At 39.2% G+C, this 71,283-nt stretch overlaps 2 protein-coding genes and 1 long non-coding RNA gene across 5 annotated transcripts in view; 2 read left to right on the top strand and 1 right to left on the bottom strand.

Moving 5' to 3' along the window:
* Positions 1 to 2,163, top strand: part of LOC104245597 (uncharacterized) — a 2,383-nt gene extending 220 nt beyond the window's left edge. Inside the window, exons 1-3 of the long non-coding RNA XR_011404407.1 lie at positions 1 to 136; positions 707 to 774; positions 1,924 to 2,163. The exon at positions 1 to 136 is cut by the window's left edge and continues 220 nt beyond it. This is a non-coding gene — a long non-coding RNA (uncharacterized lncRNA). The remainder of the gene's footprint in view (positions 137 to 706; positions 775 to 1,923) is intronic.
* Positions 2,164 to 28,655: 26,492 nt separating this feature from the next.
* Positions 28,656 to 30,249, top strand: LOC104236408 (inactive protein RESTRICTED TEV MOVEMENT 2-like). Its single transcript, XM_009790325.2, has 2 exons — positions 28,656 to 28,960; positions 29,508 to 30,249. The coding sequence occupies exons 1-2, from the start codon at positions 28,846 to 28,848 to the stop codon at positions 30,125 to 30,127; spliced, it is 735 nt and encodes a 244-aa protein (XP_009788627.1). The 5' UTR covers positions 28,656 to 28,845; the 3' UTR covers positions 30,128 to 30,249.
* A 62-nt stretch (positions 30,250 to 30,311) lies between these two features.
* Positions 30,312 to 37,639, bottom strand: LOC104236407 (double-stranded RNA-binding protein 1-like). 3 transcript variants are annotated; one of them, XM_009790321.2, is made up of 8 exons: positions 37,323 to 37,639; positions 34,198 to 34,296; positions 33,807 to 33,908; positions 32,898 to 33,148; positions 32,218 to 32,437; positions 31,929 to 32,081; positions 31,655 to 31,837; positions 30,312 to 31,578 (listed from the first exon to the last, which is right to left on the bottom strand). In XM_009790321.2, the coding sequence occupies exons 1-8, from the start codon at positions 37,531 to 37,533 to the stop codon at positions 31,208 to 31,210; spliced, it is 1,590 nt and encodes a 529-aa protein (XP_009788623.1). In that variant the 5' UTR covers positions 37,534 to 37,639; the 3' UTR covers positions 30,312 to 31,207. The 3 variants fall into 3 exon arrangements, with proteins under 3 accessions (XP_009788623.1, XP_009788625.1, XP_009788624.1); XM_009790323.2 differs by having other exon boundaries at positions 32,898 to 33,145; XM_009790322.2 differs by having other exon boundaries at positions 33,807 to 33,905.
* Between the last annotated feature and the right edge of the window lie 33,644 nt (positions 37,640 to 71,283).

Below are 71,283 nucleotides of genomic sequence, written 5' to 3'. Positions count from 1 at the left end.
GGAGAAACTGCTTGAGTTTTCCAGTGTCCAACATGCCCAATTTTTCCTCCTCCACACAATTTAACTTTTTGGATCTTATTGACAACTGTAGCAGAGAAGAGACGACTAAGTTTATCTCACCTCAAACTTCTATTAGGTAAGAATTATATGACTTTAATGGTCTCTGAAGTTGGCCTGTCACCTGTAAAGCAGCTAAAGCTCCCTAACCAGTCCAATTATCCCACCAAAAGAAAACATCACATCTTTGATCTCCATCCCTAATTTTACATACAATGAAAGGATCTACCTTATCTTTGATCTCCATCATCCTTCTCCAAATATGTGATTGACAATATCTCCATTTCTTTGCAATTGGTGAAACCTGCTACCGTACTTGGCATCCAAAAATTGACTCAACACTGAGTTGTGAGTTCTAAAATTCCACCGCATCTTAGTAGCAAACGCATTAGAAAAGTCCTAGATGGGTTTTAAACATGCTCCATCTTTAGCATTTGGGTAACATAGATCAAACTACTTCTTCAAATGAAATTTTTATTTGTCCTTTATCTTTTCATAGAAAGAATTGGCCATAATCTATCCAATTTGAGGTGCGGGCCCGGGGTGGACTTTTTTGGTTGACTTTGCATATTTGATTCAAATCCTTAGCTTTATCATTTGAAATTATTTTCGATGGCTTTTACTGATGATATTAAGTTACTTTGGCTAGATTGGAGTCGCTCGGAGGTCGATTCGCGGGGCAAGGGCTTTTTGGAGTATTAATCTCCGTGCTTTGAGGTAAGTAACATATCTAAACTTAGATTTGAGGGTAATTAACCCTAGGAACTATGTTGTGTGAGATGAGTTGGGGTGACAGCGTGATGCACATGCTAGATAACGGGCGTGAGTGCGTGTACCGGAGTATTCATGATCCTAGTTGACTTTAGACTATTGCCGGACTTGTTTTACTATCATGCTTTATTAGATCCATTTTTTCCTACTCATTTGATTATTTGAGCTAGGATTCATCTTAGAAATCATGTTTAGACTATGTGCGTATTTGGTTGAGTCATAATGGTCTAATCTTACTGTTTTGAGTTGTTTGCCTTAACTGTAGTTATATACTAAATCATGATCCCTCATTTACATATCATATCTCAGTCTCCGCGTATCACTTATTTAATTCATCACATGTTGTTGTTTCTATATGTGATACTGTTTAGGGTGAGTTTTATGAGGTTGTGAGCCCTTGAGACTCGAGAGGTTGTTGACTGATGTGTTTCATAGAGCCACACTATGAGTGATATTTAGATCGGGTTGCACACCGCAATAGGACAGATTGGCTAATGATTTATATTTGGATCGGGCTGCACGCCGCAACAGGTCATATTGACTTTTGATTAGCGCTTGGGCTAGGATCCACCCCTTTAGAATCTGACATGCCAGCAGTGAGTGCAGGCACAATGATATATATATATATACATGTACTTTGGTGAGGGGCATATATACTAGGCACCCGTACAGTGCTGATTGTTGTGCGTGATGGTAAGGGGCATTGTGTCAGGCACCGTGAGTATGCTGAGTATGGTTATTCTTGATGGTTTCACTATGATGATATTGATAAAACATGCATATTTGACATATAGGCATGGAGATGTAGTTTCCCTCATGCTAACTGGTAAATGAGATGTTTATTCTGTGTTGGGCTTTAACTTGTCATATTTGAAAAGCATGTCTAAATTCCTGTAATGTGAACAAACTGAATAAGATATCATCGAGTGATACTTTACTGTTTCCTTTATATCCTGAGCTGTTACTAGTTATTGATGTATATCTCTGACTATTTTTTCTGAGCTGGTCACAGTTTTCAGTCCAATGTCAGATTTGTTACTTATTTAGTACATGGGGTCAATTATACTCATACTACACTCTGCACTTCGTGTGCAGATCCAGGTACTTAGGACGTGGTGATTGCTAGAGTTGTGTTGGTACCAGCCTTTTTGGAGACTACGAGGTAGCTGCTATGTCGTCTGCAGACTTTGAAGTTCTCTTTCATTTATTATGTTATTACTATTCTATTATTCAGACAGTGTACTGAGGATTTGGCCTTGTATTTTAATATTCAATAGTGCTCATGTACTCGTTGACACTAGATCATTGGGATGGCTGTAAAAGTATTACTGTTGTTTTGCGATTATCTCATGATATCGCCGCTGTCGAGTTTATTAAATTCTATTTTATTGAATTTACTGTTATTTTGGAATCTATTGGCTTGCCTAGAAAATAGTGTTAGGCGCCATCGCGACTCCGGTAGGAGTTGGGTCATGAAAAGTTGGTATTAGAGTACTAGGTTGCTTAGCTCTCACGAGTCATGAGCAAATTTAATAGAGTCTTTTGGATCGGTACAGAGACATATGTACTTATCTTCGAGAGGGTATTGAACTATTAGGAAACTTCACCTTCTTGCAAGCTAAATTAAGTTCTAGTTTAGGTGAAGGAAGTATGACCGCCTTACCAATAGTTGAAACCCAATTGGGAGATGTTTCGGCTTATATTCCTACTAATGTAATTTTCATTACTGATGGACAAATCTTCTTATCCGCCGACCTATTTAATTCTGGAATCAGACCTGCTATTAATGTGAGTATCTCCGTTTTCAGAGTGGCGTCCGCAGCTCAAATAAAAGCCATGAAACAAGTAGCTGGTAAATTAAAATTAGAACTAGCACAATTCGCAGAATTAGAAGCACAATTTGCTTCTGATCTCGATAAAGCTACTCAGAATCAATTGGCAAGAGGTCAACGATTACGTGAATTGCTTAAACAATCCCAATTAGCTCCTCTCACGATAGAAGAGCAGATAATGACTATTTATACCGGAACAAACGTCTATCTTGATTCATTAGAAGTTGGACAGGTAAGGAAATTTCTTGTTGAGCTATGTACTTACTTAAAAACTAATAAACCTCAGTTCCAAGAAATCATATCTTCTACCAAGACATTTACCGAGGAAGCAAAAGCTCTTTTGAAAGAAGCTATTCAGGAACAAATGGACCGTTTTATACTTCAGGAACAAACATAAAGAAATATTGATCACTTTTGTCTTCCCATCGTGCGAATTTGTTAATTCTGAAGTCTAAACCTCTATTCTTCTATTTTCTCAGAGATTGTGAGGATACGTTCAGCAGATCAGGCACCAGTACCACCAGTCAAGGCCGCGAGAGGCCGAAGTTGAGGTAGAGGCCGAGTTAGGGCTCGGGGTTATTTCATGATATCCATGTTGTTGAGTTTATTAAATTATGTTTTATTGAATTTACTGTTATTACGAAATCTATTGGCTTGCCTAGCAAGTGTTAGGCACTGTCGCGACTCCGGTGGGAGTTGGGTCGTGATAGTCCGACAATGTTATGGAATAGGTTGCTTAGACGAATTCCCGGTGTGGGGTTTGTCGCCCAAACTTTGAGGAGGGGGGAGGGGATTTGGTAGGTCAGAGTTACGCAGAGGCGGATCCAGGATTTGAAGTTTATGGGTTCTTTCAGCAGTCACAAGTTACATATACAATAATAATTGGGTTCATAGTCAAATATTTATAGATATTTAGTGAATTTCTTAATACAAATGCTTGATTAGAGCAAAAGCTACTGAGTTCACAGGAACTCATAGGTTTAAGGCTAGATCGCCCCTACTGATATGCGCCGGAAAAAGCACGCCAGTGGCTATTGGTTGAAGACGCGTCGATTTTGAATACTCGCTTTTGAGAGAGAGAATGTACTACTTCCGTTCCAACTTATGTGACGGTATTTAACTAAGCAGAGTTTAAGAAAGAAAGAAAGACAATGTAGTCTAGAATAAGGCATAAATATTTGTAAGGCTATAAATTATATTATTGAGGGTATAATAGATATTTTAAAGTCAAATTGTTAAAATATGCCATTTTCTTGGGGACTGACTAAAAAGGAAAGAGGTCACATAAATTGAGACGAAGGAAGTAACTTTTTACCGTTAGAACATGAGCTGCTAAACAAGAAGTAAACACTCCTCAGAGTGACAAGTGAAAGCCACTTTCCAGTCAAAGTTTTTCACAAAATTAAAGGACGAGTAAAATGTTTTAACCAAAAAAATATATTAAGAATTAAAATGAAAAAAGGACCAAAATGTAGAGGTAATAAAAGTCATAGATAGAACAGCGAAAAAGTATTAAAATAGAAACTTGTAATCTTAGTAAAAGACATGACTAGTAATTTTGAGATCTTTGTGACAGAAAAAGAAAGAAATCTCTACCGAAGAAAGTGAGATTTGATAATTAGAGATTTACTGCATATTTTAATTAAATACTAAATTACAATGTAAGACAACTCCACTATCTTGTGCTTACTAATAAGGGAATATCCGACCTATAGTAAAGTCAAGTCGTTCCCCTATTTTTCTTATCTTCTCTCTTTCTATTCATCAGATTTTTGGCGTTCATCTAGTATATGACTTCACAAAACATCGAAGCAGACGAACTTGACAAACTGGCAGCGGCCACCATAAGAATAACCGGAGAAGGGAACGTGGTCACTCTCCTCCACTCATCGATCGATCAAATCGAGGTACGAACTATAAACTTGACTTGGGACTGGCGCAATCGTATTGTCACATATTTGCAGAACGCCGTGCTTCCAAACGACAAAAAAGAATCCAAAAAACTTTGAATGCAAGCATCCAGGTATAACGTCATCAATAACGACCTATATAAGAGGACATATCGTGGCCCTCTAGCAAAGTGCTTGGGACCAAACCAGATATGACGCGTCCTAGAAGAAGTCCACGAAGGTCACTGCGGGCTCACACCGGCAACCGAGCCCTAGTCAGATGCCTCATACGAGCAGGATACTACTGGCCCACAATGAAAAAGGAAGCCGCCAACTCCGTAAAAAAATACGAACAGTGCCAAAGATATGCCCCCATGATCCATCAAGCAGGCGAGCACCTCCACTCCGTCACCTCGCCTTGGCCTTTCATAAAATGGGGGATGGACATCGTCGGCCCCCTCCCAGCGGGATGAGGTAATGTACGATTTCTTTTAGTTTTAATTATTTTTCAAAGTGGGTGGAAGCAGGTTCATTCGCCCAAATACGTGAGCAAGAAGTGATCACATTCACATGGAGGAATATCATATGCCGTTTCGGCATCCCCAAAGAAATCAGTTGTGACAACGAGCCCCAATTCACTGGTAAAAAGATCGGCGAGTTCTTTGAAAATGACACATCAAAAGAATACTCTCCACGCCATATCATCCCCCGGGCAACGGTCAGGCGGAGTCATCCAACAAGTTAATATTGAACATCATAAAAAAGAAGCTCGAGAACGCTAAGGGATTGTGGCCAGAATTGCTACCAGAAGTGCTATGGGCATACCGCACAATGCCAAAAACGAGCATAGGAGAAATACCATACTCACTAGTCTATGGGACTGATGCAGTAATACTGGTCGAGGTCGGAGAGCCAAGTCTGAGATACTCACACGAGATCGGGCCAACTAACGACGAAAGCAGGAGGCAAGACCTCGATGAGGTCGAAGAACGAAGAGACATGGCTTACATAAGGATGGTTGCTCAGAAACAACAGGCAAAGCGATACTACAACAAAAAATCCAAGGTCAGACCGCTCAAAGTAGGGGACTACGTACTCAAAGCCAAAACACAGGCAAGTAAGGACCCACGAGAAGGAAAGCTAGAGACTAATTGGGAGGGCCCATACAAAATTACGGCGGCAGCAAGCAAAGGGCCATTCCAACTAGAAACAATGGAGGGGAAGCTATTGCCAAACAACTGGAACATCGCCCACCTCAAGTACTTCAACTTCTAAGGAAAGATGTTCTCCGAGTAGTGCTCTTTTTCCCTCACCTGAGTTTTGTCCCAATTGGATTTTCTTAGGGAGGTTTTTAACGAGGCGACAAAGAGGACATCTCGAAGTTTAAGGCTCGAGCAAGTTAGATTATAGGTTGGAAAGTTCATTGTTCGACCCCTCGAATACTTCTCCGGGCAGAGCATACAAACACATGATGTTCGCCTGTGTGTGTGTGTGTGTAAGCAAAGCATAAAAACACATGATGTTCGCCTGTCTCCACCAAATTTTAACTCTGCACTAATCAATGCACTCACATTCGACCTCGTTCGAATCGATTAAGAGTCAGCATTCGACCTCACTCAAATCGACTCATATTCAACCTTGTTCGAATTAACTAAGATTCAACATTCAGACCTCGCTCGGATCGACTCACATTCGACCTCATTCAAATTAACTAAGAGTCAACATTCGACCTCGCTCAAATTGACTCACATTTGACCTTGTTCGAATCAACTAAGAGTCAGCATTCGATCTCGCTCGAATCGACTCATATTTGATCTCATTCGAATAAACTAAAAGTCAACGTTCGACCTCGCTCGAATCGACTTATATTCGACCTCGTTCGAATCAACTAAGAGTCAGCATTTGACCTCACTCGAATCGAGTCATATTCGACCTCGTTCGAATCAACTAAGAGTCAATATTTGACCTCGCTCGAATCGACTCACGTTCCACCTTGTTCGAATTAATTAAAGTGACATTCGACCTCGTTCAAATTAACTCACATTCGACCTCGTTTGAATTAACTTACATTTGAACTCGATCGAATTAATACGTTCGACCTCGTTCGAATTAATACGTTCGACCTCGTTCGAATTAGTAAAGAATCATATTCGACCACACTCGAATTCAACTCATACTCAACCTGACTTGAGTTCGATTTACAAGTTAACTTCATTTGAGTTAAGTACAACGACATGGGACTTCACCCAGATTCAATCAAAGATATACTCGACCATGTTCGAAATAGCACATACCAATACAATTCTTGTAAAAGCAACTATTTGAAGAAAAACATTCGAAGAAAAATAAAAAGGCCCAATAACGTACAACAAAGGGTTGTGATCATTCCATTCCAAAAAGTATCTTACAAAGGGACAGAAAGACGCCCACAAGAAAAAGAGAAAAACTAAGTACAAAGTACTACTCCATGTCATCCACACCTTCACTGTTGCCGCCTTCACCATCCGGCCCAGCAGCGCCATCTCCATCATCGCCCCTGCCATCAGAATACTCGTTATCATACCAAGAATCTAACTCAAGCCCGCCTAAATCATCTTCACCATCACTGGTCCTCGATGTAGGAGGATCATAACCGCAGGCAATCCTAGTTGCACGCGCCTTGACACGGGCATCCTCAAAATCGGCCTCAGAAACCTTCCCCGCCGTCATCAAATTCCTATATATGTCCAGTTGAGCCTCGACGTGGACCCACATCTCGTATAAGTGTCGCGGAACATTGGGGAAAGCAGAAGTATGAGAGGAGGATGGTCGGGACAACAGCCGCGCCTTCTCGGCCTCAAGAGTAGCAATTTGATCACTAAGGCTTGAAACATCTCTCTCGAGCCCACCAGTTCGCTCATCAAGCCGTGCCTCCCTGAGAAAGACTGCCTCCATATCATTCTCCCGCTCAGATATAATGACACGAATGGAGTCCTCTAATTCCGCCACCTTCTCCAAAGCCGCTACCCTAGCCTCTTCGGTCCTCTCCAACTCTTTGATCGATCTCTGCTCAAGCTCGGCCCGCAGGGATGACACTTGCGCTTGAAGGCCGAACACTCAACCACAACGCCCTTGCTCACCTCGAGTTCGTCCTCTTTGGCTCTAAGCACTCCCTCGAGCTTGCTGTATCTGCCAATGAACCGCATGAGCTCATCGTCCTTTTGCCTTAACTCATCTCTAAGGGACTAGAAATTACCGTCCACGTTAAATCGTGCACGCATCTCACGGTATTTGTCATGATACCTACGATACTTCAAAACCATTTTCTGGAAAAAATCTTACGCTTCTCCTCTCGGCGGGCGCTCTCGATCTCCAAAATAAGAGTCTAAGAGAAAAAGGAAGAGCTGAAAAGTTAGTAAAAATAGAAGGGAGAAAGGACGCAAGGTACAAGAAAAAAAACAAGAAAACACTCACCCGCAAAGCCATTCCAAATATGCCTAATGATAGATCGACATCCTTAAATGACTGTAGAGTCCTATTCTCGGCACCAGATTAAAGAGGGACCAAAGAAGGGACCACACTCTCTGTGTTAGTCAACAAGTCGCAGTCCAAAGGGATGACTATCGAATGAGAAGATCCATCCGTTCTCACCTCAACTCGGGTAAACACCTCGCCGAACATCCTCTCTTCCTCGGGGTCGACGTCGGAGTCGGATTCATAATCATCTATGGCTACATCTTTCTCCCTCTCCTCGGCTGAGGAAGGAACGTCATCCCGCCCTGACGTTGACGGATCACTCCTCGGAATGACCTCAGCTGCCTCTGATCCTCCTACTTCCACGAAAGCAATCTCCACATTTGAAGGGGGCGCAGTTCTGCGTCCAAAGCCACGCCGCTCTGTGGTACGGATACGGCTCGCTCGGGGTTGCCTCCCGACGGCTCTTCATTCTCTATCACCTCGTCGCAAATCACTATTCTCTGCCTTTTTAGCGGAACCATTTCTTCCTCACCTTAAGATGACTCGTACACTAAATGCAAAATTGGAGAAGTTAGAGTCTCCGCTGAGAGGGCAGCCGTCCGACGGCTAGGCCTTCGCAAAGCCGGTGTCTGAGAAGAAACAACAATCTGAACGGACTCGCCTGCAGTCGCAATGTGCAGAGACCCGATCGAGGCACTCGACTGATGAAAGTGGGGGTAGGATCTCTCACCCTCCGCGGAGCCCTTCGACCTATAAAAAAGAGAGTAAAAAAAAGGCGGTATAAAGGTCGAAGCAACTAAAGATCAAAACAAGTTCTTAGCGGTCGGAGAAGGTTTGCGTCCAAACTTCTCATCAAACTGCAACCACTTATGGATCCCCACCGTGTGAGGTAAAATTTGGCTCACCTAGTTGCGAATGTCGGTGACCAACGAAGGAGGATCCTTCTCGGCTGCATATAGAAAAAAAGGGGGAGAACAATTAAGTCACCAAAGAGAAACAACTAACAGCCAGTTAGAAAAAACATTTACGAGCGAAGTTCCACTCCTCGGGGAAACCGTTGGGGTTCGCCACCATGTGCTCCATCCGCACATAGAAGAAATTAACCCAAAAATGATGATTTGTCTTATCGTCCATCTTTACCACCAATCCCTTGGTCCCACGGTGGCGAAGGTGTATCATCATACCCCTGTGAAAGCTTGGGGCAAAGCGGTGAAGTAGATGACGGAGGGAGATCCCGCGGTTGGCTAGCTCCGTGTACTTTGCCAACATAAGGAAAAGTTTATAGATATACGAGGAGAGTTGGGTCAGACAGATGCCATAATAGCGGTAGAAGTCCTCCGCCAAAGAAGGAAGAGGAAGCAAATAACCAATGACGAATGGATACATGTAGAATGCGCAGTATCCAGGGCGATGAACTTGTACTACATTGTCACCAGCCGGGATAAGGTCGATATGGTCTAGGATTTGCCATTTGGCCTTAAATTCAACAAAGGGCCGCTGCATCCATCTCATAAACAACAAGCTCAGTCTCTTCCTCGGACCGCTTTGAGAAGTCCGACCTGGCCCTCCCCGAGCGTGGAATTATTTCATCCACAGTGGGGAAGCTCTCATCTTTTGCAGCAATGACCACCCCTTCATCGTGAGAAGGCACATCCACTGTCAATGGAACCGGATCAGAAGCTCCCTCAAGGTTAGAAGATGCACTAGCCATTTTTTGTTACGTATATGAGGAGAAATTACAGATGCAAAAGGGATGATAATGACAGAAAGCGCTAAAGAAGGGAGAAATAAGGATGCAAGAACTCTAAAGAAAATAAGAGAAAGCTTGAAGATTCAAATGCTTAGAAATGCAGCAAGTCAAGTAGGGAGTCCCCATCCCTATTTATAAGTGTCACACCTCCTTTTTCCGCGCCCGAGGGGGCGCAGGGGAGTTTTTTCCAATTAAAGAACAATCGAAACGGGATTTGTTCATTAATTTCAGAGTCGCCACTTGGGAGATTTAGGGTGTCCCAAGTCACCAATTTTAATCCCGAATCGAGGAAAAGAATGACTCTATATTATGGTCTGCGTACCAGAAATCCGGATAAGGAATTCTGTTAACCCGGGAGAAGGTGTTAGGCATTCCCGAGTTCCGTGGTTCTAGCACGGTCGCTCAACTGTTATATTCGGCTTGATTATCTGATTTTATACAAGTGTGAACTTATGTGCAAAATTTAACTTTTAACCGCTTTTATCATTTACTGTTTTTATCAAGAATTGCAACGTTGTGAAAATGTATCTCGAACCGCGTTACAATCAATGTACCCGTGGTCGTCGACACACTTTGACTCCGTTGAGATTTGGATTTGGGTCACATCAATGTGCACCCGAGTTTAAGGAAATTAAATTATTAAAGGCGCGCCTAAAGAGACTATCGCGTTCTTATTTTGCGGAGGCCGTGAAATTCGCTAAACGACCCTCCTGAATTCTAAGTAATTTTAAACAAAGTATTTACTGAGGGCCCCGCAATTTGTGTTTTTATTCGGCGAGGCTCGTCTCATTCTTATTTTTAAAAGGAATTTGCAACGTCATGGAAATGCATCACATACCACGTCACAGTCAATGTACCCATGATTAGAGACATATTTTGATTTCGTTGAGATTTGGATTTGGGTCACATAAATGTGCACCCGAGTTTAGGGAGATAACATTATTAAAGGCGCGCCTAAAGCAACTAGCGCATTATTATTTTGGGGTAGGGCCGTGAAATTTACTAAACGGCCCGTCCCGGAATCTAAGTATTTAATACATATATTTTGCGAGGGCTCCGCAATTTGTACATTTTTATTTAGCGAAGCTCGTCTCTTTTTTATTTTTTTTTTATTATTATTTATTATTTATTTTTATATTTTTTTATATTATTTTTTTTAAAAAAAAGACAAGGCTAAAATGACTACATTTCTTTGCTACTTCGCGAGGTCATGGATCGTAGATTAAACTTATTTGATGAAACGAGTATTTTTCCGCGGGATTAAATTACTACTATGATTTTAACATTGCTACTACATGTACAAACAACTATTAAGACAAACATTGAGATAACAACAATCTGAGCGTGAAGAAACAAAATGCCGAATAACTACTTAACATGACGGAACAAAAGAAATACATTCCCGAACAAATTTCAATATCATACGGAGTTAATTAACAAGAAATAGCAACTTACAAACATCATGTGAATATGTCTCGCTCATTTGCATACTATTCGCATGAACTAGGATTGTATCTCAACGAACACATGTTCATGTTACTAAACAACAAATATGAAGGACATGGACAGAGATGACCTACTTGATATTATCGTCCGATGCGTTGGACCCGCGACAAAACCTCGGACAACAACCTCGACGTACCGGACCTCGACGAACCAAAGACGACCTCAACGGACCTCACCCCGGACAGCACTTCTGGGCTACCTTTTCGTGCATTTTCAGTTAGGCTTCAGCCGGTGTGTGTGTGTTTTTCAGTCAGCCATGGCAAAGGGGGGAAGGGTCGTTCATGGTTGGATGTTGCAGGCAGTCGTTTGGACGTAGGGGTGCTACTGGATGGTCACCTTGGGTAGTGACGACGGGAGGGCTCCTAGGTTTTTGCTAGGGTTTTGTGGTGAGGAAGAAGGCGATGGGGCTGGTGGTTTTGCTGGACGTGAGGAGGAGGGGGTTAAACTGCTGGGTAGTGACGACGAGGTGAGGGTTGTTCGACGATGGTTTAGGGTGGTGGAAGGGCTGGTTTCGTTTGGTGGTATTCTTGGCGTTGGTGAAGGTGACTTGGTGGTCGTTTGGTGCTGGTGTTTGGTTGGTGGTCGTGAGCAGTTGACGGAGTTGGAGGGGACGGGTGGTGTTAGGTGGTTTTTTTTTTGACGATGGTGGTAATGGAGGTTGCTAGTGGCGGACTGCTTGGAGGTTGACGACGGAGGCCGTGTGTGGTGCAGGGTTCCGACTGGTTAGTTGGTCGTTTTGGTGGTGTCGGACAGGATGGAGCTGGATGGAGTTGGTCCGGTGCTGGGGAGGAGACGGGCTCGTTTGGTGGTGGTTGTTTGGGTCCTTTTGCTGGGTTCCGGCGTCGGGGGCTGATGCATGGCGGTGCCGGAAGGGATGAGGGAGCTTAGTGGTCGTCCATGGTGGTTTTGGGCAGTAGGGGTGTTGGTCCGGTGCTGGGGGGGAAGTCTGGAAATGGGGTTGCGGACGTAGGTGGTGATGGCTTGGAGGTGACGGGGTTCGACTGGAGTTTGGACGCTGGGGGAGGTCGGGATCGATTCAGTAGGGTTTTGCTCTTTTTTCTTCTTTGAAGAAGAAAGCGGAACAGTAGTCGTTCCAAATTCAAAAAAAACCCCCCGTTCCCTTTTCGTTGGTCCCCCTTTAAAAATGTGTTTGTCCGTGTTTTTGTAATACAATGCCCATGAAAATGAGCCCCACGCGTGGTGGGGTTCGAGGCATATGTCCCCCACGCGTGGTGGGGTTCCCCACCTGTCCTGGACACGGTTTATTATGGGCTAGGTCCGAAAATTAGGCCTAAAACCGGGTAGTTTGAACCCGAATATTATTCTTTTGCCCGAACCCGAGAAATAGGAACACGTTGCTTAACTAGTCCTATGTAAGCAAAATAACTACCAAAAATAAGACTAGTATTTAAACAAAACTATATATTTTTAAATATTTTTCAAGATTTAAAATAGCTACAAAAATATTAATAAAACTATTTTTTTGTAATTTTCGTTTTTAAATATTAAGATAAAATATGAGGTAATATTTTTGTATTTTTCAAAGTTAAAAATGACTATAGAACCTTAATAGAACTATTTTTTTTTGTAATTTTCGAAATTATATAAAGTACGAAAATAAAGTGCAATTTTTGTATTTTTCAAGTTTATGAGAGATACATAAACTAAAATTTATATATATATTTTTTGAAATTTTTCTTTTTGCAACGAAATAAAGTAAAAATAGTTAAAATAGCTATACTAGACCCAATTTCACATATTCACGCTAAAAATGTGAAAATTCTCGGGGAGGGTCAAAAATCACGTGCTTACAGCTGCCCCTCTTTGACTGGAAACACGAAGAGTTTTCCGACAAAGAACGACTAGACGTGTTTTTGACCCGACCATTACTTGGACGGACTACACTTAAGGAAAGGGAGGGAATGTGACCGAGCCCTGGTATCTGAGCTGCCTACATATCCTTGGTTATACAGGAATCAGGCCACGTGTAGTTCGGGAATGAGAGAGATAGTGAAGTGTACCGAGGTGAAGAGCCGATCGAGGTGCCGTTCCGTTGAGGTTCCGGTCCGCGGTCCTGTCATTACAACAAAAATGAAAACTGAAAAAGACTAACTAAGCCTATCAGCTACTAGTTACAAGGATTCCTATCTCTTAAGTCTTCTGAAACTTGGTCTTGAATCTTGAATGGTGCTTCATACAGACTTTGGATCTGAACCTTGATACTTGCCAGTTGTAGGTGCTAGTTCTTGAGCAGACCACATTTGTTCTCCACTTCCGTATTTTGGGCTCTTCTCTTTCTTCTTCTCTTTTTTTTTCTTGTTTTGGTTTTTTTTTTTTTTTCTTGTTTTTTTTTGTTTTTGTGACCAGCTTCTGTTGATCATCCCAGACTGTTGACTTGCATTCTTGGGGCGAGCTTCTTGTTGCTTCTACCTTGGATTGAGTGCTGGGGATTTTTGTTGTAACCTTCTGCTTTCCAGTGGGTCACTGCTTGATCTTGAAAAATGTTTCCCCGTTCTACAAGCGGACTCCTGACTTCTTCTATCTTCGACACGCAACAACCTCCGTTCTACAGGCGGGTCCCTGACAATCAAAACAAACAAAACAAACAAAATTTCCTAACCCAGTTTGTACTGGGAAGATTTGTGAGTCGTTAGCAAAATTGTAACTCACTTACACTACTGATGCAATGATGAGAGTAAACTAAAGACTAGGCTAGGATGTGCATCTCCTATGAGTAAAACCAAAACTCTTGCTAGCAAATGTGTCTGCTAAAATAAAAACCTCAATGACTCAAACTAGAAAGTGTGTCTTCTATGGTTGAATCGGAATGAGCTAAACTAGGAAGTGCGTCTCCTAAGGGTGAAAACTTCAGTGACTAGAACTAGGAAGTGCGTCTCCTATGAATAAAATCTCGATTAGGAAGTGCGTCTCCTACGGGTAAACTTCAAAAAACTGGACTAGGAATTGTGTCTCCTATGGTCGAACTTAAAATGAATCAAACTAGGAAGTGCATCTCCTAGGGGTGAAATCTCAATTCCGGAAGTGCGTCTCCTGAAATAAAATATAATCTAAAAAGCCAAACTCGGGAGTGCGTCCCCTAAAGCAAAAGTATAACCTGAGTGAACCAGACTAGGAAGTGTGTCTCCTAATAATGAAAACTTAATTCAGGAAGTGTGTTTCCTGTGCATGGAATTAAACTTAGGAAGTGCGTCTCCTAGGGGTAAAACTAAACTTTAGGAAGTGCGTCTCCTAATGGTAAAACTGAACTTAGGAAGTGCGTCTCCTACTGGTGAAACTTTTTAGGAAGTGCGTCTCCTACTTGTGAAACTTTTTAAGAAGTGCGTCTCCTACTTGTGAAACTTAGGTTAGGAAGTGCGTCTCCTATTGGTACAATGGACTTAGGAAGTGCGTCTCCTATTGGTGAAACTGAACTTAGGAAGTGCGTCTCCTATTGGTGAACCTATTCTTAGGAAGTGCGTCTCCTAATGGTAAAACTGAACTTAGGAAGTGCGTCTCCTATTGATGAAACTTGCTTAGGAAGTGCGTCTCCTATTGGTGAAACTTGCTTTAGGAAGTGCGTCTCCTATGGTGAAACTGAACTTTAGGAAGTGCGTCTCCTATGGTGAAACATATCTTAGGAAGTGCGTCTCCTATGGGTGAAATGAACTTAGGAAGTGCGTCTCCTATGGTGAAACTGAACTTTAGGAAGTGCGTCTCCTATGGTGAAACTGACTTAGGAAGTGCGTCTCCTATTGATGAAACTTGCTTAGGAAGTGCGTCTCCTATGGTGAAACTGCTTAGGAAGTGCGTCTCCTATTGGTGAAACTTGCTTAGGAAGTGCGTCTCCTACTGGTGAAACTTATCTTAGGAAGTGCGTCTCCTACTGATAAAACTTGCTTAGGAAGTGCGTCTCCTACTGGTGAAACTTGCTTAGGAAGTGCGTCTCCTACTGGTGAAACTTGCTTAGGAAGTGCGTCTCCTACTGGTGAAACTTGCTTAGGAAGTGCGTCTCCTATTGGTACAATGGATCTAGGAAGTGCGTCTCCTATTGGTAGAACTGAATTTAGGAAGTGCGTCTCCTATGGTAAAACTTGAACTTTAGGAAGTACGTCTCCTATGGTGAAACTGACTTAGGAAGTGCGTTTCCTATTGATGAAACTTGCTTAGGAAGTGCGTCTCCTATTGGGTGAAATAAACTTAGGAAGTGCGTCTCCTACTGGTGAAACTTTTTAGGAAGTGCGTCTCCTACTGGTACAATGGATTTAGGAAGTGCGTCTCCTACTGGCGAAACTTGCTTAGGAAATGCGTCTCCTACTGGTGAAACTTGCTTAGGAAGTGCGTCTCCTACTGGTGAAATATTTTTAGGAAGTGCGTCTCCTATTGGTGGAACTGAACTTAGGAAGTGCGTCTCCTACTGGTGAAACTTATCTTAGGAAGTGCGTCTCCTACTGATAAAACTTGCTTTAGGAAGTGCGTCTCCTATGGTGAAACTGAACTTTAGGAAGTGCATCTCCTATGGTGAAACTGACTTAGGAAGTGCGTCTCCTATTGATGAAACTTGCTTAGGAAGTGCGTCTCCTATTGGGTGAAATAAACTTAGGAAGTGTGTCTCCTACTGGTGAAATATTTTTAGGAAGTGCGTCTCCTATTGGTGAAACTGAACTTAGGAAGTGCGTCTCCTATTGGTGAAACTTGCTTAGGAAGTGCGTCTCCTATGATAAACTGAACTTAGGAAGTGCGTCTCCTATGGTAAAACTGAATTTTAGGAAGTGCGTCTCCTATGGGTGAAACTAAACAAACCTAGGAGGAAATGCATCTCCTATGGGTAAAACTAAAACTTAGGAGGAAATGCATCTCCTATGGGTAAAGACGTGGAATGTATGCCTCTGTTATCTGGGCGGGCTCCCAATTTCAACACCTGAAATTAAAAAAAAACTGAATGTATGCCTCTGTTATCTGGGCGGGCTCCCAACTTCAACACTTAAAAATAAAAAGACTGAATGTATGTATGCCTCTATTATCTGGGCGGGCTCCCAACTTCAATACTTAAAAGTAAAGTGAAATGTATTCCTCTCGTTATACAGGTGGGTGCCTGGCTACATGAAATGCAAATACTGAAATGTATTCCTCTCGTTATTCAGGTGGGCGCCTGGTTCAACAAAATGTATTCCTCTCGTTATACAGGTGGGCGCCTGGTAAGAATTTTAAAGACTGAAAGTATTCCTTCTCGTTATACAGGTGGGCGCCTGGTAAGAATTTTAAAGACTGAAAGTATTCCTCTCGTTATACAGGTGGGCGCCTGGTCAAACTAAAACATAAAAGTATTCCTCTCGTTATTCAGGTGGGCGCCTGGTATGACATGAAAAATGATATGCCCGCATTATACTGGTGGGTGCCTAAAATATGAAATGCACAGACAAAAGTATTCCTCTCGTTATTCAGGTGGGCGCCTGGTGGTAAAGATATGAAAAATGATATGCCCGCATTATACTGGTGGGTGACCTAGAACAGAAATGAAAAGACAGAAATGTATTCCCGCATTATACTGGTGGGTGACCTAGAACAACAATGAAAAGACAGAAATGTATTCCTCTCGTTATTCAGGTGGGCGCCTGTCTTCAATAATAATTTTGAAAATAAGATCCTATTTGAGGGCGGATGATCCCAACATATCCTATTTGAGGGCGGATGAACCCGACATATCCTATTTGAGGGCGGATGAACCCGACATATCCTATTTGAGGGCGGATGAACCCAACATATCCTATTTGAGGGCGGATGAACCCGACATATCCTATTTGAGGGCGGATGAACCCGACAGATCCTATTTGAGGGCGGATTAACCCAACAGATCCTATTTGGGGGCGGATAAACCCGACATATCCTATTTGAGGGCAGATGAACCCAACATATCCTATTTGTGAGCGGATGAACCCGACAGATCCTATTTGAGGGCGGATGAACCCGACATATCCTATTTGAGGGCGGATGAACCCCACAGATCCTATTCGAGGGCGGATGAACCCAACAGATCCTATTTGAGGGCGGATGAACCCAAAATATCCTATTTGAGGATCCTATTCGAGGGCGGATGAACCCAAAATATCCTATTTGAGGGCGGATGAACCCAAAATATCCTATTTGAGGGCGGATGAACCCGACATATCCTATTTGAGGGCGGATGAACCCGACATATCCTATTTGAGGGCGGATGAACCCGACATATCCTATTTGAGGGCGGATGAACCCGACATATCCTATTTGAGGGCGGATGAACCCGACATATCCTATTTGAGGGCGGATGAACCCAACATATCCTATTTGAGGGCGGATGAACCCAACAGATCCTATTTGAGGGCGGATGAACCCAAAATATCCTATTTGAGGGCGGATGAACCCAACATATCCTATTTGAGGGCGGATGAACCCAACATATCCTATTTGAGGGCGGATGAACCCGACAGATCCTATTTGAGGGCGGATGAACCCGACATATCCTATTTGAGGGCGGATGAACCCGACATATCCTATTTGAGGGCGGATGAACCCGACAGATCCTATTTGAGGGCGGATGAACCCAAAATATCTTTAAGACTTGAAAATGTCTTACCTCGAATACTTGCTGGGGATTGGGATGAACTTTTCCTTTTCTACCTTCCCTATTTTTATTATTATTCCTTTTTTTTATATTCCTTTTTTGTTTTTGTTTTGTTTTTGCATAGCTTCTTCCTTCAAAGACTACCTCCCTTGATTTACTTACCTGTTGGGGGTAAAATGTTATCAGCTGGGGGTACCTGACTTCCAGAAAATTTTCTAAATGGAAGGAAAATTTTCTGCCCCAGTTTGATAATATCCCTTGTGGCATGCAGTTCTGGCATCAATGCCATTTCCGTTACCTGCTTCAAATCAAACAAAATTTTGTTAGTTTAAAACGCGGTGGTTGGTTGTGATACTCCTACTGGGATGACTTTCCCTTTCTCTCTTCCTTGTTCTGTGCTCCACAACTTGTTGGGGATGATATTATGTGCTGGGGATAATCCCTTCCTGCTGGGGATATCCCTCTTCTTTCGTGGCATAGCTCGGAAACTGGCATTTCCCCAACCTTTTAGTCTAGCATGAATTTCCCCAAATCATGCACACTGCTTTCCTTGCTTTGTTCATGGGCCTTGGCCTTGAGGTTTATAACTTTTGGCAAAGTCGATGGTATCCCTCTTGACACTTGTCAATCTTTTTGTCAACTCCCTTTTGGGGATATCTTTTTGACACTAGCCTTGCGCTTGTTCCTTGACGACTATACCATTTGGGTGCACTAGTCAGATCTCATCTGGCATAATTGGAAAGTTGATGGCATATTTTGAAGTCAATTCACACTTGTTCTGACCAGACAGACTCTATTGGGGATTTTTCTATGAGATGAAAAAGATAAAAAAAAAGGAACAGAATATAAAGATAAAGGGGAAAAAACATGACTCTTTAACAAAAGAAACTATAAATAAAAAAAACCCTATCAAGTGCAGATACCGACTCTAATGGCCATGACATGCGTATGTGGCTTATCCTCTACCGTCAATCATCTTTCAAAATCTTCAATTGGCGATTCCCCATCTGATTCTCAATCTTATTCGACTTGTAGTGCCCGGAGGGTTTTCACTATCAAGTCTCTCTCATTTTTGGGTTTTTCTCTCAGCTTTCATCGCCTTATGGTGCCTGTGAAGGTTTTCACCGATAAGACTCTCTCATTTGTATCACTTTCCAGCTGGGGGATTTGGAGTGTTGCCGGTATGACTCTTTCTGTTGGAGATTAGAGTCCTTTCTGCTGCGGAACAGAATGTTATGTTCGCCGGTAAGACTCTTCATTTGTCTGACTTGGCAACTTTTGAAGACTGATCGGAAGGTCTTTCTTTGGATCGTAATGGGGGTTTTGGACAGGCTAGAAAGAAAAGGGTATAAAAGGCTCAAAAATGCATTAATTTTGGGTTATTAATTACAACCTTCGGAATTAGATTTATTTACAATAAACGCAACTTTTGCCCCAGTTTCTTGCTTGGGGATATTTTAATTGATTTTTTTTCATTTTTCAAAACTATGACCGAGCCGTGAAGCGCCTACGTATCCTCTTTGAGGAATCAGGTCAAACGTAGTTCCCAATTCCTCTTTTTTTCTTGTGACTTTCTTTTCACTCATTCTTATCTTTGTTTTCCTTTTCTTTTGCCTTTTTCTTTTCTCATTTCTCCTTTCTTTTGTCATTTTTTTTTCTTTCTCTCTTTTTCTTTTATTCTTCTTTTCCGTTTTGCTGTTTTCTTTTCTTTCTTTTCTCTTATCTGCCATGCTTGCGTATTCTAATCGCTGCTACTAATTCCGAACGAGGGGTATGAAAGAAAATAAATAAGGCTCAAAGGGCTAACGAAGGATAAAGTGTTTGGGTAGCAGAACAAAATGCCTTCGTCATTCCAGTCTTCAACACATGCCAAGTGCAAACAACACACTTTAAATTTGTAGTCTCTTCTGATGGTGCTGGACTTGACAATTATATTAAACATTTTATTTTTCCTTTGTCATTTCTAAGCACCGTTGGGCGACACTCTCATTATCATGACCGACCCTCATGCCAATTTGACGAATCTTGCTTTTAACGATTTTCTTTGTGCTTAACTTGCCCCAGTTCCACATGACTCGAGCTCTGAATAATCTCAAACCGTCCTTATTCTCTTTAAATGGTCTGATCGCCTTTCCAGGGTTTTATGATTAACTCTAAGGTTAGGCCCAAACTGGGTGCGCATGTCATGTCCCTAGAATCGGCATTGAATAAAAATGATAAAAGGACTAAACAAAAGAAAACTGGAAATAAAAAGGACCGGATTTTGCATTAGATTACCGGTGAAATGGTTTGAATGACAAGACAAACAAAACAACCAGAATACAATTCTAACACAGCCTCGACAAAACTTAAACAAACTTATATGACAAAATGGAAAGATAGGAAGGTTTGACACAAGACAATACTCGGATTACAACCCTAAGAATAATCCGAACAACAGAAATGACAACAAAATAAGCCTCCAACTGCTTCTTTCTTGTTAACCAAAGGAAGGGAGCGTCCTCCCATTTTATCAAACTTGGCATCGTAGCCACTGAGCTTTGCATTAGTATTGCAATGACCATTGCCAACTTCAATATCATTACCCTTAGTCAACAAGTTCCCAATAGGACTCGAATGCTTCTGTCATCAGGCCTGATCCCCGCAGAGTGTGCATCATGAGGTGCAAGTAAAGGATTCTGGGTGTCATTGTCCGGCTTACCACAAACCAACCACCTTAACTTTTTTGCAAAACAAACAGGTTAGAATGGACTCAGTCGGTCCTCATTATTAACAACATCTTTTTTTCTTTTTCTTTTTCGATGTTTTTCTTTTTTTCCTTTTTTTTCGCTTTTTCTTTTTCATTTTTTTTTCATTCTTTTTTTTCATTCATTTTTTTTCTTTTTTTTTTTCATTTTTTTTTCATTTCTTTTTCCATTTCTTTTTTTTTTCATTTCTTTTTTTTGTTGTGGTCGAATCTTATGGAGATTGCCTACGTATCATGACCCCGCATGAATCAGACCTTGCGTAGTTCGGACCAATAAAAGATAAACAATAATGAACATTTTTTTCTTTTCACTTTTCATATTAGAACAAACTAGGTTTCAAGGATTTAAAGATGACCCGCAAACTTGAAAATCAAACAAACCGCATGTTCTAATCAAAAGATTGGTAGACTCAAAAACAAAATTCCAGCTCCCTTTCTCTGTTCGACAAATGCAACCAAATGGTTATTTTTTGCAAATGTGGCCCCTTCCAAATTTCACATGAATTTTGAGGCCGGGGAGGATTATTTTATGACACTTTTACAAACTTGTCCGTTCTTTTACGAAAATAACCTTTCGACAACTGAAAGATACTCTAAGGCTATTTCGGCAAGAACGGTTTAAGACGCGGCCGAAACTGGCTCGGCTTATTTTATTTTTTCATATTTTTTTTTTACTAAACATCCAAACGGCATTCACCCGACCGTTGACTCTTCGTTTTTTTTTTTCAAATTATGATCAAAAACTTGGTGTTGCAAAACCGGCCCTTCAGCGTCTCGGGGACGAAGCTTTCTTAAGGCTGTGTGGGTCCATATCTCAAAATGACCCAAAGGTGGCTGTTTATGCCAAGTCAGCCTTCCGACGTCCCTTTCGGGAACATTTGGCTATTTATGACAAAACAGCATCACCTGACTTATTTATAACTCTTTTTATCATTTTTTTTAAATTAGAAAACTCAATATTGCAAGCACGGCCTTTCAACGTCTCGGGGACGAAGATTTTTAAAGCTGTGTGGGTCAACTGGACCAAATCTTAAAAATGACCCGAAGGTGGCTGTTTATGCAAAGTCAGCCTTCCGGCGTCCCTTTCGGGAACATTCGGCTATGTCTTGATAAAACAGCGTCACCTGACTTCTTTATGACAAAATTAAAATTTGACATATATTTTTTTATTTATTTGTTTTTTGGCTATTTTAGCAAAACGGTGGGGTTGGACCCGATGAGGGTTGCCTACGTATCTCACATCCGGTGAGAATCAAACCCGCGTAGTTCGGGCAAATAAACTATTTTTGAGAAGACCCTTTTCCATTTTCTATATATTTTTTTTGTTTTTTATTATTTTTCCCACAACAATCAAATAGACTATTATTTCTCATTCATAACAAACAAACAAATTAACGAAAAACATAAAACATTCCTTTTTTTTTTTGAGAAGGTGGGGTTGGACCCGATGAGGGTTGCATACGTATCTCACATCCGGTGAGAATCAAACCCGCGTAGTTCGGGCGAACCAAGAATAAGTAGGCAAATAATAATAAGCAGATGAACTAACCTTTTTTGAATTTTCGTTTAAAAGAACTACTTTAAAAGAAGCAAGGAAATATTATTTTTTGATTAATTTTTTTTTTTTAAAGAAAGACTAATATTTTTTGAATTTTCGTTTTTTTTTATTCTAAAGAAAAGAAGAAAATATTTTTCGGAATTTTACCTTTACTATAAGAAATGCTCCTAAAATGTTTTTTTTTTGAATTTTGAATTTTCTTTTCAATTTTTGAAAGAAGAATCAAAATATTTTCGGATTTTTTATTTATCTATTTTATCTTTTTGAATTTTTTGGATTATATATATACTTATTTTGGAACAAATAATAAAATCACATTCAACGCCGGACTCTTTTTATTTTATTATTTTTATTTTTATTTTGACATTTTCATAAACAGATAAACAAATAAAAACCCATTTTAAAACAAAACCTTTTTCTTTTTTTATTTTCATTTTTATGGCAAAACAAATACTTTATTTTCTATATTTTTTTAAAAACAAGACAGAACAATGATGATTTTTTTTTATTTTTCCTTTGCTTTTAATATAACAAACTAACAAGACATTTTTCATTTTCAAAAATTTCGGCAGAGTTTCGATACTACTCGGACATTGATTTTTCTCTAAAAATAAGTAGTTATATCTCTACACTGTCATTTTTTTTCTCCTCTTTTTCACGACTCTTTTTTTTTAACCTGTGGACAATAATGAAAACATACAAAATCTTTTTTTTGAATTTTCATGCTTTGTTTTATTTGTAATTTTATTTTTTATATTTATTATTTCTTTCAAAAATGTGGCATGGGAGACATAATGATTTCCAAGACTTCTTGGATTCCGCAAATGCTCCCCATGCGCTTTTCCCAACATATGAAGCGTGGGGGACATATGGGAATTCCAAGACTTCTTGGATTCCACAAATGTTCCCCATGTGCTTTCCCAAAAAGCAAGCGTGGGGGACATAGGGAATTCCAAGGCTTCTTGGATTCCACAAATGTTCCCCATGCTTTGATTAAAATAACATCATGCTGGAAATGACCAAATGACCCATACGCCCTTGACTAAATACAACATGTAGCACATAGGATGCCGAAGACGGTTTATTATTTTCAGGTTGCTTGTCCTAGACGGACCCAACCCCTGTGTTGAGTCCCCTAAGTCAAATGCACATGATGCAAATAAACGTTCCTACTAGGGATCCGGCATGAGGCTTTGTTATACTAAGTTTTAAAACCTAGGTGTTTGTTCTAGACCTGGCTTACCCGAGCGGACAACTCGAGCCAAGGATGGGAGCTGTGTACCGGTAACCAAAAGGCCATCCGATTTTGCAACTCCTCCGAATCCTCGTTCTATTTTGGGCATATGACACTAACAGAAAGAAGCCACGACCAGCGTGCGCTCCTCAAGAGAGAAGAGAAGGGTTTCGGCACAGTTTATATGTATAGTTCCAACAATATCAAAGCAGTAAAAGCAGCATTTAGCACATTAGGCTCAAAACATGTAATAAAATCAGATAATAAATAAAGCCAAATAATAACAATTATTCTAAGCTCGAATTCTTAACCCTGAACCAGTGGTTCTGGGTCCAAATCTCCCCAGCAGAGTCGCCAGAGCTGTCACACCTCCTTTTTCCGCGCCCGAGGGGGCGCAGGGGAGTTTTTTCCAATTAAAGGACAATCGAAACGGGATTTGTTCATTAATTTCAGAGTCGCCACTTGGGAGATTTAGGGTGTCCCAAGTCACCAATTTTAATCCCGAATCGAGGAAAAGAATGACTCTATATTATGGTCTGCGTACCAGAAATCCGGATAAGGAATTCTGTTAACCCGGGAGAAGGTGTTAGGCATTCCCGAGTTCCGTGGTTCTAGCACGGTCGCTCAACTGTTATATTCGGCTTGATTATCTGATTTTATACAAGTGTGAACTTATGTGCAAAATTTAACTTTTAACCGCTTTTATCATTTACTGTTTTTATCAAGAATTGCAACGTTGTGAAAATGTATCTCGAACCGCGTTACAATCAATGTACCCGTGGTCGTCGACACACTTTGACTCCGTTGAGATTTGGATTTGGGTCACATCAATGTGCACCCGAGTTTAAGGAAATTAAATTATTAAAGGCGCGCCTAAAGAGACTATCGCGTTCTTATTTTGCGGAGGCCGTGAAATTCGCTAAACGACCCTCCTGAATTCTAAGTAATTTTAAACAAAGTATTTACTGAGGGCCCCGCAATTTGTGTTTTTATTCGGCGAGGCTCGTCTCATTCTTATTTTTAAAAGGAATTTGCAACGTCATGGAAATGCATCTCATACCACGTCACAGTCAATGTACCCATGATTAGAGACACATTTTGATTTCGTTGAGATTTGGATTTGGGTCACATAAATGTGCACCCGAGTTTAGGGAGATAACATTATTAAAGGCGCGCCTAAAGCAACTAGCGCATTATTATTTTGGGGTAGGGCCGTGAAATTTACTAAACGGCCCGTCCCGGAATCTAAGTATTTAATACATATATTTTGCGAGGGCTCCGCAATTTGTACATTTTTATTTAGCGAAGCTCGTCTCTTTTTTTTTTCTTATTATTTATTATTTATTTTTATATTTTTTTATATTATTTTTTTTAAAAAAAAGACAAGGCTAAAATGACTACATTTCTTTGCTACTCCGCGAGGTCATGGATCGTAGATTAAACTTATTTGATGAAACGAGTATTTTTCCGCGGGATTAAATTACTACTATGATTTTAACATTGCTACTACATGTACAAACAACTATTAAGACAAACATTGAGATAACAACAATCTGAGCGTGAAGAAACAAAATGCCGAATAACTACTTAACATGACGGAACAAAAGAAATACATTCCCGAACAAATTTCAATATCATACGGAGTTAATTAACAAGAAATAGCAACTTACAAACATCATGTGAATATGTCTCGCTCATTTGCATACTATTCGCATGAACTAGGATTGTATCTCAACGAACACATGTTCATGTTACTAAACAACAAATATGAAGGACATGGACAGAGATGACCTACTTGATATTATCGTCCGATGCGTTGGACCCGCGACGAAACCTCGGACAACAACCTCGACGTACCGGACCTCGACGAACCAAAGACGACCTCAACGGACCTCACCCCGGACAACACTTCTGGGCTACCTTTTCGTGCGTTTTCAGTTAGGCTTCAGCCGGTGTGTGTGTGTGTGTGTTTTTCAGTCAGCCATGGCAAAGGGGGGAAGGGTCGTTCATGGTTGGATGTTGCAGGCAGTCGTTTGGACGTAGGGGTGCTACTGGATGGTCACCTTGGGCAGTGACGACGGGAGGGCTCCTAGGTTTTTGCTAGGGTTTTGTGGTGAGGAAGAAGGCGATGAGGCTGGTGGTTTTGCTGGACGTGAGGAGGAGGGGGTTCGACTGCTGGGTAGTGACGACGAGGTGAGGGTTGTTCGACGATGGTTTAGGGTGGTAGAAGGGCTGGTTTCGTTTGGTGGTATTCTTGGCGTTGGTGAAGGTGACTTGGTGGTCGTTTGGTGCTGGTGTTTGGTTGGTGGTCGTGAGCAGTTGACGGAGTTGGAGGGGACGGGTGGTGTTGGGTGGTTTTTTTTTGACGATGGTGGTAATGGAGGTTGCTAGTGGCGGACTGCTTGGAGGTTGACGACGGAGGCCGTGTGTGGTGCAGGGTTCCGACTGGTTAGTTGGTCGTTTTGGTGGTGTCAGACAGGATGGAGCTGGAGGGAGTTGGTCCGGTGCTGGGGAGGAGACGGGCTCGTTTGGTGGTGGTTGTTTGGGTCCTTTTGCTGGGTTCCGGCGTCGGGGGCTGATGCGTGGGGGTGCCGGAAGGGATGAGGGAGCTTAGTGGTCGTCCATGGTGGTTTTGGGCAGTAGGGGTGTTGGTCCGGTGCTGGGGGGGAAGTCTGGAAATGGGGTTGCGGACGTAGGTGGTGATGGCTTGGAGGTGACGGGGTTCGACTGGAGTTTGGACGCTGGGGGAGGTCGGGATCGATTCAGTAGGGTTTTGCTCTTTTTTCTTCTTTGAAGAAGAAAGCGGAACAGTAGTCGTTCCAAATTCAAAAAAAAACCCCCGTTCCCTTTTCGTTGGTCCCCCTTTAAAAATGTGTTTGTCCGTGTTTTTGTAATACAATGCCCATGAAAATGAGCCCCACGCGTGGTGGGGTTCGAGGCATATGTCCCCCACGCGTGGTGGGGTTCCCCACGTGTCCTGGACACGGTTTATTATGGGCTAGGTCCGAAAATTAGGCCTAAAACCGGGTAGTTTGAACCCGAATATTATTCTTTTGCCCGGACCCGAGAAATAGGAACACGTTGCTTAACTAGTCCTATGTAAGCAAAATAACTACCAAAAATAAGACTAGTATTTAAACAAAACTATATATTTTTAAATATTTTTCAAGATTTAAAATAGCTACAAAAATATTAATAAAACTATTTTTTTGTAATTTTCGTTTTTAAATATTAAGATAAAATATGAGGTAATATTTTTTGTATTTTTCAAAGTTAAAAATGACTATAGAACCTTAATAGAACTATTTTTTTTGTAATTTTCGAAATTATATAAAGTACGAAAATAAAGTGCAATTTTTGTATTTTTCAAGTTTATGAGAGATACATAAACTAAAATTTATATATATTTTTTTGAAATTTTCTTTTTGCACCGAAATAAAGTAAAAATAGTTAAAATGGCTATATTAGACCCAATTTCACATATTCACGCTAAAAATGTGAAAATTCTCGGGGAGGGTCAAAAATCACGTGCTTACAATAAGTATACTGGCACCCTAGTCGAGAAAGCCAATTGCCGCCATATTAATATCGAAACGGAAGGAGAGCGGGAAACAACGTAATGTCGGGAACATGCGCCATAATGACGCATGATGAAATGATGTCATTCCAAATTGACGTAACGGTCAGATGTGGCACTCGAAGTGCCATGTCATCACCTCGCCGTAAAAGCGTTACTACTCGACCTAAACACCCAGATTTCTCAAAACTAGTGAAGTCCGCCCATCGAGCTCGTCCAAAAACAACCTCGACAAGCGGAGGGACTAACTGTATGGGTCAAAATCTGACCAAGGGAATATGGCACAAGGATAGATTACTAAGAGGCAATTAGGCCGAGGTCGTAAACAAGATTGAAAGAACCTACTGGCGAGCTGATTAATCGGGCCAAGGTCGGGTACCTAGGCCAATAATACCGACTAGTTCTGCAATAAGATATTTTAGGGGAATATTCTATCGAATATTCTCTGCATCTGTACTTTAGGTTAGGTAAGGGGCATGTCCCATATAAAAAGAAAGGTAGAGAGAAGAAAAGAGACATGTAATATTCTATATGATAAGAATTCTCTTGAAAAGTTGACTCTAAAGAAAAATACAAACATTACTTTCCAAAGAGATTCGATTAAGTGTTCTTTCCATATTTCTCGCATCAGATCCGAGAAAGCTTCCTATATTCTCTCATATTCTTGTCTTACATTATTGTCACAGAGAGAGGAATCATCCATCTCATTCAATATTGGGTGAATCATTTTCTCTATTTACTTTCATTGCCAGTTAGCATATTTATTGCTTATCATTATCCCTCACTCATTAATAACAACATCATTTAATATTCATTGTATTAAATCTGTTTTAATGCACTCCCACCTTATTTGTACAAATATTCTTCAGATTTAGAAGTTATTATGTTTAACTAAGATTTACCCTTTATATTCTTATTAATTAGTTTAACAAAGGGTCTCATACTTTTTGGTCAAACAATTAGTACTATATAAAACATGAAAGACAAAATAAAAAAGAACTCTTCCAAGATGATAAAGCACTTTATGATAAAGAAAAATGAATAAAGTAGATTTATTAAGGACAAAGAGTAAACAAATTAGAAAAAGGACGGAGTAAAGGGAAAGTCCACTAATTGTTCCAACTTCTCCATAAGAAACTCTCTTTCTCCATGCAGGAAGAAATACCACCTTGTCTACGTAGAAACTTGTGTGGGAAAATTATTCAATAGGGAACTGGAAATTTGGAAAGAAAAATTGGTGAAATGTCCACGTGGGGAGCAAGAATATTGGAATTTAATTAATTGTAAACAAGAAAAAGGTGAAATGTCCACGTGGGGAGTCAAGCATATACAGGCAACCCTCTCTATAACAGCATTCCTATATAACAACACTTCACTATAAAAGCCAATCTTTTATCGGAACCAATTTATATATTATGTTATAATATATGTTCTCTATAACAACATTTTGCTATAACAACCAAAAAAATTCGGAACAAACGAAACTGTTATAGAGAGGTTTGACGGTAGATACTGTCTGCTGCCATTCCCTTGTAACAAATTATAAACTTTCTGTATCCCCATTTACCAATTCTTCAACATTTGAGCCTCAAACTTTTCCCCTACACTTGATGTTTCCTCATTAGGAGTTCTTCTCAAGCTTTGTAATTTTACAAGGAAACCCTGTAGAGTAAAGAACAGGTTTATAAACAAAGTAATGGAAATTAGTTAAGGAATATGTATTTTGAAAGAAAACAGAAAGCATCTCAAGAAAGTTCTCTTTTGTGTGTATATAACCTCCAAGCTTCATCCTTTCCATCAACAAGAACAAAGAACAAAGGATAAAAGGAAAGATTACATAATACCAAAAAAGAAAGAAAAGAACACAGAAAATGGATTCAAAAGGAGCGGCAACTGCTACACCAACTCAAATATATGAAGATTTTATGGCAACATCAAAGCTAGTTCAAGAAGACCACTTTGACACTCTTCAACTTAATCTTCCAGGTGTTGTTCTTCTGTTCATTCCTGTTATTAATAAGTTATAAGATTATATAATAGCGACATAGAGTGAGGACTCATATAGCCGACTCCAATTTGCTTGGAATTGAGGCGTACGTAGTGATTATCCGTTTCTCTCCTCCTCCCACCAACACGACGCATGCAGTACATTTGTCTTTTTTTTCTAGATGGACAGTAATTTATAAATGATTCAGAATTTAAAAGCAGCGGGTGCACCTCTTAAATAGAATATACTATGAGAAATTACGGGGAATCTTTAAAAATAATATTTTGCTAAACTTCTAGATGAGATTTTTTCACTATGCTCTGCATAACATTAACATTCTCCAAATGAAATGTTCATAATTGGATGAAAATGTCAAATTTCACAGTAACTTATGTTCATGCCTTATGACACCTGAGATATCTGAGAAGTCATGTATTGAGATTGTGGTTATTTTCTTCATAATTTTCATAGCTTACCTTAAAATTATCTTCTGGAACATATTGATTTCATATATGATAACATACTTATAAAATTGAAATTCCATAGGTTTCAAGAAGGAACAGCTGAGGGTTCAACTTACAAGAACAGGAATTCTGAAGATTAGTGGACAAAGGCCAATTGGGCAGAACAAATGGCAGAGGTTTCACAAGGACTTTCCTTCTGTAGAAAATTGTGACAAAAGCAAAATCAGTGCGAAGTTTGAAAATGGCGTTCTTCATGTTAAACAGCCAAAACTAATAACTTCAGCAGTGAAAAAGGATACGGAATTGCCAGCCATAGAAGCTGAGAGTAACCCTGCTAAAAGACATAAGACATCTTTAAGAGATGAATTTACTAAGCAGGATAATGCTGATAATACCCCTGCTAAACAAGAACGAAACTACACTAGTACTAAAACCAGTGAGCAAACACAAGCTAAAAATCTTCCAGAAAAATCTTCAACAGATAAAAGTAGTTCAAGTAGTTCTTACAGTGAATCGACTGATGATGTGACAGATGATGAAACTACCAGAAATTACAGTCGTTTGGCTGCAAACCTGAAGAAGCCAAGGAGAATGATGAAAATGACACTAGTTGCTCTGTTGGTTCTTGGTATCAGCCTCTATGCTGCCAACATGATGAAGTCTGCGAACGAAGCTGAAGATATGAAACTAGACTTTCTGTAGCCTAAATTTGGTTGGGATATTTGCATTTCCTCCCAGCTATGACATTCAATTTCTAAACTGTAATCAATCTATTTATATGAATCTAAAAACTTCATTTGAATAAATCATAAGTAGCAATGAGGTGAAATGATTTGTATCTCACTTGTGCTCACTAAAGGGAAGAGTAAATGACCAAATCCAAGTCCTAAGTGCTCATTTTTTTTTAACTCGGCAAATAAAGCAGAAAAGGTTATTTTAAAGGGAAATCAGGAATCAGAATATTTGCATCTGCGGCCTGTAACCATCAAGCAGCAGTTAAGATATGAACTTATTTAAGTAAATGTTATTCTGTTAGACCATAATGGAAATGCAACTTAAAGAAGAAGAATACTCAGGCATGCATTTAGTCAACTAAAATATGACAAGAGTTTGCCAACTCCAAAACATCAAAGACATGTCCTGCAATTAAGAGGAAGAACCGCTAGAGCTTAGTGAAAAGTCAGCGCATCGTCTTGCATTCGCCAAAAAAAGAAAGGAGGGAGAGACAAGATATAGATTAGTAAGAGCGCAAAAGCATGCAACCTCACGTTTGAGCAGCTACTTAACAGATTATCTACTGATGATCATTGTCTATTGGAGTGCTAATCCAAAAATATATGCAAGCACATTATGCAATGATCTGTCTCCAGTGCAAGTGTATCAGATCTATCATCGCATGTAAAGATTGTTGTACATGGAACAGCTAATGCATATCACCACATGAGAGAGAGAGAGAGAGAGAGAGAGAGAGAGAGAGAGAGAGATCTATATTAGGTTAATTATATGCAAGTCATGCTTTGTTCACCTAATCCTGAAGAACACAGCAATCACAACTAAACAGATCAAAAGGAATAACTAGGGGCATAAACAAAGACTTAAACTGTTTATATCATATTAATAGCCAACTTAACTTCCAAAACAGCACCTTTATGTTTCAGAGAATATTACAGAAAAGTTCCTTAAATAGATAGTAACTATAGTCATCCTTGTTTTAGTTTAGCCTCTATGTTTAAGAGGAGGATAAATGTAAGTAACATGTCTCTACTGTAGTACTTAAATTAGCTACACTTTCTCATTGGGGATTTCCAAGTTAACAACAACCCACTTATCTTCACCAATAGGAAGCACAATAGTACCCTTGGGGACCTCATCTGGAATGGATTTGTACACTCTGACCCTGTTACAAAGGAGGTACCTTTTGGTTTCTGCAGTCTTTCTCGCGCTAGAATTTGCATTCGCAGTAGAGGAATGGGTTGGTGCCATTGCAGCTGATGATATAGTTTCTTTAGGCAAATGGACCATTGATTCCATTGAAGAAGGTGAATTTTCATTTACACTGAGCTCATGCACGCCCCGCAAAAATGAAGATGCATTAAACTTTTCAGCACCTATGGACTGTGCAGATGCATGTTTAGAGTGAACCATCTCTTCATCTGCCAAAGGCACAAATACTTAGTCATTCATATGAAGACTGAATGAGTACATGGTGCGGAAAACTTGGAACACTACCTTCTTTTTCTTCATCCTCCACCTCAAAACTCATCAAAACTGAAGTTGAATTTGGCGGACATCCAACCGTGGGGTTTCCTCGCTTTTTAGCAACGGAAAGCAAGCTTTCACAAGGAGAAAGATTGAGCTTCTCATCCTTTGTTTCCGAGGATATAGTTGAGTCACCTAGCTGATGAGTCCTTTCTGAAATTACTGAAAGTTAGTTGTCCTCGCAGTATAAAGTAAATAAGAATTAGTGGAGTCCACTTTCATACAGACACAAAACAAGAATTACTTTTGCTTTCTTCAGGCTGGTGAACATCTTTCACAGTTGATGTCGCAGCTGAATGAGAAATAGACAGTGAATCCAAGCAAGCCTCAGTTTTGAAAATTTCACCTTCCAAGTCCGAGGACACAGTTAAAGGATCACTAGCATGGAAGGATTTGCCTGAAATTGGGAAAGATGTCAATTTACTCTACAAAAGTATATTTTTGATAGTCTTCCAACTGCATTAAAATGTCATAGTTAAGTTAATCTCACGAGTCACAACAAACATCTATTAGCCTGAAAAAAGAATGCTTACATTTTGCTAACGCCATATAAGCAACCTTGGCAGCATTTTCTTCTGCCTGTTTCTTGGACTTTGAAGCATTCCCATGAAACACTTCTCCTTCAACTTCTACACTTGAGAAGAATGTTAGATTGTGAGGCTCACCAATCCTGATTGTTTTATATTCAGGCAAGCAAAGTCCTTCATGCTGTGCCAGTTCTTGAAGGAAACTCTTGTAATTGCCGGTATTACTCTGGGCCAAAAAGAATTAAAAAAAAGAAAGAAGTATGGTGACTCATTAAACAGTATAGAAGACATGAAAATGGCACATGAATGACAACACCAATTTTCAGTTTCCATGGCAATTTCTGAAATGAAAACTGAAAAAACTACTACATCTGGTCCATATTATCTGTCTTTTAAGGTTTTTTCACCCACCCCCACTCCAAGAAAAGCATTTTAAGAGCCTTAATTATAATAGCGCTTTTATAAACTATTCTTGGTCTCTCTTATGAGTCTCACCCAAATTAACAATCCATTAGTTGGAGCAGCAACCGTGAATTTGAAAAAAAAAAAGTTAATAAATGCTTCTTATTTCTCTGAAACGATCAAATATTTTGGAGCAAATTCAATTTACCAAAATGACAAATAACGTGAATCGGAGGTAGTAGAAACGAACTATTCAGGTACTACTTAGTTAACAAAGGTTTTACCTTTTGAAAAGCAACTGTTACTAGTGTCATCAATGCGTGCTGTGCAACAGCATCTTCTGCTTCCTCTGCAGTCTTGTATGCTCCAGGACTTTTGAACAATTCACCAGCCACAGTCACTGTTGCCTCAAAGTGAAGATCATTATGAAGATCACGAGATGAGCTCTTCCTTTTACTATGGTACACAGGTTCACCAAGTTTTTTTCTTTTTGTGTACATCTGCAGCTTCTTCTTGCACTGATAGTGAGAATCTTCTGTAATAAAGCAATAATTTGGATATTCAAAAGAGAAGCAGAATTACATGGAATAGAATAAAGTTACAGAATACCTGCTAAAAATAAATTAATAGAGTTGAAAAAGGTACTTCATACACTACATGGGGATAAACTTTTTTCCTTTTTTTTTTTTAACTGAAAAGAACTTTGCAAAGTACAACCTTTTGCTTTAAGTTATGTTGCTTGGACTCTCCTAAAATGTGGCCGGGTGCGTGTCGGATTCTCCAAAAATAGTGCATTTTTGGAGGATCCGACACGGGTGCGGCAACATTTTGGAGAGTCCACGCAACATAGGTTTTAAGTACCAAGTGATATCTCATTTTTCTCAATGTACTTCAACTAGTTTACTTGGAAGACACAAAAACAAAAACCATGGTGCAACTAATCGTAGTAAAAGCTTTCAAGACACTACGATAGTATTAAAGGTAGAAGGTGCCACAATTGATAAAGCAGTAATACTGTCCACAAAATATTGAAGTGCTTCTTGTTTGTAACAAGGCTTTATAGCAAAAGGAAATTTTCTTTTCTGAAGGAAGGACTCTTAGATGAATAAGGAGCAAAAGCAATGGTAATGACACAAAAAAGATTTGAAGTGTGCTTTTATCAATGAAACAGAAAACCATCTTAAGCTTTTCACCTTGCTTGATCTGAGAAATGTTTAGGTTATCCTGCTGACTTTTGCATGCTCGCTCAATTTGTGCTGGTCCACTATCTTTTATAGTTGGAAGTGAAACACCTACTAATTAAGAGAGAAAGATGTTAGTCACTTTAAAAATTTACAAAAGCACCTAGTGCACCTAGTCCAGACCCCACTATCTTTTATAGTTGTTGTTGTACCTAGTGCATGGACTGCTTGCAACAAGGTTTTAAAACAGAAGAAACAATTTTCAAAAAAGAAAATTATAATGAAGGATTCTTAGATGAATAAGCAGCAAAAGCAATGATAATGAAACCAAAATCTTCAAAAAATAAATAAAAGTAAGTGCATTATTTATAAATGTAACAAAAAACTGTCTAAAGCTCTTCACCTTGCTCGATCTCAGAAGTAATTAGATGATCCCGCAGATTTTGACATGCTTCCTCAATTTTTGTTACTCCACTATCTTCCATAGTTGGAAGTGACCCACCTAATAGTAAGTATAGAAACATGTTATTCAGTAAAATTAGCTTAAATACTCATGGAAAAATGTTTATTATACAAATTCAAGCCATTCTACTTATTCTGTTTCACTTCTCTGACCATTGAATCTCAAAAAGCACAGGACATGAACTAGACATAAACTTCTTTCCAAAATACTTGACATATATAGCTTTCTGTATCAACAACTAAGAGAAATACAGGTCAGAGTCACAGTATACTCACAACCAACGAAGTAATCAATCTTATATCAGTAATGCTGATGATTTCATAGTGCTGAAAGTTCATTTCAAGTGGACATCCAGGTTAGCGTCAAAAAACATCATACTATATGTTTCAGAACAAGGACAAAACTGGTTCTACAGTTTCTGTTGCTCCTTGAATATTGTATATTTAAAGTTGACTTATGTTTAAAAGCACCCTATTCCACCGGTACTAAGGACATGAACATAGATGAGCATAAGCCTTGCAAGAAGCCGGAGAAAAATGCTGTTTCACTCTGTACAGAAGTAGTGCTGGCATTATGGTAAAAGGAAACGAGATTTTTAACTCAATATTAGAACTTGAAATTGAGAAGGAAGCATCTTCAACGAATCTCTCATTTGGCATTTTAAGTCTTAAATAAGTTTCTGGTAGATGTTTCAAGCAATGGCAGAAGCTATTTTCCTATTCGAACATTGCACAAGCATGCAACTTAGCTGTCTATTCAATAGCCTTTCTTCTAAGGATAATGTATCATCAGTGTGCCTGTATAGGGTAAAATATGCTATGCCAAGTGGCCGCTTAAAAAAATGACACGTGGAACCTAAGGCGAGGGAAAGTCAAAACCGAAGGCAATTATCCCGTTTGTTACCGGAAGGGATGACACTCATAAAGAAACAATAAATACCTCTGCCCGGTAGCATTTAATGGAGAATATTCCACAATACTTAATACAGTGCCTGTTACAAAAGGATATGACATTCATGCCTGCCGTTACACACTCTTCAATAGCCCTCATAATTGGCATTGAAGAGGGTCTTGATCCTAGGTCCTTAATCCCTAGATGTAACTATAAATAGTGAGCTCTATTGCCATTGTAGGGGACGAGACTTTTTTGACAAACTTACACTATAATTGATCAAGAGCTTTATACAATTTCGCTTTCTTGCTTCCTGTTTTCATTATTGTTGTGCCTGGAAGCCCTGCTCCCGGAATTACAGGTTCTGCTATTTTGTCCTTATTTCAAGGCTAAGTATTTTATACTTCTTCACTTATTTCATTATTTCAGGATCGAATTAATTCACTTATCTAGAAACCACGTATAAATTCAATTGTACCGTTTTACGGGTATACAGTACCAAACTATGCAGTTCCAATAATCCTAGAGAAGCAAAATACACAAGGATTTAAATGTGAATGGGTCAACCATATGTTCTTTGTTGCTAATGGACTACACATTTTAAACTCCTTATATTCGTGCTCAGAGTTAGAAAATTACGGATGAAAATCACTTTTCTCTCATTTGTAAGAACAAAGTGACTCAACTGTCTCTATTACACTCTGATGGTCACTAAAAAGGATTTATTCATTTTTCCAGTGGAAAATTGCCGACTTGGTAGGCCACATAGACTTTTTTATATTTTTGGACCATTTAAAATAATTTATGCACAAACAGATCATAAAAACCCACCCATACACCGAATCTGACCCGTCCCGTCCCATTTGTAAAGATATAAATCAACCCAAAAGTCACGCCATTTCTTCTTCTTTAGAGCATTAGACAAGATTTAAGTTAAAACATTCACGAAGGTCCCACAAGAGAAAAAGTCAAGGAGAAGGCTAAAAGTTGGATTATGATCATTTAACTATCTTTCAATTTCACTAAAGTCACTCAACTATATTTTGTCACTTAAAAGTAACTAAACTTTATCATTATCACTTAAAAGTCATTTTGGCTCAAACCCCTACCATAAATATAACATGGCATAAAATTTAATGAGAAAAATCCAAAAATAAATGCCACTTAAGCTTAAATGGACCATAGTCACTTTAGATCCATTTCTCCCTTAATGTGATTTGACCCATAACCCAAACGGTTTCGATAAAAAAAGATATTAAATTCCACATTAGTTTAAAATGATTATCCTATATTACAAAATTCTTGCCTTTTCTGTTACATATTGCCCATTTATCATTATTCTATACTAAAATTTTTAATCTTGTTTGTATATTCCATCCGAGTCGTTTTATAACTATACTAAAGTTAAAATACTATTGTATCCAACTCGCATAACATATTTATAATTTTCTAGTGAAGTTAAAATAGTATTATATTCATCTCACATAACATATTAATGTATCATAAGCATACAAGAATAATAAGGCTAATAAGAATATATTTTCACAATGAGCATGCAATTACAGACAACCTATTACAATTGTTTATACAAAAGAAAGATTACATCTGTACGATCAAAACCCCCCCAAAAAATCACAAGACCTAATTTTATTAGGGGTGTGCGTTTTTTCCCCCTGTCGAAACTCATTTGATTTATGGATCAAATCACATTAAGGAAAAAATGGATTTAGGGGGTATGACCCATCTAAGCTTATATGGTATTTATTTTTGAATTTTTCTCATAAATTTTATGTCATGTCATATTTATGGTAGGGTTTAGAGCCAAAATGACTTTTAAGTAACAATGATAAAGTTTAGTTATTTTTAAGTGACAAAAAATAAATAAGTGACTTTAATGAAATTAAAAGATAGTTGAATGACCATCGATGGAATTAACCCCTAGAAGTTGAACTTGTCTACCAAACATCATTATATAGACTCAAACTGCCAAATGGGCATCAAAAGAGTTTAAAAATATTTAAATAGATCAAACATAAAGTAATTGCAGGTACTCTATTAGATAAGCATTAACTGTGACCTGATAAAAATGGTAACTTACCTGTTATTAACCTGAGCATATAATTACTTAAATTTGTAAAACATACAGAACTATATAGAGATATAATATCATGTACCAAAAGTAAAGTGAAGGAAAGCAAACTTAGCAGCTTCATTGTGGGCTTCTTTAGATGATTTGCAGAAAGTTGGAGAGTCAAAGTTGATGCCATCCACAACCACAGAAGCTTTGAATTGTGGGTTGTGCTCTGCTCCATCTTTCATACACCAGTATTTTGGAAGTCCCCATTTCTTGTTTTGACACAATTCTTGCAGCTTCGACTTATACATTTTTTCTCTGCTTCTGCTATTCCTTTTTTGCTTTCAACTTCCATATATAATGTACAAAGACAAATGTCACAAAATTTCCTCCGTGGTTCATGCATAGCATAGAGTATTTCGAATCTTGAACCCCCCCCCCCCCCCGCTCCCCCCCAAAAAAACTCACACAAAAATCCCCCCTGCCCGATCATGTTTCAGTACTGAGTTGGTGTATGTACGGATGCACTGTGCTTTTAGCATTTGGCGACATCTCCATTTTTAAGTTTTAACTTGGGTTAATTTGTTAATTTCATGCCTTGTACTAGTAAAGTTATAAAATTACTACTTTTTATCATATTAAATTAAGTGAATTATGTGGAATTAAGTAGAAAATACAAATGATGGGAAGCCCATTTTCGGAAATTGCTTGTCATAATTTTCCTCTTTAAATTTAACGTGTAAAATTTTTTATTCGCATTATTTTAAGTAAGGTGGCATTTATAGTGGCAAAATGTTGACGTGGCGAGCGACATGTAACAACTAGCACCAAAAATTAACTCGTACCACTTGACACGTCGCACCAATCTTCGGAGCTTATAGGACAAAATGACATATTGGATTTTTAAATGGGTCGGGCCCGGTTCTAAATGGGCTTCGTGGGCCGATCCTAAGTGGGCCGGAGTTTTATGAACTTTTTGTAAGAACTAGTCCGGAATCGGGACCACGAACTAATGGTTCCGGGCTAAGTGGGCCTATGTGGGCCCAATGGTTACTTTCTATTTTTTGTTTTTATTTTTAAATTTTTGTCTAAGGCAATTCCTTCTAAAATTACTTTATATTTGAAATTTTGAATATTCAATAAGAATTTAAGATAATAGAATACAATGAAGATGAAAAAAAATTGTACTTATAATTTGCAAGTTCTTTTTTTGGCAAAATACTCTAAAACCCCCTACACTTGACATGAATTATTAGTTACAGCCAACTATCTGTGGTCTTAGTTACCCCCTCAACTTGGCCTTTTGAGAGCCATTACCCCCCTGAACGCTGATGTGACAAAGAGTGTGGGTGCACTCGCATGCCACGTGGATTATTTTTGTATATATGACATTTTTTTGAAAAAAATAATATATTTTTACATTTTTAAGTGTGTTACTTTTTTAGATAATTTTTTCAAATATAATTTATAATAAAACTTGGATAAAACTACATTATTTAGGCTAAAAAATTTATTTAGCTAAAAATAATAAAGTTTTAGTTAATCTTTTTTTGAATTTGACCTAAAAATAAAGATTTATACAATTGAAATAAATAGCCAAGGCATCTAAAAAGTTATAAAAAAATACATAGTTTGAAATTAATTATTTTGGCTATAATATTTTATATAGCTCTAAATTATGGTGCTCTAAAAAATAATATTTTTTTTACAGATTTTACCTGAAAAAGTAAAAATACAAAATTTTCAATAAATAATCATTGCATCAAAAGAAGAAATAAAAAGGGTGCATATTGCAAGTGATTCGTTTTATTTCTTGTAAAATTACTTTATATTTGAAATTTTGAATATTTTATTAAGAATTTAAGATAATAGAATACAATGAAGATGGAAAAAAATTGCACTTATAATTTTTAAATTCTTTTTTTATTTCAAACTTACAAATTAAAGTTTACATTTAACTACAACTAGATTAACGAAAAAAGTAAAACTAAATTTTTATTGTATAAAATACTTCAAATTAATCTAACAAACTAAAACATTAAGCATAAATATGTCTAATAATTTTAAAATAACAGAAATTATCTCAAATCAACTTAAATACGAATTTCTGGAGAACGCTCAAGACAACTCTTCACATGCCTCCTTAAACAGCCTGTGCCCACCTACTTTAGACGATGATTTAAGATTAGACCACAGTTCTTGCACTTTACTTTGTGAACTTCTTCATTTTCTTCTACCGCCTCAAAGTGTTCCCAAACATATGACCGCACCCTAGAAGTATGGGCATGATTTAACTTGAATTGAGAATTTGAGTTTGAGAAATGAGAGATGAGTGAAGAAATGAAGAAAAGGGGGTGTATTTATAATTTTTTAAAGGGCTAAATTAGTAATTACTAAAAGTGTTATTTTTTAAAAAACATTTCCCATAAAAGGACTATTCTTGCAATCACTCTTGGATTTTCCCTTATTTTTACTAAATTGCAACAATAAAGTAACCAAAAAAAAAGGAAAAAAAAATTAGACAGAGATTGTTGATTTGGTGAGAAAAATGAAAGAGTGAGGGGGTATTTGTGAGCACGTGATTTTTGCCTTACGAAAAACTGCTCCAAAATAAATCAAAATAAATTTCTTTTACTGTGTAATTTCTGAATTTGCGTGGTGATAAATATTTGTTTATGTCCGTAAAATGTTTGCTTTGTTATAATTAAACAAAATTAAAATAAAAATACATGTTTCGTCTAGGATTTAAGTATGCATTTAATTAAGTTAATTTAAATAAAATTACAAAAATATGCGTTTGTTCTAATTTTAATGTTTCACTATGTGATTAATATTTTTGTCTATGTGTTAAATTGTTAAAGGTTGATTAATATTTTGAAGGAGTAATTTTTTTTTATAATTGAAGAATTAAATTGGAAATTAAAAAGAGTGGAATTAAATGGGCAAAAACGGATCTGGGCCAAATTTTCTAAACAAAATCAGGCCCAATCCAAATGACCATGTCCGGTCCAATTCAAAACAGAATCAAACGACGTCGTTTGGTTACCCCTTATCAAGGGCCGTTGGATTAAATCCAACCAACGGCCAAGATCTCATCACCCTAACCCAAGACCCTTACCCGATCCGATACCCGGTTCAACCCGTCCCCCTAACCTAAACCAAACGACACCGTTTGGTTAAGTGAGTAGATCTCAGCCATCCATTCTACTTGATCCAACGGACGATACCAGTCCACCCCACCCCTATATAAATCCCAAGCCTCTACCCAGCCCCTAACTGAACACCCCCCTCTCCGCTCCTGTTCATCATCGTTCCAAACAGACCCCTAACCCTAGCCGCCCCTATTCCCCTTCGCCTGAAACCCGGCGGCATCAACGCCGCCGGTCACCAACTTAACACCCTAGGACCTCCTGAACCTCCCCTACACGAATCCGACCTTAGTTTCCTTCGAATCAGGCCCCAACTCTTCGAATCTTAAATCGAAGGTTGGCCTGAAAACTTGATCTAAACCAATCAGCCCCAAATTAACACCATGGCTTCCCCTAACAACCCTTGTTATGGATCTGAAGTTAGTTTGGTTCGAATCAGCTCTGAACTTCTCGAATCTTCTTTTGAAGATTCGGACCAAACAAGGACGAACTCAGATCCGTTTCAAACTAACACCAAATGACCCCTAGGCTACCCTCACCATTGTGTCATGTTTGGTTCTTCTCGAATCTGACCAGAAATGGTTAAATCCCAAATCGAGTTTTTAAGAACCCTAAAAATACCAAACTTCCGGATTCGGTTCAGATTATGATGAAGATTGAGGTTTAATCGACCTTAGTCGAAGTATTTTCAGTGGAAAATACTTCGACTAAGGTCAGTTTGATTTCAAACAAAAAATCCGAAATCCAAGTTGAGTTCGAGTCAGAATAAAATTAAAGTTCAGAGGTATTTTTCTATTTATTTTGTGTATTCTACGTGTATTTTTGTCCGTATTAATAGCTTGTTAATTTTTTATATTTGTGTTTTGATTAATTCTGTCATTTCTGTTTCTTACCTATCTACTTGATCAGAATGTGAATTGTTTCTATTGGTTGTGATTGTTTACAATGTGTGTAATCGACTCGATTAAGTTCGTCGATTAGTTATATTACGAATTTTCATTTCTGAAAATGTTGACTGAAACAGTCTGCTTCTATTGTTTAGACTAATTATTGACAAATGTTGTAAATAGTCAATTGATTAGTATTCGTCAATTAAATCATGTTTGTTTATGAATTAGTGAATTCAAATGTATGCTGTATTGTTGTTTTCTAAACGGGACATTGTCAGTATATTGACAATGCTCCTGTATTTGTTTGCTTTTAATTCAGTTTTGAATTCCAGTTGAAATAATCCTGCATGTTCTGTATAATGTTAAGGTTGTTTTTATTCAGTTGAGAATTCCCTGTTTAAATTCAGTTTTTGTCAATCAGCCATTAGAAATGTAATATACTGTCTCAAGATCATAGGATTGGTTATAGCTGTAAATCAGAAAGACAGTTAAGTCTATACAGATTGTAGAATCTGTTTTACAGTGGGTTCTGATTTTTCAAGTAATAACAGTAGGTCAGGGGCATTTCTGGGAATGAAACATGTAAAAACAGGGTGTTAGTGCTAGTGTATTATAATGTAATGTTAATGGCTATATTTAAGTAATAAAGGGGGAACAAGGGATAATGGGGCTGCTGAAAATCATGTTAGGATCACATAAAGTATTAAAAAGAAGTTTCAATGGAAACTTTCTGGTTGTTAAAGGGATAAAGGGTCCCTCCAATACTAATTGGTATAGAACCAGCCCTGTATAAATACAGGAGCTGGACAGACCTTAAGGGGCAGTAGTCTTTATCAGTTTTTAAGACAAAGAGAGACCTTAAGGCAGACTGGGTCAGAGAAGATTTTAAGAAAGAAAAAGAAAAGGAGAAGTAAGAGATTTTTAGGATTAATATTCTGAAAAAAGGAAAAGAACTCAGATTTTGTTTAAAAGGAAAGAGAGGAAGAAAATAGAAAGAAAAATAGAAAAGAGAACATTCACACACACACACAATTTGAAACAGAAAAATCAGAAATAAGGAATCCGCAACAGAAAGAAACTGAAATCTGAAATGCATTCTTTCTGGAATCTGTCCGTTGTTTGCCTCTGAATGTTATTCAGAAAATCTGAAATTTCCTTAAGTCTCTGTCACTGTGCATCTGGGTTCCTCGGGTCCTGTTTTTGTGGCTCAAATCTGTGGAAATACTGATATATTTTGCTGCTTTGCTGCTGTTGTCACTGCTGAAATTCATTTCTTCTACCTCCATTTTCAGGTACATGTCTTTTAAATTTTAAGTTGGAAAGAGATTCAACATGACTCATCAATGAAGTTCGAATTGAAATTCTGTTTTTATTTGTCCAAGTTCATCAATTTAAATTTCATTTTTATTTTATGTTAGTTAATTAGTAGTGAATTCAATTTGATAGCTATGAGCTAATTGTCTTGCTGTGAAAGTTCGTATAAAGATTTGTAATAACATTAGCTCATTATCTCATTAGTTCAATCATATTAAATTGTCGAAGTAGGGAATATGGTATGAATGTTGGTCATTATTTAAATTTTGTTGTTGGTTAAGTAAGAAGTGATGTAGAAGTGCCAAGATAATTATAGTAGTGATATTTATTGTTACATAAGGTAAAGATGGTGATGTTGATAAGATAATAGATGTGTGTATAAAAGTGGGCGAAAGGCGATGTGATGTAGCTTATTACAATACGTTATGAATACGATATACAGTTAAGTTGCATGTAAGGTAATTTTATTGAATTAACTTGTATAATAATTCGGCCATTATAGCTCGGTGTCTATCTACCTTCATAAAACAAATTAACCAAGTGATTAGGCCTATTAGATTAAAAGCAAGCATATAAGAATGAAAAGAGATGTATAAGTATAAATTGCCACACTTCATACCAATGATAATTAGAAGTAGAATTTGCATTAAGTAAATAATGAAAATTCTCGGAAAATATTTCCTTCCTTTATGAATCATTTATTTTCAGTTCCATATGCAATTTATTCTTTGGCATATATATATATGTTATATTTGTTTAAAATAGTATTAATCATATTTTTATTCCGTTCTTTGAATTTGAATAGTCTTGGATAAACATGTTATATGCGGAAATTATAATCAATGGGCAACATTCAATAAATTGTGAATTCTTTTTCAAGAATTAAGGATATCTTAAAGGAAAATTCCTCATAATATAATAAACATTTTATGGAAAAAACCGTAATATCATTACAAATATGTCACGCGATTAGGGATACGTTCGCGTACCCTGATTATATTTTTAAAAGCAAAAAATTCGGATTACGCGTACGCGCAATTTCGAACGAATATTTGATAAAAGGATTTTTCCAAAGGCGTTAAATCAATTTCATAAAAAACCGAGATGTACGGTTCACTATTCAAGAAAAACAAATATTCTTGATTCGACACAATTTCGAAAAAATGATTGCTCAATAAATATATTATCAAAAGTTATTGTGTACACGTACGCGTGACACAATTCCGCATTTTTTATAACACGAATATACGTACGCGTAATTCGATTCAAAGAAGGTTTCTTAACCACAATAAGTAAAAGCGGTAGAAAAATCATGTAACAAAAAGTATTTAATAAAAATCAAGATAATTAAGCCAATAATAAAAACAATTAAGCGACCGTGCTAGAACCACGGAATTCGGAAATGCCTAACACCTTCTTCCGAATTAACAGAATTCCTTACTCAGGATTTCTGGTTCACAGAATAATAAACAGAGTCATATTCTCCTCGATTCAGGGATTATAATTGGTGACTTGGGACGCCTTAAAATTCCCAGGTGGCGACTCTAAAACAAATAAACAAATCCCGTTTTGTCTGTCCTTCAATTGGAGAAACTCCCCACGCGCCCCGCGGGCGCGGCGAAAAGGAGGTGCGACAGCTCTGGCGACTCTGCTGGGGAACGAACCCAGAACCATTGGTTCAGGGTTTAAAGAATTCGAGCTTAAAATATCTGTTTTTATTGGCTTTACTTACTATATAATTTTCAACTGTTTATATGCTAATATGCTAAATGTTTTTTTTACCGCTTTAATATTATTTGAATTGTGAATATATACAACTGCTACGAAACCCCCTTCTTTCTGAGTCTTCTGAATTTATGGTGTACACGTGCGCGTGACCCACCTTTCTGTTAAAGTCATACCAAATAAGACGGAGTTGGGACAAGTAACTAGGCCGGGCAGACTTTCGTGCTCCCGGTACATTACCCCCGCTTCGGCTCAAACTGTCCGTTTGGGTAAGCCAGGTTTAGAACAATCAACCTAAGGTTTTACACTTAGAATAACTCAGCCATGTACCAGATCCCTAGTAGGAACGAATATTTGCATCATATGCATTTGGCCTTGGAGACTCAACACAGGGGTTGGGTCTGTCTAGGACAGGTGAACCCAAAATTAAAAGACCATCATGATGCATCTTACTTGTTATTTGTGCATTCATTCGCCTCGAACATGCTTGTTGACCAGCTTAAATAAAATCTTGGTAAGAAGAAAGGAATAAAATGGGTTGCTTTAAAAATTTCGAAAAAATATAGTTTTAAATTTTGACAATAAATAAAAGAAAAATTTCGAAAATGATTTTAGCATAAATTTTTCCAAAATAAATTTTGACTTTATTAAAATTAACTTTCAGATACAAAATGAGCACTACACAAAGCCCCTCATCCACAAGTACGGAGGAATTTCTATGTCAGCTTCAAATGTGGTGGTATGATTTAGGCGAAGACGGTCAAAAATGGGTCGTCAAGCATTTGGGAAATCTCACGGACATTATGAAAGTTGAGCCTCGGGATGATCTGATTACGGCATTAGTAACTTTCTGGGATCCTGTTCACAATGTTTTTCGTTTCTCTGACTTCGAGCTTACTCCTACATTAGAGGAGATAGCTGGATATGTTGGTTTTGACGGAAGTTTAAGAAATCAAAGCTTGATATTCACAAAGGCTCCTTCAATACATCGATTCTTCGGTCTTCTGAACATCAGCAGTCAAATCAGGAAAAGCAATGTCATCAATGGATGTTGTTCCTTCAATTTTTTGTATTCCAGGTTTGGAAAGTCAGATGGGTTCGAAATTCATGAGAAAGGCCTTACTAATAAGCAAAACAAAGACACTTGGCAGATGCACCGTCGATTTGCTTTCATGGTGGCTTTTCTAGGAGTCATGGTCTTCCCAAATAAAGAGCGAACAATTGATATTCGCACCGCAAAAGTTGTGCAAATCCTCACCACTAAAGAAAATCACACCCTTGTCCCCATCATTCTATCAGATATTTATCGGGCTTTGACTTTATGCAAATCAGGAGCGAAAGTTTTCGAAGGATGCAAAATTTTGTTGCAAATGTGGGTGATTGAACATCTCCAACAACAACCCAAAATCATACAGTATGGGTCGAACAAAGCTAATTGCATCGAGAGCTATGAGGAAAGAACAAAAAATTATCAAGCTCCAGAAGGGATAGAAGCATGTGTATCTCATCTAAAGGCTTTAACGGCAAATCAAATTGAATGGACTCTGGGATGGCTCCCGATGAGAGAAGTAATACATATGGCAACCTCAAATAGTTATCTACTACTATTGGGATTGAGAAGCATTCAGCCGTATGCACCACTAAGAGTCCTAAGGCAACTAGGGAGATATCAAATAGTTCCTGATGAGGAAGATTTGAGTACGCAAGTAATCGAATTACACCCAGAAGCCACTATTCCCGAAGCTTTACTTCAGCAAATGTGGAATGGGTGCCGATACTTGAAAAGTGATACTCAAGTCCTAGACACTACCAAGGGTGAGATAAATCCTGGATATGCAAGGTGGTTCGAAAAGCGGTCTCGCGTGGATGATGTACCAGAACCTGAGCTAAAAAGGCCAACAAAAAGACCCCACGTTCAAAACTTCAATGATAAAATCCAAGAGCGGTTGATCTGGGGAGAAAAAGAAAAAGGGTACAAAGCAACTATCCATGCCCTAAAAGAAAATCTAAGAAGCCTCAGTTTGGAGAAAGATTTGCAAGAACAAGAAGCCAAAGGCGAGAAAAAGAGTCTAGTTTGTGAGAATGAAAATCTTCATGCTCGATTCCAAAAAATGAAAAGAGTCTCTGAAACGCCAAAGAGGAGCTGGAAGGATCAAAAAACCATCGCCAATCTCTTCGAAAAAATGCAAGATTATGATTCCATGCTTGCGGAAAACGAAAGGGCATTGAGCAAAGCAAAAGAAAGGATCCAACAATTAAACGAAGAAGCCAGATCTAACAAGGAACGCCAAGATAGGCAATCCGAAAAAGACAAGGCTCAATTCAAGAAGGAAAAAGACTATTGGATGCGATCAGAAGACCAGCTTCGTGCACAACTAGAAGAGGCAAGAAGATGCAACAGAGAATATCAACAAGCAGACCTCGACAGGGAAAGATCGCAAGCAAGATTAGAGCAGGCCAGACTCCGAGCTCTATTAGAATCAGCTTTAGATCGTGAAAACCGTGTCAGAGATATAGCCACCACTCGTCAGCAGCAATTACAAGACCAAGACCAACGTCTCCAAGGTTTTAGGGCACAGATCCACGACCTGGCAGTCTTCACATCTCAAAGTTATGTAAACTGCCAAGGAATGGATTATGAAAGGTTTACAGAACATGCGCCCACTTTTGCTCGTCATCTAGCAATGGAGTTGGAAAGGATGTATCGTACGCTGGGAGGCCATCCAGGTCAAGCCCCACATTGAGCAGATAATCCAATATTAGAGAACAAAAGTGGAAAGTGGGGCATGTTGTGAGATGTTATGAATTGTATCTTTTTATTTTGATTTAAGTGTGTGTGTTTCAAGCTATTTTCTTAAAGTTTTCAAATGTAATTCCATCTTTGTGTAATAAATAAACGTGATTGACTTTAGTCCAAACTACGCAGGGTCTGATTCATGTTTGGCATGATACGTAGGCAATCTCTAAGATTCGACCACCACGATAAAGAATATATAAAAATAAATAACAACAAAATTTCAAGAAAAGCTGGGACGACACAAGCAGCCGAGCAAATACATAATAGAAAGGGATTATTTGTCTAGGAGCATTGCATCTCAACGTGTGATTATATATGTGTTAAACTCTCACAACTAACAAGTTTGTCCATTTCCAGAATTCAAGCAGTTAGTTTCTCTAAAGAGTATACTGGCATATTATCACTATCACACAAGATCAAAAGGACCGATACCCGAAAGTATGTCTATCCCAGATGTTGACACAGGTATGGAGATAGAAGAGATGGATGTCGGGAAAATGAAAGAAGAGATGCTTAAGCTCAAGCAGCAAATGGCTGAGATGTACCAAGCTTGGTCTACAGGACAGTTACCCCCATCTTACCTAAATAACCCTGCTCCATCAATGACCCAAACTCAGGATAATATCACCACCGAATTATCCCCAAGTTTCCCCATTTATCAGCACTACCGAGGCACCACCTCTCAGACACCACAGTCTCCACCTCCAAAACCAGTTCCGTACTTTCCTCCACCTATGACTCCTGTTTTCGTAGCACCTCCCCCTGCTACATTTCACAAATCTCCTAGTGAGCCTACATTTTAGGCCCAAGACAACCAATATTACCCCCCGGAGCCCACCTTCAAAGCCTCCGAAATCAATTCAACTACTCCTCGGTTTGATCTCCCAACCGAAATTGACAAGCCAGTCAAAAATGTTGAACAAGAAGAGATGTTCAGGAAGGTCAAAAGTCTAGAACAATCGTTCCGAGACATGCGAGGATTAGGTGGACAAGTCAGTGTAGCCTACAAAGATTTATGCTTATTCCCTAATGTACAATTGCCAGTTGGCTTCAAGATGCCCAAATTTGACCTATACAGCGGGCACGGCGACCCAGTAGCCCACTTAAGGGGTTTCTGTAGCAAGATGCGAGGAGCTGGGGGAAAGGATGAATTATTAATGGCATACTTCAGTCAAAGTCTAAGCGGATCAGCTTTGGAGTGGTATACACGCCAGGACCATGGAAGATGGTACACCTGGGATGACCTGGCACAGGCATTCGCATACCATTTCCAATACAATCTGGAAATCATCCCAGATCGATTATCTTTGACCAAATTTGAGAAGAAACACAATGAAAGTTTCAGAGAGTATGGTTTTCGGTGGAGAGAACAGGCAGCAAGAGTGGATCCTCCTATGAAGGAGAGCGAAATGGTAGACTACTTCCTCCAAGCCTTGGAACCAACTTACTATGCCCACTTGGTTTCAGCGGTTGGAAAATCATTCAACGAGGTAGTGAAGATGGGAGGTATGGTGGAAGAAGGCCTCAAGACAAATAAAATCATGAGCTATTCAGCAATTAAGGCAACTACTCAAGCTATTCAAGGCGGGGTAGGAGGAATCGGAAGAAAGAAGAGAGATGAAGCAACCGTAGTTGATTCAGGAATTTGGCCGGGACCCAGGGGTTCACCACTTTACTATAATCAGCAACGACCTCGCCAATCAGCTTACCACCATGATTCATCCCAACACTACTATCACCCTTCAGAACCTCATTTTGCCATTAACCATGCTCAAGCATACAATCAGCCACCTGTTCACACCAATTGGCGTGCTCCTGTCACACCAAATACTTACCCCCGAGCTTATCCCGGACCAGGTTTCAAGCCTAGGCCAGCATTCAGGGGAGAAAGGGAACAGAAAAAGAAAACTTACACTCCATTGGGAGAATCTTACACTAGTCTGTTCCACAGGTTGAGACAGCTAGACATGCTGAGACCAATACAATCCAAACTACCCAATCCTCCACCAAAGAATCTGGATTACACCATTAGCTGTGAATATTGCTCCGGTGCACCAGGCCATGATACGGAGAAATGTTGGCATTTGAAAAATGCAATACAAGAGCTGATTGATACTAATAAAATCGAGGTTCAAACCCCCGAAACTCCAAATATCAATAGAAATCCAATGCCAGCCCATCAAGAGGCTAACATGATAGAAATCATACAAGCTGATGGAGAGACAAAGAAGCTGTCACAAACTGTCATGATGATCAAGACTCATGAAACCAAGCCAGATAAGCAGTTAATGGAGGAGAAGCCGGTGTCTAAGCAGCACAAAAATGGTGATAAACCGTCTATGATAGTCAATGAGGCATCATCGAGCAAAGTTGCCGCAAAACAAGAAAGGCCGAAAGTGGTAATACCAGGGGTTGCTAACAAACCCATTATATTCGTGGAAGGAGCCCATACAGATCAGGTTATTATTGCACCTGTAATCCAGCTACCGGTCATCAACAACAAAGCCATCCCATGGAACTATGAACGGGTGACTGTGATGTACAAGGGCAAAGAAATCAAGGAAGAAGTGTGTGAGGTGCAAGGCTTGACACGTTCGGGAAGATGTTTTACTCCCGAAGAGCTGAGAAAAACTAAAAACAATCCAATGCCAACAAAGAGAGCTGTGACGGAAGAAGAGGCGGAGGAGTTTTTAAGAAAAATGAAACTCCATGATTATTCTGTTGTGGATCAATTAAAGAAGACCCCCGCTCAAATTTCATTGTTGTCATTACTGATCCATTCAGAGGAACACCGTCTGGCGTTGATGAAAATCCTGAATGAAGCTCATGTTCCTGAAAAGATCTCTGTAAATCATTTGGGCAAAATAGCCAACAGAATCTTTGAGACAAACAGAATTACATTTGCTGATGATGAATTACCTGTGGAAGGTACCGAGCACAACAGAGCTCTTTACCTCACCGTGAAATGTGAAAACTCCGTAGTAACCCGGGTATTGGTTGACAATGGGTCCAGTGCAAACATATGCCCTCTCTCCACTTTAAACAAATTAAAAATTAAAGAGGAGAGGATCCAGAAGAATAGTATCTGCGTACGAGGATTTGACGGGGGAAGCAGAGATTCATTTGGCGACATAGTGTTGGAGCTAACTATAGGGCCAGTTGAATTCACAATGGAATTCCAAGTGTTGGACATATCTGTTTCTTACAACTTGTTATTGGGTCGACCATGGATCCATGCTGCTAAAGCAGTCCCGTCAACACTACATCAGGCTGTCAAGTTTGAATGGGATCATCAAGAAGTAGTCGTGTATGGAGAAGAAAGCTTAAATGCTCACAGCAGTACCATTGTACTGGTCGAGGGAACAGAAAATTACCAGGGACCATGGGTATACCAAGTGACAAACACAGTGTCGATAGAGAAAATTCCAGAAGGGAAATACCTTCCGAATCCAAGGATATCCTCTGCATCAGTCATGATAGCTTATGAAATGTTAAAGAATGGCTTTATACCCGGCAAAGGTCTAGGCTTATTTCTGCAGGGAATTGTGCAACCAGTATCTCTCCCCGAGAACTGGGGAACATTCGGTTTAGGGTTCACACCCACCGCCAACGACGTAATAAAGGCCAGGAAGTTGAAACACCAAGCATGGGTTCTTCCAAAACCAGTACCACAGCTGTTGAAGTCTTTTGTCAAGACCGGTGCTAAAAATCGCCCGATAACAACAATTCCTAAATCCCAGGTCAATCCTGAGGAGGAATTAATTGAAAGGTTCGAGAAATTGTTTAGTGATGTAAATATGCTGGAAGACGGAGAAGGGTGTAGCAACGCAGAAGTTCAATTCGTTGGACCAAAAACAAAGCTCAATAATTGGAAAGCCACTCCTCTCCCAATTCGAAAGGAGTCTTGGTAGTTTATTTTGATTTTCTTTCAGTTTGTTTGGGATATTTCAAGGTTGTAATCCCAAAATTTATCTTACAGTTGGTTTGAAGCGTGCAAAACCTTGTTATCTTTCATTATCCAATAAAAAGCAGTTTCCTTTTTATTATCATTCCTAATAGCTTTCTTTTCTTTTTCTTCTTTTCTGTACAGTTCTTTTTACGCTGGCTCTAGTGATATGGCATGCATGAGGAATCTTCAGCCCAGTCTTAAAAATCAATCTGGTTCCGAAATATTAATTCAAGAAACATATTGTGATTATGAATCAGAATATGATGAAGATGAGGTTTTTGAAGAGATTAGTAAAGAGTTAATTCACTTTGAGGAGAAAATCAAACCTAACTTGAATGATACCGAGGACGTCAATATAGGGGACACGAGTAATGTCCGGGAAACTAAAATAAGTGTCCATCTCGAGCCAAAAATCCGAGAGGAGTTAATTAAAGCACTCATAGAATTCAAAGATGTTTTTGCATGGTCGTATGACGACATGCCGGGCTTGAGCACTGATTTAGTGGTCCACAAATTGCCCACCGATCCAATGATGCCTCCTGTCAAGCAGAGGCTGAGAAAATTCAAGCCTGATATGAGTATGAGAATTAAAGAAGAAATCACCAAACAATTGGAAGCAAAGGTCATTCGAGTCACTCGATATCCTGTTTGGTTAGCTAATGTCGTTCCTGTACCAAAGAAAGACGGCAAAATTAGAGTATGCGTCGACTATCGCAATCTCAACAAAGCAAGTCCAAAGGATAATTTCCCATTACCCAATATCCATATTTTGATCGACAATTGTGCCAAGCATGATATAGGGTCTTTTGTGGATTGTTATGCCGGATATCATCAAATTCTAATGGATGAAGAAGATGCAGAAAAGATGGCATTCATCACACCATGGGGAACTTATTGCTACCGGGTAATGCCATTCGGTTTAAAAAATGCCGGAGTGACCTATATGAGAGCAATGACCACAGTGTTTCATGATATGATACACAAGGAGATCGAGGTATACGTGGACGATGTGATCATAAAATCAAAACATCAGGCCAACCACGTTGGGGATTTGAGGAAGTTCTTCTTAAGACTTCGCAGGTACAACCTCAAACTTAACCCTGCCAAGTGTGCATTTGGAGTTCCATCTGGAAAGTTATTGGGATTCATAGTCAGTCGACGAGGCATCGAGCTAGACCCATCAAAGATCAAAGCCATCCAAGAACTACCACCCCCAAGAAACAAAACTGAAGTAATGAGTTTGTTGGGAAGGTTAAATTATATCAGCAGGTTTATTGCTCAGCTCACAACAACCTGTGAGCCAATTTTCAAATTGTTAAAAAAGGATGCTGCAGTCAAATGGACCGATGAGTGTCAAGAAGCGTTCGATGAAATAAAAAGGTATTTGTCAAACCCACCCGTGTTGGTCCCGCCAGAGCCAGGAAGACCGTTGATTCTTTACTTAACGGTTTTAGAAAATTCATTTGGTTGTGTATTGGGGCAACATGACCCCACTGGCAGAAAAGAACAGGCCATCTACTACCTTAGCAAGAAGTTCACAGCTTATGAGGTTAAGTATACTCATCTGGAAAAGACATGTTGTGCCCTAACATGGGTAGCTCAAAAATTGAAACACTATTTGTCATCCTACACTACTTACCTCATTTCTCGGTTGGATCCATTGAAATACATTTTTCAAAAGCCTATGCCAACAGGAAGACTTGCAAAGTGGCAGATATTGCTCACAGAATTCGACATCATCTATGTGACTCGATCTGCAATGAAGGCTCAAGCACTGGCCGATCATTTAGCCGAAAACCCGGTCGATGAGGAATATGAGCCGCTGAAGACTTATTTTCCTGATGAGGAAACAATGCATATCGACGAGGTGGAGCAAATTGAAAAACCTGGCTGGAAACTTTTCTTTGATGGAGCTGCTAACATGAAAGGAGTCGGAATAGGAGCTGTAATCATTTCTGAAACAGGGCATCACTATCCTGTTACGGCTCAACTACGATTTTATTGCACCAATAATATGGCTGAATATGAAGCTTGCATTTTGGGGTTAAGGCTAGCCGCCGATATGGGTATCCGAGAAATCTTAGTCATGGGAGATTCGGATCTTTTGGTACATCAAATTCAAGGAGAATGGGAAACCCGAGACTTGAAGCTCATACCATACCGACAATGTTTACATGATCTTTGTCAGCGGTTTCAATCAGTGGAATTCCAACATATTCCAAGAATCCATAATGAGGTTGCCGATGCATTGGCTACCCTAGCATCAATGCTGCACCATCCGGACAAAGCTTATGTAGATCCAATACATATTCAAGTCCATGATCAACACGCTTATTGCAATATGGTTGAAGAAGAATTTGATGGTGAACCATGGTTCCACGACATCAAGGAGTATATCAGAATGGGGATATATCCCACACAAGCCACAGGAGATCAAAAGAGGACCATTAGGCGATTAGCAAATGGATTCTTCTTGAGCGGAGGAGTTTTATATAAAAGAACACCAGATCTTGGATTATTAAGATGCATAGATGCCAGACAAGCTACAGCTGTCATGTCTGAAGTACATTCAGGAGTTTGCGGACCCCACATGAGTGGATATGTGTTGGCAAAGAAAATCCTCCGAGCTGGTTACTATTGGCTTACCATGGAGCGAGATTGTATCAGTTTTGTACGCAAGTGTCATCAATGCCAAATACACGGAGATTTGATTCATTCTCCACCATCCGAGTTGCACACAATGTCGGCACCATGGCCTTTCGTTGCTTGGGGCATGGATGTGATTGGACCAATTGAGCCGGCAGCATCCAATGGACACAGATTCATTCTGGTAGCTATTGATTATTTTACCAAATGGGTTGAGGCCAAGACATTCAAATCAGTGACCAAGAAAGCTGTGGTTGATTTTGTCCACTCAAATATCATATGTCGATTCGGAATCCCGAAGGTGATCATCACAGATAACGGTGCTAATCTTAACAGCAACTTAATGAAAGAAGTATGTCAACAATTTAAGATTACACATCGTAACTCTACCCCATATCGGCCCAAGGCGAATGGAGCAGTAGAAGCAGCCAACAAAAACATAAAGAAGATACTGCGGAAAATGGTAGAAGGTTCAAAACAATGGCATGAAAAATTACCATTTGCATTATTGGGATACCGCACTACCGTTCGCACTTCAGTAGGAGCAACTCCTTATTTGTTGGTATACGGCACTGAAGCGGTAATTCCTGCAGAAGTTGAGATTCCTTCCCTTCGAATCATCGCCGAAGCAAAGATTGATGATGATGAATGGGTCAAAACCCGTCTAGAACAGTTAAACTTAATTGATGAAAAATGATTGGCCGCGGTATGTCATGGTCAATTATATCAAAGAAGAATAGCAAGAGCATACAACAAAAAGGTGCGTCCCCGGAAGTTTGAAGTAGGTCAGCATGTGCTGAAACGTATTCTTCCACATCAGGTTGAAGCAAAAGGCAAATTTGCCCCGAATTGGCAAGGACCATTCATTGTGACCAGAGTATTATCGAATGGTGCACTATGTTTAACAGATATCGAAGGCAAATGCATAGATATGGCGAACAATTCTGACGCGGTAAATAGATATTATGCATAACTTTTTGAATGTTTGTATTTAGCACTATTTCGAAGATTGAAATAACAAAGGCAATTTGTTCTGCTATCCAAACACTATACCATTTGCTTCCCCTTTTGAGCCATACTTGTTTTTTCCTACCCTCTCTTGGAATCAATGAAAAAAAAAAAATCTTCACTATTATGTAGTGAACTACGTTTGACCTAATTCCTCAAAGAAGGATACGTAGGCGCCTCACGGCTCGGTCATAGGGTGCACAACATGCACAATGTGCACATAAAAGAAATATTAAGAGACCCCAATCAAGAAACTGGGGCAGGAATTGTATTGGAAATAAGAAAGGATTCCAAGAGTTGTAATTTTAAACCCATACCAAAGCTATTTAGCTTTTAATACCTTTTTCATTCCTAACCTTATACCAAAAGACCTTTTGATCAATCTTAGAAAAATGCTGAGGCAAGCAAATGAAGTGGTTCATAACACTCTGGTACAAACAAGGAAAGAAAGTAAAAATGAGAGTGTCTTATAGGTGAAAACCCACACGGGCACCATAAGACGAAGAAAGTTGAGAGAAAAGTAAAATGAGAGAGTCTTATAGGTGAAAACCCACACAGGCACCATAAGGCGAAAAGGAAGTGAAGAAGTGAAAAATGAGGAAAATTTATCGGTGAAAACTCCTTGAGACAAATTGAGAGGAGATTGATTAAGAGACTGGGTTGATTAATCCGAAATGTATACCCTGATCATTGGTGCCAGTAATTCCAATCAGATAAGTCCTTTATTCCTTTTCCAACAGTCATCCAAAAATTGGATTTTTCTTTTCATTCTATAATTGTCGAAATCAGCGTATTTCGTTGCTAATAATCTTACTTTCTCCAAGCTTTGAGATAAGTTTTATTCCAAACAAATAAGAAGGAATGTCAAGGTATATTACCAAGATTCAAGGTTACAAAATACAGCCACGAAAGGTGGGAGATAAAATACGGGTGTAAGAAAGATGAAATAAAAAGTGGATCAGCAAAGTCAAAAGAGGCACATGATTACAGTTGAAAGGTTTTGAAGGAAAAAGACACAGAGGGGAATCCTATAGTCAAGGATCAATTACAAAGACAAAACAGTCTTTTCAATCATTCCAAGGCAATAAAGAGAGATGAAGAGAAACATCACCATCTGCAAGAATACCACAGCCAACCACCCTGCTTTAAACTAACGAAGTTTTCTTTGATTTAAAACAGGGGCAAAAACAGTATTTGTGTTAGCAAATACCTGGTAAAGAAGAAATCAGGCGTCCACCTGGAGAATAAGGATGAAGAATTAAAGAAGTCAGGCGTCCACCTGGAGAATGAGGATAAAGAAATTGAAGAAGTCAGGCGTCCACCTGGAGAATGAGGATGAAGAAAAGAAGAAGTCATGCGTCCACCTGGAGAATGAGGATGAGAAAAAGAAGAAGTCAGGCGTCCACCTGGAAAATGAGGATGAGAAGAAGTCAGGCGTCCACCTGGAGAATGAGGATGAGAAATTGAAGAAGTCAGGCGTCCACCTGGAGAATAAGGATGAAGAATTAAAGAAGTCAGGCGTCCACCTGGAGAATGAGGATAGAGAAATTGAAGAAATCAGGCGTCCACCTGGAGAATGAGGATGAAGAAAAGAAGAAGTCAGGCGTCCACCTGGAGAATGAGGATGAGAAAAAGAAGAAGTCAGGCGTCCACCTGGAGAATGAGGATGAGAAATTGAAGAAATCAGGCGTCCACCTGGAGAATGAGGATAAAGAAATTGAAGAAGTCAGGCGTCCACCTGGAGAATGAGGACAAAGAATTGAAGAAGTCAGGCGTCCACCTGGAGAATGAGGATGAGAAGAAGTCAGGCGTCCACTTGGAGAATGAGGACAAAGAAGAGAAGAAGTCAGGCTTCCACCTGGAGAATGAGGATGAAAAAAGAAAAGAAGCAGTCAAGGCACCCACCTGAAGAACGAGGGAATGAAATTGAAGTGTTGAAATCAAAAAGCCCGCTCATATGAGAAAGGAGCACATTTAGGATCAATAATACAGAGGAGCCCAACAGAATCCCCAGCAAGAAACAACAAGAGTTCCAAGAGGAATACGAAATAAGCCAAATGCCCAAGATTCACCAAGATATCAAGACAACAAGAAATGCAAGGGCATGATCTAGATAAGATTTTTATAATTCCTGTACCATAATCTAGCTTAATTTTGTATTTCCTTTAAAGTAATGTGTAATAAGGAGGTCAGCAAGCAGTAAAAACAGCACGAAGCAGCAGTAACATCACAGTCCCATGGTAGTCCCAGCTACCAAAAAATTCCCGAACTACATTGACCTGATTCCTTTATAGCCAAGGATATGTAGGAAACCTTCGAAGCAGAGGTTCGGTCAAATCTTTCAAAAAATGCTTCCCACGGAGTATTAGAACGGGCAAAAATCGCTCGTGTCCGCTCATCTTTGTACGAAAACTCTTCGAGTTTCCGCACAAAGAGGGGCAGCTGTGAGCACGTGATTTTTGCCTTACGAAAAACTGCTCCAAAATAAATCAAAATAAATTTCTTTTACTGTGTAATTTCTGAATTTGCGTGGTGATAAATATTTGTTTATGTCCGTAAAATGTTTGCTTTGTTATAATTAAACAAAATTAAAATAAAAATACATGTTTCGTCTAGGATTTAAGTATGCATTTAATTAAGTTAATTTAAATAAAATTACAAAAATATGCGTTTGTTCTAATTTTAATGTTTCACTATATGATTAATATTTTTGTCTATGTGTTAAATTGTTAAAGGTTGATTAATATTTTGAAGGAGTAATTTTTTTTTATAATTGAAGAATTAAATTGGAAATTAAAAAGAGTGGAATTAAATGGGCAAAAACGGATCTGGGCCAAATTTTCTAAACAAAATCAGGCCCAATCCAAATGACCATGTCCGGTCCAATTCAAAACAGAATCAAACGACGTCGTTTGGTTACCCCTTATCAAGGGCCGTTGGATTAAATCCAACCAACGGCCAAGATCTCATCACCCTAACCCAAGACCCTTACCCGATCCGATACCCGGTTCAACCCGTCCCCCTAACCTAAACCAAACGACACCGTTTGGTTAAGTGAGTAGATCTCAGCCATCCATTCTACTTGATCCAACGGACGATACCAGTCCACCCCACCCCTATATAAATCCCAAGCCTCTACCCAGCCCCTAACTGAACACCCCCCCTCTCCGCTCCTGTTCATCATCGTTCCAAACAGACCCCTAACCCTAGCCGCCCCTATTCCCCTTCGCCTGAAACCCGGCGGCATCAACGCCGCCGGTCACCAACTTAACACCCTAGGACCTCCTGAACCTCCCCTACACGAATCCGACCTTAGTTTCCTTCGAATCAGGCCCCAACTCTTCGAATCTTAAATCGAAGGTTGGCCTGAAAACTTGATCTAAACCAATCAGCCCCAAATTAACACCATGGCTTCCCCTAACAACCCTTGTTATGGATCTGAAGTTAGTTTGGTTCGAATCAGCTCTGAACTTCTCGAATCTTCTTTTGAAGATTCGGACCAAACAAGGACGAACTCAGATCCGTTTCAAACTAACACCAAATGACCCCTAGGCTACCCTCACCATTGTGTCATGTTTGGTTCTTCTCGAATCTGACCAGAAATGGTTAAATCCCAAATCGAGTTTTTAAGAACCCTAAAAATACCAAACTTCCGGATTCGGTTCAGATTATGATGAAGATTGAGGTTTAATCGACCTTAGTCGAAGTATTTTCAGTGGAAAATACTTCGACTAAGGTCAGTTTGATTTCAAACAAAAAATCCAAAATCCAAGTTGAGTTCGAGTCGGAATAAAATTAAAGTTCAGAGGTATTTTTCTATTTATTTTGTGTATTCTACGTGTATTGTTGTCCGTATTAATAGCTTGTTAATTTTTTATATTTGTGTTTTGATTAATTCTGTCATTTCTGTTTCTTACCTATCTACTTGATCAGAATGTGAATTGTTTCTATTGGTTGTGATTGTTTACAATGTGTGTAATCGACTCGATTAAGTTCGTCGATTAGTTATATTACGAATTTTCATTTCTGAAAATGTTGACTGAAACAGTCTGCTTCTATTGTTTAGACTAATTATTGACAAATGTTGTAAATAGTCAATTGATTAGTATTCGTCAATTAAATCATGTTTGTTTATGAATTAGTGAATTCAAATGTATGCTGTATTGTTGTTTTCTAAACGGGACATTGTCAGTATATTGACAATGCTCCTGTATTTGTTTGCTTTTAATTCAGTTTTGAATTCCAGTTGAAATAATCCTGCATGTTCTGTATAATGTTAAGGTTGTTTTTATTCAGTTGAGAATTCCCTGTTTAAATTCAGTTTTTGTCAATCAGCCATTAGAAATGTAATATACTGTCTCAAGATCATAGGATTGGTTATAGCTGTAAATCAGAAAGATAGTTAAGTCTATACAGATTGTAGAATCTGTTTTACAGTGGGTTCTGATTTTTCAAGTAATAACAGTAGGTCAGGGGCATTTCTGGGAATGAAACAGTAAAAAACAGGGTGTTAATGCTAGTGTATTATAATGTAATGTTAATGGCTATATTTAAGTAATAAAGGGGGAACAAGGGATAATGGGGCTGCTGAAAATCATGTTAGGATCACATAAAGTATTAAAAAGAAGTTTCAATGGAAACTTTCTGGTTGTTAAAGGGATAAAGGGTCCCTCCAATACTAATTGGTATAGAACCAGCCCTGTATAAATACAGGAGCTGGACAGACCTTAAGGGGCAGTAGTCTTTATCAGTTTTTAAGACAAAGAGAGACCTTAAGGCAGACTGGGTCAGAGAAGATTTTAAGAAAGAAAAAGAAAAGGAGAAGTAAGAGATTTTTAGGATTAATATTCTGAAAAAAGGAAAAGAACTCAGATTTTGTTTAAAAGGAAAGAGAGGAAGAAAATAGAAAGAAAAATAGAAAAGAGAACATTCACACACACACACAATTTGAAATAGAAAAATCAGAAATAAGGAATCCGCAACAGAAAGAAACTGAAATCTGAAATGCATTCTTTCTGGAATCTGTCCGTTGTTTGCCTCTGAATGTTATTCAGAAAATCTGAAATTTCCTTAAGTCTCTGTCACTGTGCATCTGGGTTCCTCGGGTCCTGTTTTTGTGGCTCAAATCTGTGGAAATACTGATATATTTTGCTGCTTTGCTGCTGTTGTCACTGCTGAAATTCATTTCTTCTACCTCCATTTTCAGGTACATGTCTTTTAAATTTTAAGTTGGAAAGAGATTCAACATGACTCATCAATGAAGTTCGAATTGAAATTCTGTTTTTATTTGTCCAAGTTCATCAATTTAAATTTCATTTTTATTTTATGTTAGTTAATTAGTAGTGAATTCAATTTGATAGCTATGAGCTAATTGTCTTGCTGTGAAAGTTCGTATAAAGATTTGCAATAACATTAGCTCATTATCTCATTAGTTCAATCATATTAAATTGTCGAAGTAGGGAATATGGTATGAATGTTGGTCATTATTTAAATTTTGATTGGTTAAGTAGGAAGTGATGTAGAAGTGCCAAGATAATTATAGTAGTGATATTTATTGTTACATAAGGTAAAGATGGTGATGTTGATAAGATAATAGATGTGTGTATAAAAGTGGGCGAAAGGCGATGTGATGTAGCTTATTACAATACGTTATGAATACGATATACAGTTAAGTTGCATGTAAGGTAATTTTATTGAATTAACTTGTATAATAATTCGGCCATTATAGCTCGGTGTCTATCTACCTTCATAAAACAAATTAACCAAGTGATTAGGCCTATTAGATTAAAAGCAAGCATATAAGAATGAAAAGAGATGTATAAGTATAAATTGCCACACTTCATACCAATGATAATTAGAAGTAGAATTTGCATTAAGTAAATAATGAAAATTCTCGGAAAATATTTCCTTCCTTTATGAATCATTTATTTTCAGTTCCATATGCAATTTATTCTTTGGCATATATATATATATATATGTTATATTTGTTTAAAATAGTATTAATCATATTTTTATTCCGTTCTTTGAATTTGAATAGTCTTGGATAAACATGTTATATGCGGAAATTATAATCAATGGGCAACATTCAATAAATTGTGAATTCTTTTTCAAGAATTAAGGATATCTTAAAGGAAAATTCCTCATAATATAATAAACATTTTATGGAAAAAACCGTAATATCATTACAAATATGTCACGCGATTAGGGATACATTCGCGTACCCTGATTATATTTTTAAAAGCAAAAAATTCGGATTACGCGTACGCGCAATTTCGAACGAATATTTGATAAAAGGATTTTTCTAAAGGCGTTAAATCAATTTCATAAAAAACCGAGATGTACGGTTCACTATTCAAGAAAAACAAATATTCTTGATTCGACACAATTTCGAAAAAATGATTGCTCAATAAATATATTATCAAAAGTTATTGTGTACACGTACGCGTGACACAATTCCGCATTTTTTATAACACGAATATACGTACGCGTAATTCGATTCAAAGAAGGTTTCTTAACCACAATAAGTAAAAGCGGTAGAAAAATCATGTAACAAAAAGTATTTAATAAAAATCAAGATAATTAAGCCAATAATAAAAACAATTAAGCGACCGTGCTAGAACCACGGAATTCGGAAATGCCTAACACCTTCTTCCGAATTAACAGAATTCCTTACTCAGGATTTCTGGTTCGCAGAATAATAAACAGAGTCATATTCTCCTCGATTCAGGGATTATAATTGGTGACTTGGGACGCCTTAAAATTCTCAGGTGGCGACTCTAAAACAAATAAACAAATCCCGTTTCGACTGTCCTTCAATTGGAGAAACTCCCCACGCGCCCCCCGGGCGCGGCGAGAAAGAGGTGCGACAATATTTATAGCTGAAAATAAGAAAAAGTGTAATTATAAAAAGTTTGAGGTTAAAGTTTGGGGTTAAAACAAAGATGGGGGTTAAATGACTATTTTGTAAATAGCCAACGACTATTTTGGTAGCCCAAATGGCTACTTTTTAAATGCCAAAACGGGCAATTTTTTTTTTAAAATTGACCATTGGGCCATTTAGGACCGGGTGGGTTGGTGAGGGTGGGGAATAGGGTGAAGGTTGAGAAGGAGTTTTGGAAAATGTTTTCCCTTCTCTTAATAAGAAAAATACTTCCTCCAATTAAAAGAAAATGAGTTCATGAAGAAAATATTTTCTAAAACATTTAAGCCAACCAAATATGGGAAAATTAGAAAACATTATTCGGAAAATATTTTTCTTCATACCAAACACGCCCTAAATAACTGATTTTTATGGAGTCTATATATTTCAAGACAACAGGGCATGAAAATACACAAGAAACAAACAAGACAGAGATACGTATCTTAGAAATTATAAGCACGAGATTTAACTTAAACTAAGCAGCATAATACCATACAAGCACAAATCCTTTTGAAAGTATAACTTACTTAAAAGGAAATGATATTTTTTTGTTAACAACTATGTCTATTCACAATTTTGAATCATGCTAACCTACAAATATATACATGTTTACCTCAAAAATGCGAGTACAATTAAACTTGATTAGTGGTTTTAAAGATATGTGATTTAGTTCAATACCAATTAATAAGCAAGAAATATGAAGTAGAAATGAAAGCTAGAAGTGAATCAAACTAATGTTACTTAACATCAGTGACCTCGAGCTTAGTGACCTCGAGGTGGCTTAGAGCAGTAAGAACAACTAAATAGGAAAATTAAAGTAAAAACAATAGAGCTAAGGACAATGTTGATGAACAGTAGGCGAAAAGGTAGAGAGTATATTCTTTTCTCAGTGATGATAAGACGATCTTACAAATGATCGGGGTCCCCTTTATATAATAGGGGAGCCCTAAATAAGGAATATTTCTATTTATAGTAAGGAATATTCTTGGTACAACTGTCTAACCGCCTAGTACGGAATAGTACAATCATATTCCGGGATTTGCGTAATGACTTAGGGGATGTGGCGGGAATCTAACTCGTTCTGGTACAAATCCACAACGGTACTATTTCAGGGTCGAACACACTCGACCTCGGTATGCATCGTGCTTTGCCTTCGAACTTGGGTCTGGTCCCTCGAGCTCGAACTTGATCTTACCTGGACTCGGATTCAAGACGGTCCCTCGAGCCTATAAGTCGGAGGCATATGATTTTGACCGTATACAGATAGTCCCCACGTTTCTTAGAGTAAGATGATACGAAACGTGTTTTATCCTCGTTTTCCCGAATTCTTTAGTGATGACATCATTTCTGTGATGCAGGCATTCGAAGTGACCGAAAGTCCTGTTGGTCCAGTTCCCCAAAACATTGAATGCACACCAGTATTGGTCGGCCACTAGCGCCGCCGAACCGTCATTGCCCTTCTATAAATATGAGGTGATTCCTCTAAGTAAAGAATTTTACTCTTTCTTTGCATCTTTCCCATCTTCATCTCTTTCTCTAATCACCCGTTTCCACCGCCTCTTTAAGTGCCAGAAAACGCCAAGCTCTTGTAAGAAACATCACATCCCCATGCACCCATATTCTTTGGCTTACAATCATGGCTAAGACTTCCAAAACGGTCCCCAAAAAGGATAAAGCGTCGTCTTCTTCCACTTCCCGGCCGGCCAAACCGGTGGTGCTGCCAACTCTTAAGGTGATCACCCCCGGCCCTTGTATAATTAAGGACTTTAGTATTGAAAATCCCCCCGATGTCCCAAGCCGATGCGAGCACGCATCTTGATATATTAGCTTGAAATCGAAGAAGCTCATCAAGGATGTGAAGAAGGACTGTGGCTGGGAAGATGAGGTCGTGATTCAGATCCCGAGCCCCGAGGAAAGCATTACTACCCACGTGGAGGGGTTTTAAGTGTTTACGATTACCCCTTCACACTGGGTCCCCTCGATCCGGTAGTGATCGACTTCTGCAAAACATACAAAGTCACCCTCGATCAGATTCACCCTTCTTTTTGGCGTATCGTGATCATGCTACAGTATTTTTCTGAAAAGGCCGAGGGGTTGGAATTCACCCTCAGCCACCTGATTCGATTATATCGGCCCCAGTTATTTCGAGGGCTCATCAAGCTGCAGCGTCGAACAATGAAAGCCTTCTTTGCCAATATTGATGAAACCAAAGATCGGGGTTGGATGAGCCGGTTTGTTAGAGTAAGAACTTCGGATGTTATCCCCGAGGATAAAATGCCATTCCCGGAGAGGTGGAACTTTAATCGTAAGTGGAGTTTATTTTCCCAGTATCTATTCATATTCTGCTTTCACATTTCATAACGCCTTTATCCTTCTTTTGGCAGCCAATGCCTGGGTGCCCCAAGCGGTTCCCGACCTCGAGGATTGGGTCCGAAAGTTAACTGCCACCTCTTCCTACGATAAGCGCAAGTGGCGTGAATTGTCTAAGGGCTAGTGGGAGGCCAAGAACCATGGTGAGTGTTTTTCCCAAGTTTCAAACACTTTTCGTATATTGTTGGCGTCAACTTACTCACGTTCACTTGTGCAAGCCTTGGTTATGTATCCGAGATGAGGCCGGCTCCGCCTGGGTAAAAGACCCAAGCCTTCAATCTCGAAGTCTAAGAAGGACAACAAAAGAAAAAAGGTTTCGAAGCCTGAAGACCCTCAAGACAAGAAAACCCTTGCTCGAAGGTTGCGGAAAAGATTTGCTCAAACGGGTGCAGATTCAGCCTATGATTTCCCGGATGATGAAGAAAATGATGGTGAAGAGTCGGTGTTGGTGCCTCGAACCAGGAAACCAATCGAGGCTGCCAAGCCTTCCGAACTGGAAACCTCATCCCATGGTGAGGGAACCCCAAAGAAAGATGCGGGCAAGGCCCCCGTGTCCCAGAGGTTGAGATTGTCCCTCCGTATTCAACAACTGTACAGGAGGGGGTAAATGTTGAGACCCCCGAAGCTAATGAGAACGCCCCGAGTGAAGAGCTCGGGGCTGCGACAACAGGTCACTGTAAGCACGTGATTTTTGCTTCACGGACAATCGCTCCAAAAGAAAATAAAAATAGTGGCAAAAGGCTTCGCTGTACAATTTTTCGATCTTTCCGTGACATGTGTTGTTAGTCGTTTGTGAGTCTGTCCATTTTGCATCTAGTCATTATCAAACAAAAATACAAAAAATATATGTGGTGTTAAGAGAAAATTCAAAAAATATAAGTATATGTGCATCGTCCGTTTTAGGTTGTGATTTAACTTACTTGGTATGATAATTATGTTGAAATGCCTTATTGTTATTTGTTTTAATTTCATTTGTTTTATTAGTTATTTTTATTTTTATTTTTTATTTTTATTTTTCTTTAAATTGGAAAACAAAAGAAAGTTGAAATCAATTTGGGCCCAAAAAATAAGACAAAAACAGGCCCAAACCAACGATCTGACCCGGTCCAAACCCAGCCTGCCCAGGCACGGACTCAAACGACGTCGTATCGGCGTCCCCATTTGAAGCCGTTGATCTGATTCAAAGGAACGGTCCAGATCAGGTTGTCCAACTCACCTCAACGACGCCGTTTCAGGCAAGTTGAATCTGAGCCGTCCAACCTCATTGATCCAACGGTCCCTGGTTCCCTCATGACCCGACCTATTTAGCCGGTTTAACCCAACCCCTCACCTAAACCAAAACGACCCCGTTCCCATACCAAACGACCCCGTCCTGTTACCCACCAATAGATCTAAGCCGTTCAGATCACTTGATCTAACGGCTCCAATCTCTCTTCCCCTTCCATATATAAACTTGACCCTTTACCCCACGCCCCCTATCCGAACCCCTACCCTTCAGTCATCTCCTTCCCCAAGCTGAAACCCCAAACCCTACCCTAGCCGCCCTCGTCTCCCTCGCCATTAAAGCCGGCGGCACGAACGCCGGTGACCACCTCCTGAACACCCTAAGACCCCCTCACTCTCCTGAACATGGATCTGTTACCCTCTTGCCTCGAATCACCTTCCCTCGTCTCGAATCTTCGTTTGAAGATTTGAGTCGAACCCGGACCTATGCCAAACCACCCCATCTTCATACCAGACATTCCCCTGACCTTCCTCGTGACCAAACCAAGCTTGGTTTGGTCCGAATCTACCCACAACTCCTAAAAATCCAGATCTGGAAATCCAGAACTTGAAACACATGCACCTGGGGAACCCGGCCGGTTTGGACATGGGTTTGAGGTCTAATAGACCTTAATCAAGGTGTTCTCATGTGAGAACACCCTGATTAAAGTTTGTTCGGCCTCAAAAGTTCGAAGTTGATTCAGATTTGGGTCTGTTTGATTTAAACATTTTCGGTAAGTTTTCCTTTCTTTTGTTTTATTTCTAAATAAGTTGTCAGCATATTTCTTTGTGTTTGTTTGTTATTTTGTTATTTTTCATTCGAATTTCTTCCATCTCTGATAAAAGGCCTTTTTATTTGGCCGATTGTCTTCTGTTTGTGTTCTGAATATACCCTGTGATATACGTGCTCATCAATTAGATTAGTCGTCAAACGAGTTTAATTCACATAAGTTCCCAGTGTTTGAACAAATTTGTCTGAGGTCATTCGGGACTCTATACGTGTTGTTTATATGAACGATTGATTGTTATGTGTTACGATTAATATAGTCGAGTCGATATATGTCGTCAATTAGTTTCAATCGTTAATGGTAACAACTTGATTCGTATTGCTTATTTCTGCTGTGATCGTATTTGAGTCTCATTAGGAACTGAATTGTATTGCCTGTTGATTTTGTTCAAATTAAATTAAAAGAACATCTAGGGGAAAGGTTATAATGGCAGATTCAGATTTTGGTTTTTAAACACAATGCCATTTGGTTTGGACTGTGGGCAGCATGTGTATGGTTTGCTTTAAGGAATTAAAATAATCGGACAGCATGTGCTGTCAGATTATATTCCTACTGCCCATACTTTGGTTAAATAAACAAGTGATCAGTACACTTTAACAACAAAAAGAGAGAGGGGCTGTCAGGGATTTCATGGGAGCTTGGTCATTTAAAACAAGTGAGTGGAAAAACAACAGAGGGGGGGGGCAATTTTGAGTTGTAAAACAGACTGTAAAGTGTTAAGGTTAGGCTATAAAAGTGGAGACCTTCCATTAGAAAAGTGTGGATTTTCGAGTCTTGAGAGAGTCTGTGAGTAAGAAAACTGGAAAGGAAAAAAAACAGGAATAAATTTCAGAACATTGTGAATGAGTATTGTCTAGAAGAAACTGTGTAAGAGTCCAGTTTGATCAGGTTGTCTTTGTGGCTTTGCTTTTTCTGTCGTTTGCCAAGCTTTCTTGTGGTCATTGGATTTCTGTTGCTGTTACATTCAACATTCTGGGCTGTTATTTCCTACTCTGTTTTACTGGGATTGTCCATTTATTGTTCGACTCTTTGCTGAGCTTCATCATCGTTGTTGCTGTGTTGTTGCTGTGAATCTGCTGTGCTGTTGTTTGCTGTGTACTATTCAGCTGATCCTTTTCCTTCTTCTTTTGTTCCTCTATACCAGGTACACAACTAATACTGTCCATGTAATTTGAAAGTCGAGCATGAATACAAAAGGGAAGATTTGAAGACATCTATGTCCACATGTAGTTGCTATATAGATGATTATGTAGTGTGTAATGGTTTACAATCTTGTTTGGGTATTGGATTTGGTCCTTTCATATAGTGAATACAAAAAATGTAGTATGGTTTAATATCATATGTTGGTTAGGTTAACAGACAAAAGGATTGGCAGTATACTAGGCTATGTCTTGAAAAATTAGTTGTGTTTTGTAATTAGCGTTCTCTTTTAATGCATGTCAAAGAATAAAACTATCCGCCTTAGTTAATTTTCATTCTCTTTTGATAAACTGCCTCGTTATAATTATCAAGCCACACCCTTATCACAATTAGCACAAGTCCGCGCCCCTCAACCTTATGAAGGTCGAGCCCAGGTCAAAACAGACCAAACAGACCCGCCTCGGATAAACAGTGGCCCAGGTCTGGCCCATCCCGCATGAGCTGGATTTGGGCCCATAATATTCGATCAGCTGTCCGTATGCATGGTCATGTTTCCTTATTCTGTAAAAGCATTTCGGATCCTGCTGTAAATAATCTGCAAGCATGTAAATAATTAAGAGATTTTCTTTTATTTTAGAGACGAACTTAATAGGAAATATAGTCATTATAGGTTTATCCTTTAAAATAAAAATGAGACGAGCCTCGACAAACAAAAAATGTAGAAGCTGCGGGGCCCTCTAAATGTATATATTAAATACTTAGATTCCGGGACGGGCCGTTTAGCAAATTTCACGGCCCTTCCTAAAATAATAACACGATAGTCTCTTTAGGTGCGTGTTTAATAATCTACTTTCTTAAAACTTGGGGTGTGCATTTCATGCGACCCAGATCCAAATCCCAAAACATCAAATAAAATATGTTCCAGATTGTGGGTGCATTTCATGTGACGCAGTCCAAGGACATGTTTTAAGCGATGTTCACATCCTTTTGAAATAATAACAATAAAGCGGTAAAAAGTTAAAATTGGCACATTGGTTCATAATGGTATTTAAAATCAGATAAATAAGCCGAATATGACAGTTGAGCGACCGTGCTAGAACCACGGAACTCGGGAATGCCTAACACCTTCTCCCGGGTTAACAGAATTCCTTATCCGGATTTCTGGTGCGCAGACTGTAATATGGAGTCATTCTTTTCCTCGATTCGGGATTAAAATTGGTGACTTGGGACACCCTAAATCTCCCAAGTGGCGACTCTGAAATTAATAAACCAATCCCATTTCGATTGTCCTTTAATTGGAAAAACTCCCTTGTACCCTCTCTGGTGCGGAAAAAGGAGGTGTGACAGCTCTGGCGACTCTGCTGGGGAAGTGTTAACCCAGAACCACTGGTTCAGGGTTAGAAATTCGAGCTTAGATAAATTGTTATATTTGGCTTTATCTGATTTTTACATGTTTTGAGCCTAATGTGCTAAATGTTGCTTTTACTGCTTTGATATTATGTGAACTGTATATAAATTGTGCCGAAACCTATACTTTCTGAGTCTTCTAAATCATGAAGAAGGGCATACTTCGTATGACTTCTTTTCTGTATAGTGTCAAATCCCAATTTAGAACGAGGTTCGGATAAGTTGCTAAGCCGGTGAAGCTTCTATATTCCCGGTACGCCCCCCCTCGGCTCGAGCTGTCCGCTCGGGTAAGCCAGGTCTAGAACAAACACCCAGGTTCTGAACCTAGTATAACAAAGCCACATGCCGAATCCCTAGTAGGAACGTTTATTTGCATCATGTGCATTTGACTTAGGGGACTCAACACAGGGGTTGGGTCCGTCTAGGAATAGCAACCTGAAATAGAAAAAGGCCATCCTGATGCATCCTACTCACTGCTTGTGCATTTATTTGCTTCAAACATGCATGATGACCGGTTTTGAATGTTGGGAAATTTTTACAAAAAAAAATTATATAAAAAAAAAATAAAAAAAAAATAGAAATAAACAGACCAGTTAGTTTATCACCCGAACTACGTCGGTTTGATTCTCACCGGATGTGAGATACGTAGGCAACCCTCATCGGGTCCAACTCTTTTTCCATTTTTACCAAAATGATGTACCATAAAGCTTATATGTATATATGTATACACATGTATATAAATAAATTTTTTTGTCCAAAGATTTTTGGTTAGAGTCAAAATAAAGGTTTTTGTTTTCACCTAAAAGGTCACCCTAATAAATGTGCAGGATGAACACAGAGCAAAATGAACCATTCTCAGCCCTCAGCGAGGTCCCTCTACAACTCCACATGTGGTGGAATGACTTGGAAGCCGATAGCAAAGGGGTAATAGGAAGAATATTGGGAGGTTTTGTAAATTTGTTGGGTGTTGAGCCGAGGACAGATATTCTTGAAGCTCTAATACCATTTTGGGACCCCACCTGCAATGTATTCCGTTTTGTTGACTTTGAACTTTCACCGACACTTGAGGAAGTTGCCGGATATGCGGGACTGAATGAGAAGTTAAGAGGGCAATATTTGCTTTCGCCAAGGCCGGTGTCCCCGCATGCGTTTCTGGATCTACTAAGCATTAGTCGGAAGGTACAACATGACGATTTATCGAGAGGGTGTTGTGATCTCCATTTCTTGTATCAGCGGTACGGAACCCCGCAGGGTTTCGAGGAACCGAACCTTGGGCTAACTCACGGCGGGAACAGAAACAAATGGGAAGCAAGACGTACTTTGGCTTTTATCACAGCATTCTTGGGAGTCATGGTCTGCCCAAGGAAGGACAAAAAGATAGAGATAGGTCTGGTAGGGATGGCCGACGTGGCAATCAAAAGAACCAATAGTACTGTGGTTCCTTTGATTTTGTCCGAAATCTACCGGGCTCTGACTATATGCCGAGAAGGAGGCAAGTTCTTCCAAGGTTGCAACCTGTTACTTCAGCTATGGATGCAGGAACACCTCCATCACCGAGTAGGATACATGAACCACGGGTTGACCGAGAGGAATTGTATCAGCGGATTCAAGAAGCGCATGACAGGCGCCAGATTTCCTGAAGGTGTCGAAGAATGGGTTACACGGTTAAGGTCAACAACATCTGACCAAATTGAATGGGCATTTGGTTGGTTGACTGATACTGAGGTTATCTACATGTCGGCTGAAGAATGTCATGTTCTCTTAATGGGGCTTCGCAGCATCCAGCCATATGCCCCTCATCGGGTATTACGACAACTGGGCAGGTTTCAAGTAGTCCCTAATGATGAAAATCTGAGCAAGCATGCCTTGGAATTGAGCCCGGGAGTCATATTCCCCGAGGGGAAGATTAGAAAACTGTGGCATGAATGTAGATTCTTGGAGCCCAAAACCATGGTACGAGAGCTAGCTAAAGGTGAGGTAGACCCAAAGTACGGTGCTTGGTTCGAAAGAAGGTTTCAGACTCGGCAAAGACCTGCTAAAAGGGCCCACGTCCAACACTTCACCAATGATTCACAAGAGCAATGGGGATGGTTAAAAAGGGAGAAAGGTTACCGGGTCGAAATCGGGAAGCTAAAGCAACAAGTTGAAAGGCTTGTATTTGAGAACAATGTGCAAGTCGCCTCGGAGCAGGCTGAAAGAAACAAGTTAGCCCAAGAAAACCAAACCTTGAAGGCCCGCCTTCGCCAAGCCAGTAAGAGTAACGTTGACCGACAGAAGCGTCGCTCTGATGAAAGATTGATAGCAAGTTTGAGAAATCAGGTCATCCAAGGCCAAGAAGAATTAGAACAATCAAGAGCTTGCATAACAAGGATGAAGGTCAGAGGGGCAAAGTACGCAATGGCCCGGAAGCAGCATTTGCAACAGGTCATAAGGGATTATGAAATGAGCGTCAGAATATTAAGGGAGACGAGCTCCACTCTACATGATCGGATCGTCAAACAAACACGAGACGCCCAGGCCGATAGAAGACAGTGCTACGATGCAATGGCCTGCATGGAAAGACAAATGGAGTTGTTTCAGGATCAACTTGCTGACGATGCTCAGGCACTGGGGTTAAAAAACCAACAAATCTGGCAGTTGCTCAGTGAAAGAGATAGCATTCGAGCAAGGATTGATGAAATAGGGCATTACATCTA

Source organism: Nicotiana sylvestris, chromosome 12, assembly GCF_000393655.2.
Source record: "Nicotiana sylvestris chromosome 12, ASM39365v2, whole genome shotgun sequence".
In the NCBI taxonomy this organism is placed as follows: Eukaryota; Viridiplantae; Streptophyta; class Magnoliopsida; order Solanales; family Solanaceae; genus Nicotiana; species Nicotiana sylvestris.
The sequence above is the reverse complement of the archived record's forward strand: the minus strand, read 5'-3'. Positions and strand labels throughout refer to the sequence as shown.

What these genes read in the sequence shown, in the direction of transcription:
- LOC104236408 (XM_009790325.2), top strand. Translation starts at nt 28,846, where the DNA reads ATGGATTCAAAAGGAGCGGCAACTGCTACACCAACTCAAATATATGAA. An exon ending in TCTTCAACTTAATCTTCCAG is followed by an intron (nt 28,961 to 29,507) that starts GTGTTGTTCTTC and finishes GAAATTCCATAG; the next exon opens with GTTTCAAGAAGGAACAGCTG.
- LOC104236407 (XM_009790321.2), bottom strand. Translation starts at nt 37,533, where the DNA reads ATGTATAAGTCGAAGCTGCAAGAATTGTGTCAAAACAAGAAATGGGGA. An exon ending in TACTTCTGAGATCGAGCAAG is followed by an intron (nt 33,909 to 34,197) that starts GTGAAGAGCTTT and finishes TCTCTTAATTAG; the next exon opens with TAGGTGTTTCACTTCCAACT. An exon ending in GGAGGATGAAGAAAAAGAAG is followed by an intron (nt 31,579 to 31,654) that starts GTAGTGTTCCAA and finishes TGCCTTTGGCAG; the next exon opens with ATGAAGAGATGGTTCACTCT.